At 39.4% G+C, this 70,447-nt stretch overlaps 5 protein-coding genes, 2 long non-coding RNA genes and 1 pseudogene across 13 annotated transcripts; 4 read left to right on the forward strand and 4 right to left on the reverse strand.

Annotated features, from left to right (window-relative positions):
• Positions 1-11,168: 11,168 nt before the first annotated feature.
• On the forward strand, positions 11,169-16,679 carry LOC133738941 (uncharacterized). The gene is made up of 10 exons (XM_062166630.1): positions 11,169-11,508; positions 12,187-12,753; positions 12,878-14,125; positions 14,234-14,558; positions 14,668-14,932; positions 15,074-15,290; positions 15,477-15,832; positions 15,913-16,056; positions 16,264-16,335; positions 16,460-16,679. Exons 1-9 carry the CDS (start codon positions 11,395-11,397, stop codon positions 16,319-16,321), a joined length of 3,294 nt encoding a protein of 1,097 aa, XP_062022614.1. The 5' UTR covers positions 11,169-11,394; the 3' UTR covers positions 16,322-16,335; positions 16,460-16,679.
• Positions 16,680-23,319: 6,640 nt separating this feature from the next.
• On the reverse strand, positions 23,320-24,843 carry LOC133741366 (ABC transporter G family member 37-like). 5 transcript variants are annotated; one of them, XM_062169281.1, is made up of 6 exons: positions 24,526-24,843; positions 24,424-24,477; positions 24,236-24,326; positions 24,044-24,101; positions 23,678-23,805; positions 23,320-23,566 (listed from the first exon to the last, which is right to left on the reverse strand). In XM_062169281.1, the coding sequence occupies exons 1-4, from the start codon at positions 24,823-24,825 to the stop codon at positions 24,082-24,084; spliced, it is 465 nt and encodes a 154-aa protein (XP_062025265.1). In that variant the 5' UTR covers positions 24,826-24,843; the 3' UTR covers positions 23,320-23,566; positions 23,678-23,805; positions 24,044-24,081. The 5 variants fall into 5 exon arrangements, 3 of the variants coding, with proteins under 3 accessions (XP_062025265.1, XP_062025264.1, XP_062025266.1); XM_062169280.1 differs by having other exon boundaries at positions 24,044-24,127; XR_009861850.1 differs by lacking the exon at positions 24,044-24,101 and having other exon boundaries at positions 24,133-24,326; positions 24,424-24,843.
• A 402-nt stretch (positions 24,844-25,245) lies between these two features.
• LOC133741367 (uncharacterized) lies at positions 25,246-26,219 on the reverse strand. Its single transcript, XR_009861851.1, has 4 exons — positions 26,086-26,219; positions 25,902-25,977; positions 25,760-25,816; positions 25,246-25,454 (listed from the first exon to the last, which is right to left on the reverse strand). It is a non-coding gene; the product is annotated as an uncharacterized LOC133741367 (long non-coding RNA).
• A 608-nt stretch (positions 26,220-26,827) lies between these two features.
• Positions 26,828-29,791, forward strand: LOC133737324 (uncharacterized). The gene is made up of 5 exons (XM_062164906.1): positions 26,828-28,110; positions 28,229-29,107; positions 29,199-29,304; positions 29,399-29,492; positions 29,778-29,791. Exons 1-5 carry the CDS (start codon positions 26,828-26,830, stop codon positions 29,789-29,791), a joined length of 2,376 nt encoding a protein of 791 aa, XP_062020890.1.
• Positions 29,792-31,024: 1,233 nt separating this feature from the next.
• LOC133740502 (uncharacterized) lies at positions 31,025-35,958 on the forward strand. 3 transcript variants are annotated; one of them, XM_062168457.1, is made up of 10 exons: positions 31,025-31,163; positions 32,309-32,401; positions 32,482-32,595; positions 32,681-33,412; positions 33,853-34,126; positions 34,255-34,541; positions 34,691-34,864; positions 34,960-35,067; positions 35,187-35,260; positions 35,347-35,958. In XM_062168457.1, exons 5-10 carry the CDS (start codon positions 34,043-34,045, stop codon positions 35,421-35,423), a joined length of 804 nt encoding a protein of 267 aa, XP_062024441.1. In that variant the 5' UTR covers positions 31,025-31,163; positions 32,309-32,401; positions 32,482-32,595; positions 32,681-33,412; positions 33,853-34,042; the 3' UTR covers positions 35,424-35,958. The 3 variants fall into 3 exon arrangements, with proteins under 3 accessions (XP_062024441.1, XP_062024440.1, XP_062024442.1); XM_062168456.1 differs by lacking the exon at positions 31,025-31,163 and having other exon boundaries at positions 31,570-32,401; XM_062168458.1 differs by lacking the exon at positions 31,025-31,163 and having other exon boundaries at positions 31,570-32,401; positions 33,859-34,126.
• Positions 35,959-37,366: 1,408 nt separating this feature from the next.
• Positions 37,367-40,334, forward strand: LOC133740501 (conserved oligomeric Golgi complex subunit 8-like; annotated as a pseudogene).
• Positions 40,335-42,592: 2,258 nt separating this feature from the next.
• On the reverse strand, positions 42,593-43,869 carry LOC133736316 (uncharacterized). The gene is made up of 4 exons (XM_062163771.1): positions 43,724-43,869; positions 43,323-43,415; positions 43,062-43,145; positions 42,593-42,872 (listed from the first exon to the last, which is right to left on the reverse strand). Exons 1-4 carry the CDS (start codon positions 43,835-43,837, stop codon positions 42,777-42,779), a joined length of 387 nt encoding a protein of 128 aa, XP_062019755.1. The 5' UTR covers positions 43,838-43,869; the 3' UTR covers positions 42,593-42,776.
• A 2,147-nt stretch (positions 43,870-46,016) lies between these two features.
• LOC133735451 (uncharacterized) lies at positions 46,017-47,620 on the reverse strand. The gene is made up of 3 exons (XR_009859035.1): positions 47,117-47,620; positions 46,908-47,023; positions 46,017-46,055 (listed from the first exon to the last, which is right to left on the reverse strand). It is a non-coding gene; the product is annotated as an uncharacterized LOC133735451 (long non-coding RNA).
• Positions 47,621-70,447: the final 22,827 nt, after the last annotated feature.

Here is a 70,447-nt window from a genome sequence, read left to right on the forward strand (position 1 = left end):
ATTTTAGTGGGTTCGCTAATGGAAATTATTCTATGCACCGACGGTGCAAGTGACCCAACCCTTATAAAATAATCTCAACCCTTGATATTTATTATCAACTTTATTTTTAATAAACAAAAAGTGTATTTAATGCAATCTAACCATTCATTTATGTTGGTGCAAGTGCACGGCGGTGCTCTGAATAATCTCTCGTGTGCTAATACTCAACTCATTGTTGAATAATTACAACGTGCAGAGCTCATTGTTGAATAATTACAACAACATGCTTCGCCTCTTATCGACAACGTGCAAGCACGATGTTAAGGACTCGTGGACTTTTAATGACTCTGGCATCTACAAAATGCGCCAAACGTTGTCAAAAGTGATTGACAACGTGAATTGCATGTTGTTAAACATGTTTTTTCTTGTAGTGATCGTAATCAAAACAAAACCGTATTATCAAGATTCTCAAAAATATGAAAAGAAAAATACTTATGAGTTAAATCGTGATCATTGATAGGCAATTAGGCAACAACGCATCAGTCTATCATATAGAGAAAGCAGGTCACCTTGTTCAAATGGAGCGACCATTCGTTTATAACAGCCAGCTCAAGAAATTTTTGGCTTCTTTGTCCGAAGATGTGCACCAAGACTAACTAGCAACTACATAGACTATGCAACTGGCAGCTGCGCGCTTGTTTGATTTTGAATTAATCCTAAAGTCAATATGATGTGTTTATTATTAATCATGTACGGTTTTAATCTAGTGACTTGATACACATTTACGCAAGCGTACGTATCGTTGTCAAGATAGGGAAATATTATGCCCAAAGTTATCGTACCACGGGGATTAGTGGCTAACCCACAATCCTTGGATAATCGGAAATAAAGACACTTAGCAAACAAAGAAAAAGAACAAGAACAAGAAAATAAATAAAAATGCTACTCTAAGGCACCAAGCTTAGCAATGCTCGGCTTTGGTTTGCACCGAAGCCTAATCAAAGCTATGAGCCTAGTGATGATTATTTACAATGAAGTAGAAAGTCACCGAAAATGTAATTGGCATTTATAATAACTAAAGTGCAAGAATTTAAAAGAGACTTTAATTAACAACTAAATTAAATAAATGAAAGAAAAGTATTAAAAAATGAATATAGATATGGGATTGGTAGTTAGGGATGAATCCTAACCCTAATTCAATGCTCTCGATGCTAATTTGATTTACGTGCAATTTACTAAAGATGGTAGAAGCCGTACACAAGGCTTTTCAAGACTCAAAGGACGAAATTCCCTTTCATGGTATTCCTACTCCGGTTCAAGGGCCGTAGGAACTCATTTGACATGAATTAGAGCCGGTTCAAGGGTCACTAATTCACATCAAGAGGCTTAGAGTTCGAGGAATTAGGTAACCAAGCTTACCATAATTGCGATCAAGCTAATCATGTAGTGAACCATGCTTGTACTTCCCACGAATATTAAATCGGGGTTCTAGCTCTAAAATCTAAGGATGTCATCCCCTAAATTTTAATCTAGATTTATTAAAACACATACCCAAGAGTTGACAGTTCCTAAGCATGCATTCTAATCAATTATCACAAAACACAAGCATCCACTAATTAACAAATTCCATATATAAATTAAATTAAGCATCCATTACATCAAATTTGGGTTAGGGCACACAACCCTAACCCCCAACAAAATTTCTACTCACTACCCATAAATATCTACATCATCAATTCCATCAATTTCATATAAATAAAAGAGGAAAATGTATAGAAGAGGGAGAACAACCAAGACAAGTTACAAATGCTAAAAAGCAAACATAATAAGTTTTGAAATTATAATTTCTCCATTTTACCCAAGTGGTGATTAAACCCCTTATGCTTTAAGTGCTTCCCCTTTGAATCTTGTGAAATTGATGAGAAGATGGATTTTGGTGAGGTGGATCTTAGTGAGGAGGTATGCATCTTGGTGAGAAGAAAGAATTTTGGTGAGGAAGTGTGGATCTTAGTGAGAAAGAAAAAAAAATGGAGAAGGAAAGGAAAGAGAGCAGCCCAAAGGGCTGCCTCTGTTTTTGTGGTGATGCGGCTACTGTTCTGGAGAGGAAGCGGAATAATTGGAATTAAAGGTAGGGTTCTCGGTGGCATAGGGCTGGAAGAAGAGAGAGGGATTGGGACATATGGCAAAATGTTATAGGAAGAGAGGAAAAAAGAAATAAAATAAAATGATAAAGAAAAAAATAAAGGTGAAGGACATGCGCGTGGGATTGAGGGGAAGATGTCACTCATGACATGACGTCATCAAGATCAGATTATTATTATTTATATAATATATATTTTTCTTTTGCTTTTTCTTTTCTTTTCCTCTTTCTTCTTTTTGCTTTCTTTTTCTCTCTTCTCAATGCACTTCCACATATGTTATCGGAGACAATTGGATTCCACTCTCTTGATGGCGTTGACCAAGGTTGACCCGCATTGAAAATTTCGTCATTTTGTCGGAAACTACAATTTGCTCCAATTTCGCACAATTTTGTCTCGTTTCTACACAATTCCGCTTATTTTCTACAAAATAACAAAAATGGATTAACTACATAATAATTGACTTGAGGATTAGCTTATTCTAGTGTTTTAGATATAATAAATGCGTATAATCACACCCCCACACTTGAACTTTGTTTGTCCTCAAGCAAACTAAATGAAATACAATCCGAAAGTCTAAAAACGTACTCACAAACATATATGGTCAAACATAAAGAAAGCGCCGTATTAGCCTTTCCAACCATAACCCTCAGAGAACTAATTATGTATATGACCATAAAGTTGATAAAGCGTAACATAGGACTTTTGAATTTGTGAGGCAATTAAGAAGCACATGTGAGAAATGCTCAAGTATATGCATGTGTTGACCTTGTGTCAAATCAATCCACCACAATCAAATAGGCATATAGAAGACCCGATATAACCCACTAAACTCACATAGGTTCACTAAATATTACTGCTCAAGTGTTTAGAGGCTATATGTGTTTCACTCAAAAGCAATTTCACAGCACACGTCGCCATATGCTTGCTCTTTGATCTCATCTCTGCTAGGTAGCCCACAACATTCTAGATCAAGAGGTCTTTTATTTGGTTGTAAGGGGGCTAAGGGCAAGTGGCTAATAGAAATGAAGGATAAGGAAATACAAAGTCCATAGAAGCCCATGAAACAACTCTCTCTTGTAGAGATATATGACTTTTGCTTTCGAATGCTAAGTCACTCACTTTAAAGCCCAATGTACAACCCACACTATACTATACCATAAACAAAAATAATACTAGCTATTATTATTTTTTTTTTAACACCTATTTTTTTTTTTCAATCACCTTTTTCTTTTTCTATTTTTTTCTTCTTCTGTATATATATATATATATATATATATATATATATATATATATATATATATATATATATATATATATATATATATTTTGGACTCTTTCGAAACTTTCTTTTCTATACAAAAATCACTCACCCCCACACTTATTCTTTTGTAACCTCACACTTTTGACTTTTCTCTTTTCTTTTGAAGCACTCAAACATAAAGTCATTCTCTCGAATCGCTTCACCAACTACCATGGAAGGGTAGGATAAAAGTGTATAGGCTAAGTAGGAATTTGTGGTGCAAATGAATAAAAAGGCTAAATGTATAAATAGGCTCAAAGTGGCAATCTAGTGGTAAATATTTTTTTTGGGCACATGCTTCTTTGGTCATGGTGGTATTAACCTAAAATACCTCAATCCTTTCTATCCCGTCGTAAGCTAAAAGTAGCCTCGAGAGATCTCAAGCAAGTTCTAGATACGCAATGTCATGAAATTGTACACACATGAAAGAATAAGTGAATGAACGATGCATACACTATAGATATAGGGACAAAAACTTACAAATAAGGGCATGCAAGTCAATCAAATCATCTATATGCTTCTCTAGTTATGATGAACCAACTTAACCATAGGCTATGTGCACACATATAGTCAAGCATAGATCACATATACACTTAATCACAAAACAAATTCAAAGTCTTAGATCATGCTCAATCTATCCACAATCATAACAAGTTAAGTCCAAGTCTCGTCACTAGGGTTGGAAAAGGCATTAACCACTAAAATCTAAGTACAAAAAGCTAATCTAAAAATGGAAATTTTTTTTAGGGCGTCCGATTCCTCACCCCCACACTTAAAACCAACATTTTCCTCAATGTTGTCAAGCGAGCTCGAAAGCTAAATCCATGTTGGATTTAGGCATGAGAGTGAAGTCCGGGGGAAGGCACAAGAATTAAGTATGAAAATAAATATCTAAATGCGGAGAAAAGTTAAGGAAAACCCCTTTGTCGACCTTCCACTGCTCATGATCTTCGGAGAAGACTAAAATAAGACACCAACCTCAAGGCACAAGGCCTTGACTTTCTTAATGTATGCTCCAAGCTAGCTCCAGGTGCTCATGAAAGATCGACTCCATTGAGAAATGTAGTGTCCAAAGAGCAATGCGTCGAAAATAGCTCATCAAAGAGTGAAGGCAAAGTCCTCCCTTAAGATCATAGGCCTTGACACCTCCAACACACCCAAAACTGCCCATAGATTATCCTCCAAAGATGAAATGAAGTGCAAAGAAGTCCAACCAACCCGAGTGAACAAAACTAGTGAGTGCAGAAAACTTTCAGTAATGACCTCTCTGTATTCAAATGCCCATATCTCAAACTCAGAAAGAGATAATTAAGTGATAGCACTTGAATTGGAAAGTAGACTCAGAGATATTTCTATCAATATAAAGTGAACCACCTATCTCTAACTGAGATGAAAACCAACACTGGTCAAAGTTACCAATCTGTCATGGAGTCTTCTGCTGACCCTCAGTCACCAAAACAGCAATATCTAAAGCTCCAGAGGTGCAAAGAGAGTGAGACCAACTGAAAATGAAAGAAAACTCATCGAGATACCTTATACTAAAATTTCACTGAAAAATCAGTTATGAGTCAAAAATCGTTGGCCTCCAAACTCACTATTGTGTTCTGCAGTTTCTGCTGTGCCTTGTTTCTGACCTCTGTCACTTGGAACATTAAATTTGAAGTTACGAAGGTTTAAATCAAAAACTGTTTCTCCTGTATATAGAGGACATGTGAAGACACATTTCTGAAAAAATTTTAGCTCCAAATTGCTTGGGATGTAGAAGATGTAGCTTCCCAAAGTCACTGTACAGAAGCTGTTTCTGTTTTGACCTTCAGGCATTGACCCCTAAATAACTGAAGTTTCAGAGACTCAGAATGGCTCAATTTTTTGCACAAGATATCAGACACACAGTAGAATATCTCCAGAAAATTTCAGCTCAATCTAACATGTAAATTGAAAAATATTGTCACCCAAATTCAACTGAAATTTCTGAACAGAAACTGCCCACTGCTATATTCATGCTTTCTTCACACTTCCAACTTCGAACACCTCCATCCTCCCAAAATGCCTCAAAAGCTTTATTCACAACAAAATTAAACTACGAAAGAAAGAAATAGTACCGATGATGTGCTAGGGTTGCCTCCTTAGCGAGCGATTTGTTTAAGGACTTCATTGCCGGTTCATAAAATGTGAACTTTGTCAAGGTGGATACTTCTCAAGTGCGACCACCCTATTGTTTGGGGCTAAGGGACTCCTTGACATGTCATAGAGGCAAGACCAAGAGGTATCCATGAATATTCCAATAGGTGACCAAAAGTGCAGCTTCTTAATCTTCCTCCTCTTGTCAATTTTTCTTCTAGAAGCCAACCTTGCATTCTCCTTCTCAAGTGGTGTAGAAATAATGCTCTTAGGAACAATAGGTTGTAGAAGCTCTTGAGAGTGATGGTAAATGTTGAGTGCAAGTGCTCCACTTCCTTTCCAATCTATCGCCTCATTGTAGAAACATCGGTCACTAAACGGTGGATTGAGAGGTAAAAGTACCTTAAGCTCAATCTTCTCATTGAGTACATAAGTGCTCAACGTTCTACTCTCTACCTTGGGGAGCTCATGATGGATCTTCGTGGATGTGGGAGGAGAGAAAGTCCTTGGCTCTTCAATTTCTTAATCATCACAAGGTATTGAAGGACTTTCTTCCTCCTTGGGAATATCGGCCTCAACAATTAAGGGATCATGGTGTAAGTCTTCAAGCTCCACATCCTCCTTACTAAACAAGCTATCCTTTGCTTCGGAATCATCTTCATATTTCTCTTCTTCATTGTGAAGATTAGATTTCCAATATTGCACCGGTTTCTCCGAAGTATAGTCTCTCAACCCACTTGCTTCAAATTTTCCATAACCAAGCACACTTTCAAGTACATGAACATCACCCTCTCGATCTTGAAGAGACAACTCTCGCTCATGATGCTCAAAATATACTCCTTCTCTTGAATTAGGCTCCACTTGATCAAAGAAAGAATCTTGCTCATGACAAATGGTGAATGATGGCTCTTGTGCAAGACTAGGCTCAAGTTGCTCATTGGAATGTGAAGTCATTTCTTGAGAAGCTTGTAATTGAGCATTGAAGGCTTGCAATTTAGCATGCAATCGGGCTTGGGAGGCTAGACATTGAGCTTGGGTGGCTTGCAATTGAGCATTGGAGGCTTCCAATTGAGTTAGTTGTTCTTCAAGTGATGGCTTCCTAGGCTCAAAAGCTTGCTCTTGTGGATATGCTTCGGGTACAAATGTCTCTTGATACACCCCCATCTTGTACTCATACTCTTGCATAAAATCCGGGTACTCAAATCTCAAAGAGCATTCAAAAGGTGAATGCCACAGAGAATTACACAAGGCACAAGGTTGGTTGTAACAAGGCATTGGACTCTCGATATAGGGATTCCAATCTTGATAACCTTCACCATTATAACTTTGTTGCTCATATCCCCTAGGATCATCCCATCCATAGCCCCATCGATCCATAGCTCAAAGTAATAATAAAAATAAGTACCTATGGATTCCCAAGAGTGAGATTAGTAACCAACAATTAAAAAGAAAATAGAAAACGAAGCACACAAAACATAACAACTAATTAGAATAACAATTTTTTTTTTAATACTAAAGATACAAAAATATGCCAAAGTGACCTAGAACCGATTTACCAAGGGATTAAGGCTATTAAACCCTAATCTCTGGCAACGGCACCATTGACTTGATACACATTTATGCAAACGTACGTATCGTTGTGAAGATAGGGAAATATTATGCCCAAAGTTATCGTACCACGGGGATTAGTGGCTAACCCACAATCCTTGGATAATCGGAAATAAAGACACTTAGCAAACAAAAGAAAAAGAACAAGAAAATAAATAAAAATGCTACTCTAAGGCACCAAACTTAGCAATGCTCGGCTTTGGTTTGCACCGAAGCCTAATCAAAGCTATGAGCCCAGTGATGATTATTTACAATGAAGTAGAAAGTCACCGAAAATGTAATTTGCATTTATAATAACTAAAGTGAAAGAATTTAAATGGAGACTTTAATTAACAACTAAATTAAATAAGGGAAAGAAAAGTATTAAAAAATGAATATAGATATGGGATTGGTAGTTAGGGATGAATCCTAACCCTAATTCAATGCTCTCGATGCTAATTTGATTTACGTGCAATTTATTAGAGATGGTAGAAGCTGTACCCAAGGCTTTTCAAGGCTCAAGGGCCGAAATTCCCTTTCATGGTATTCCTACTCCGGTTCAAGGGCCGTAGGAACTCACTTGACATGAATTAGAGCCGGTTCAAGGGTCACTAATTCACATCAAGAGGCCTAGAGTTCGAGGAATTAGGCAACCAATGTTACCATAATTGCGATCAAGCTAATCATGTAGTGAACCATGCTTGTACTTCCCACAAATATTAAATCGGGGTTCTAGCTCTAAAATCTAAGGATGTCATCCCCTGAATTTTAATCTAGATTTATTAAAACACATACCCAAGAGTTGGCAGTTCCTAAGCATGTATTTTAATCAATTATCACAAAACACAAGCATCCACTAATTAACAAATTCCATATATAAATTAAATTAAGCATCCATTACATCAAATTTGGGTTAGGGCACACAACCCTAACCCCCAACAAAATTTCTACTCACTACCCATAAATATCTACATCATCAATTCCATCAATTTCATATAAATAAAAGAGGAAAAGGTATAGAAGAGGGAGAACAACCAAGACAAGTTACAAATGCTAAAAAGCAAACATAATAAGTTTTGGAATTATAATTTCTCCATTTTACCCAAGTGGTGATTAAACCCCTTATGCTTTAAGTGCTTCCCCTTTGAATCTTGTGAAATTGATGAGAAGATGGATTTTGGTGAGGTGGATCTTAGTGAGGAGGTATGCATCTTGGTGAGAAGAAAGAATTTTGGTGAGGAAGTGTGGATCTTGGTGAGAAAGAAAAAACAATGGAGAAGGAAGGGAAAGAGAGCAGCCCAAAGGCTGCCTCTGTTTTTGTGGTGGTGCGGCTACTGTTGTGGAGAGGAAGAGGAATAATTGGAATTAAAGGTTGGGTTCTCGGTGGCATAGGGTTGGAAGAAGAGAGAGGGATTGGAACACATGGCAAAATGTTATAGGAAGAGAGGAAAAAAGAAATAAAATAAAATGATAAAGAAAAAAATAAAGGTGAAGGACATGCACGTGGGATTGAGGGGAAGATGTCACTCATGACATGACGTCATCAAGATCAGATTATTATTATTTATATAATATATATTTTTCTTTTGCTTTTTCTTTTCTTTTCCTCTTTCTTCTTTTTGCTTTCTTTTTCTCTCTTCTCAATGCACTTCCACATATGTTATCGGAGACAATTGGATTCCACTCTCTTGATGGCGTTAACCAAGGTTGACCCGCATTGACAATTTCGTCCTTTTGTCGGAAACTCCAATTTGCTCCAATTTCGCACAATTTTGTCTCGTTTCTACACAATTCCGCTTATTTTCTACAAAATAACAAAAATGGATTAACTACATAGTAATTGACTTGAGGATTAGCTTATTCTAGTGTTTTAGATATAATTATACGCATATAAATGCGTATAATCACACCCCCACACTTGAACTTTGCTTGTCCTCAAGCAAACTAAATGAAATATAATCCGAAAGTCTAATAACGTACTCACAAAAGATAGCAGCCCATATAATTTGACCCATATTGGAGTTAGTCTGACCCATCCATTAATGAACCTAGAACACAACTAAAGCAAAAGATCTTACAAAGAAAAATTAATATAAAAAAAGAGAATGAAATTCACACTACTTAATTTGCAATCCACACTCAATTCTTTTTTCTTTTAATTGAAATTTTATACAAAGACAAATTTAAAATGCTAAAACAAGAAACGAGGATTGTGGATTGTAAAATAGGAAGTGTGGATTTCACTCTCTGTCTAAAAATTCACTTTCTATCCCCGAAAATGCCGATTGCAAAAGGTGATACTATTAAACAGTGATAAGCGTGGTCGTGACCTGCTATTGTACCGATACAATTCCAACTTAACCAGGTGCTAGGTTTAAATTACAAAATGCCTTGGTACACAATTGGGTGTGATTCACCCACTTATAAGTTATATTATATTTTGCCACTTTTTCTAATATGAGATATTTATTCTCCAACACGTTCCCTCAACGTGTAAACTAAACCTAACTCTATGTCTAAACCAATTAACAAATCCAATTTTCACATTAAAAAATTGGGATGCAAGTCTCATATCGCCATCTTGGTTAATACAACAATCCGAGGCCCACATCGGACTTGGTAATAATCTAATCGAAATTTTCTGATGACAATATAAGGAACCCGAACTCGGGCCCATGACAATTAGAAACGTAATTGGAAAGAGGCCCGCTGTTATACCATGTTAAATAGTGACAAGCGTGGCCCATGGCCTACCATTGTAACGATACTATCCCAACTTAACCACAGGACATGTATTGGGTTTTAATCACACAAGACCTCGATACAATTGGGTGTGCTCGACCCATTTACAAATTATATATATATTTTTTTATTACATTTCTAATATGAGATCTTTTCTCTCCAACAGATACCAAGCGCAACTCCTTTTCTAAAGTAATTTTGAAACACATGATATACCATTACTTTCCAGCAACTGCAATGGTCATTACCATTACCACCCTAATATAACATGGGACAATACTTGGCTGATCAGGGCTGGGCAGCCCTTCCTAACCAACCCCTGCGTGTCACACTCACGATCCAACTCGTGTCTTTGTTTTTTTTTTTTTGCCTCTCTTTCTGTTCTCCTCCTTCCTCTTCCTGTACTCTGTCTCCCTCTTCTCCAGTCTCTATCGGCGACCAACTTGACCATCCCCAAACCTCATTCCTCCTCCCTTTGCCAAAAAAAAAAAAAAAAAAAACCTCATTCCTCCTCCTCAACCCCTTCTCTACTCCTCATCGTCGGTTTCCAGTCACCACCACCGCCTTCCCCACCTTCTCAATCAAAGCCTACGCCACAGATCGAGATCCCTCCATACTTGTCTCCGGAAACGGGACTTCTCCGACAACGGCAAATCCTCCTTCAGATTTCTATTCCCTGCTTCACAGCAGGACTACGGTTCCTCCACCTCCATTGAGGTCGATGCCGTCACCTGGGAGAATGGATTTTGAAGCACAGTGCCACAAACGGGTTCGTCGTCGTGCTGCTCAACATCGCGACTGGCACCGCACCGAGATCGAGCGCGTGAGGAAGGCTTAATTGGCTTAGAAGGACACATGTCATCCAATTAGTGGAGATCGAAGTATAATCCTATAACATGGACCCGCTAATTTGGTTGCAAAATGTTGCACACCTATAGCAATTAGCATTTTTGGGATGCGCGCAATGTTATATAAATAATTAGTAACTCTAGATTCATTTAGAAAGTGACCATTATGAACCAAATAAAACTACACGTCATCGACTGTTGGTCTCTCTTTCTCTCACTTTCAATAAATTTCTTAGATTAATTAGCTCCTTTTTCCTTTGATGCAATTTATAATTTTTATGAACTCGATTTACAACGTGGACTGGAAATCGAAGCGGTAACTAGTATTATGGACTGCCATTATTTCTTCTTGTTATGTATAAAGGAAGCCAGGAAGACACTATATCTAGATCCTTTTGCTGTTTGGTCCTTGGAAAACGGTACATGTACGTTGCCAATAGCAAAGAAGCTCTTCAAGCCTAAGTAAAATGTCAGCTAGTGGGGAAGCGGGAAGGTCTCTGATTCTCTTTCGCTCTTTATCTTTCGATTCACTGTAAACAAAACGATCCTCTCCTTCAAGGCTAAGCAATAATCAAAGATATAAATTCTAGGTAGATGGATCGAGCTGAACTAGCTAGAACAAATTGATAGCACGCAGAAGGAAGAAACAGTATAGTACATAGGAATTATTTAGATAATGGACAAGGATAGTAGTAAGCCGAAGAAAGAAGTTGGAGGTAGGAGCTTGATTGATTCGGTCTTCTCTTGGTCTATTAGAGATGTTCTCAATAAAGATCATTACAAAAACCAGGTTTGCCCTCTTATGTGATTAGTACAGCTAGCCCATTGTTGTCAGTTTTCATTTCGTTTCATTTCCTTCCAGTGGGTTTCCTTCATAGGTTTTTGGTAAATGATCAAAAGATATGATTGTGGGATACGATTAAATTTCTTGCTTGATGAACATATGCTTTCAGTTTATGTTATGTATAAGTTTAGATGTGTTGTCATTTGTGAAGTGTTTTCTCAATCTTAATATTCTTATCGGCAGGTTTAAGATGTTTATTGCATATCCTTGTTACCAATTAATGGAGTATCTTGTACTTAAAATGTTTGTGTCTGTCATTGAAAAAAGAAAGAGGAAGTTACATTGAAAATTTGAAATCTTCAACTCAACTCTTGAAATTCTCAAGTGTTTCTCACCACCTAACCATTATGTTGCATTAGTAAATTTTGATTCCACTCAATCCGCCAATATCCCAGCCTGTGGTAGCTAGATTGCAGATTTTACAGTGATAGGGGAATCCTTATTTAGCTTATGTCTTTCTATGATTGTTAATTTGTATCTTTATACGTTTGGTTTGTGCACATTTTCTTTTATAACAACTTACCAAGCTATTGTTGATCCACCAAAAAACAAAAGACAAGTGTTAACAATAACTACGTACTTATCTGCATTTGACATTACATAATGTTTATGAGTGACTTGCAGGTAACTACGATTCCTGAGACGTTCTTGACGGTAACGAGTTACATGAAAGCATTTGTTCCTTCACTTCTTGAGGAAACACATGATGAATTACGCTCTAGCATGATGTCCCTGTCGCGGGCACCAACTTGTGAAATTCTTACAGTTGAAACTTCCAAGGATCATAAACCACCCAAAGACTTGTTTTACCAAATTACATATAAGAGGAGACGAGAAGATTATGTAGGAGCATATGAGCCTGATGTTGGTGATGTCATTGCCTTGACAAATGTGAGACCAAAATATATTGATGATTTGAATAGATCCAGAAATTCTTATCTTATTGCTTATGTTATTGGATCACAACACGGAAGTTCTGATAAACATCTGATACTCGCATCAAAGTCTATCAATGGAGGAGGAGAGTCAGGAAACAAAAAGATTAAGAGCAAGAGTGATACACTTTTTGCTGTTTACCTCATGAACATGACAACAAACGTACGTGTATGGAAAGCTCTGAACTCAGAATTAAGCTCAAACACAAATCTGTTTAAGAAGGTTCTGGAAGTTCAACCACCAAATTCATCACATGTATTCTTCTGAACTTTTATCTGTACTTTAACATCATGAACCTCAATTACCTAACTTCATGTTTCAGATCAGCACATGCATGTTGTATTCTCAATGTTAATACTACTTTATGTTTGTTTCTCAGGGTCAGAATTCTTGCACAATTTGTTTTTCCAATTATAACGGCTACCCTGAGCTTTCTACTAGATGGCCCACAATGTGTTCTGATCTAAATGATTCCCAAGAGGCTGCAGTTTTGAACTGTATCAGTTTGAGTAAGTGCCATCACCAGAATACGGTCAAGCTAATATGGGGTCCTCCAGGGACTGGAAAAACAAAGACAATTGGTCTGTCACTATTTGCTCTATTGCAGTTAAAGTGCAGAACACTGACGTGCACTCCCACCAATATTGCCATCGTTGAAGTGACAACACGGCTCCTGAGGTTGGTTAACCAGTCATTGGATTATGGCAAGTATGGACTTGGAGATATAATTCTATTTGGGAATAGGAGGAGATTGAAGATTGATAATTTTGATGACCTTCTTGAGATATTTCTTGATCATCGTGCTGATATTCTGTCCGAATGTTTTGCCCCATCGTCCGGTTGGAAACATTGGCTAGAGTCAATGATAGAATTGCTTGAGGATCCAAACAAACAATACTCATTGTATTTGCAATCAAGAAGGAAAAGATGCAATTATAAACATGAAGATTCAGGTGAAAGGAGCTCAGCAAGTGATGATGAAAATGATATTTTGACGTTTGAGCAGTTTGTGCAGGAGAGACAGTACTCACTGTATTTGAAAAACAGAAGCGAAAAGTACAATGATGATGGTAAAGACAGTGATAATAGGAACTCATCCAGTGATGATCACAATGGTTTTTTGACATTTGAGGAGTTTGTGAAGGAGAAACAGAATTTCATTGGTAAGAATCTGAAGCTGTGTATGGTAAATTTGTACACTCACTTGCCAACTTCTTGCATTTCATTAAAGGTGGTGAAGGACATGATTAAAGCTATTAATTTGCTCGAGTCAATTAAATCTTTAGTGTGTCAGGGGGTTGGCATTGCTAGTGAAAGGTTTCAATTGGTCCTGAACAGTTGTGTTCATATACTGAGGTCACTTCGTGCATTTTCTTGTCCAACTTCTAACTATGATGGTCAGACAATAAGGAAATTGTGTTTGGAAAATGCTTGCTTAATATTTTGTACTGCATCAAGCTCTGCAAAATTGCACATGGAAGGAAGCAAACCACTGGAACTTTTAGTCATTGACGAAGCTGCTCAGCTTAAAGAATGTGAATCAGCAATCCCTTTACAACTACCTGGTCTTCGACATGCTATACTCATAGGAGATGAGAGGCAACTTCCTGCTGTGGTTAAAAGCAAGGTTTCCATTTTGTCCTTCCTGCTATTTACTTTCTCAAATTTGCAGAATCTTTTTATGTATATAGTCTTAACATCTTAATAAATAGACACATATTGACTTGTCCATTAGATTGCTGAGAATGCTGGTTTTGGAAGAAGCTTGTTCGAGAGACTAGTCCTATTGCGACATGAAAAGCACCTTCTCAATGTCCAGTATCGAATGCATCCATCAATCAGCTTATTTCCGAAGAAGGAGTTTTACAATAATCAGATATTAGATGGTCCAAATGTCAATGAAAGAAGCTATGAGAAATGCTTCCTTGAGGGAAAAATGTTTGGATCTTACTCCTTCATAAATATAGCTGATGGAAAAGAAGAATTTGATCGTGGACACAGTTCGAAAAATATGGTTGAGGTTGCTGTTGTCTATCAGATAGTTCTTAGCCTTTTCAAAGGTTAGCTGTTTTAAGATGTGTCTGGTTATCTTTTTGGGTTCTTTTTGGATAGATATACGATTTTTCAGTTCCCTTACTTAGTTTTCTTAATTTTGTGTTCGCACCACAGAATTCACTCGAACAAAGAAGAAGGTTAGTATTGGGGTAATATCACCTTACAAAGCCCAAGTCAATGCAATTGAAGAGAGAATCAGAGAATACAGTACAGATCATTTAGCTGGAACTGGCTTCTCTCTAAGTGTTCGGTCTGTTGATGGATTCCAAGGTGGTGAAGAGGATGTGATAATCATCTCCACTGTTAGATGTAATGGGAATGGATCAATTGGTTTCCTTTCAAATCATCAAAGAGCAAATGTTGTACTAACACGTGCAAGGTACTAAGTCTACACTCTACAGTTACATTACTATGGCTAGATTATTGATGGATGGCGCATGCAGCTAGATGAATCAGATCCATCCATGTAATAGTGCATATATATGCTTGTCTGCATAATTGGTTGTTTCTGCATTTGTAGGCACTGTCTTTGGATATTGGGGAATGGACTGACCTTGTCTAAGAGTAACTCTATCTGGAAGAATCTAATCATTGATGCCAAGAATCGCAATTGTTTTTACAATGCTGATGAGGACAACAACTTGTCTCAGGCTATTGGATCTGCCCTTGTGGATCTTGACAACGTTCAAGTTTTATTCAATTCTGATTCTCCGCTGTTCAGAAATGCAAAATGGAAGGTACACAGTTCATCATTAATTTTCAACCCTGACAATAGTACTGATCTATACTTTTGTTTAACCTGTATTCTCTAGAATTCATATTCTTTCTTCCTTCCTTTCTTTCATTTTTTTTTCAAAATCTTTGCTTTTGTATATACCTTGATGTTATTGTTACCCTTGATTAGTATATATGCATTTGTACAGGTTTACTTTGCCAATGAATTTAACCACTCCATTGCAAAAATTAAAGACCCCAAGATTCGTCAGGAAGTGGTTTCTCTACTGAGAAAGCTTTCAAGTGGTTGGCGCCAATCTCATGAGGCGAAATTCTTTGGTAGGACTTCTTGTCAGCTGTTAGAGAAGTATCGAGTTGATGGGATCCTGAACTTGATTTGGAGTGTGGACATTCTCCAAGAGAATTCACAACATGTACAGATTATACAATTTTGGGATATTGTGCCACATTCTGATGTTCCAAATCTCACAAAGCGTCTTGACAACATTTTCGGGAGTTACACAGTGGATAAGGTTAATCGCTGCAAACAAAGAAGTCTTGAGGGGTACGTATGAACTATGAACTCATATATGCGTGCACATGCTTGTCTGGTTTATATCATCCATTCTTTATAAATTGCTATAGGGACGATGTAGTTCCAATTAGATGGCCAGTGGAATATTCAAGCAGTTGCAGTGAATCTGATCCTCTGGAGTTCCTTTCAACACCATTATCTTGTCTCGCTCTGAGGGACGAGCCAGCTGAAAGTTCAACTGCATCTTATATGAGGTGTGTGAATGCATATGTTGATTAGGCATATATAGTCTGAAACATATATTTATTACCACCCATTACTCGGGTTACTTCCATTTATGTTGAGCTCCTTCCTTGTGTTCTTTTTTTTGTTTTTTGTTTGAAGTATATATAGAATATGCAATGACATACACGATTCTCTACTTGGATTAATTTCAATGATCGTTGTAATTCTATTGTCAGAAATAATGCTTCCAACATGAGTGGAAAGAAGGCCACCGGATCAAAACCAAGGTGGTAATTAAATGCGATGAGGTACAGTTCCACATCTTCTCTCAAAGTGGACAGCATTCTCTTTATAATCTAACATTAATTTCATTACGAAACATTTTTATATCTAAATATCTAACTTTGAAATATGTAAACATCTGAATTGCAGAAGAGGACATTATGCAAGGCCAAAAGCAGTGGAATATGTTGATTATGCCTCATATGGATGTTGTAAACATTACATATGAAATAGTTGCAGCTATCCAATATTTTGGCAAAAGTTGATTTCAAGTGATCTTAAATATTGCAATATTTGAAACAATTATTGTTCAATATGAACCGCTTACATTATTTTATAGTGCTTTGGTTTAGTATGGTTTGATGGATTACATCCAATGTTCTATTAAAAAAAACTTCAGCTGATCGGCCACATCTCCGCAAATCAATTCACTATTACATATTGATAAATTATATCTTGCTGCCAAACTTGGCCATTATTCATACAGACCCATCTACAGTTCAGAAAGTAGCAAGCATTGCGGGAGTAAGCTCATGAGCAACGTGATTGTTCTTACGCTGATTATGTTGCCTAGTGCAGCTCTGAAACCTCGACAGAATGTGCTTCACATCATCAAGAACAATCCACTCGATGCTCAAAACCTCTGTGCGATCATGTCTGATAAGGAAGAATCCATCCCCTGGCCTTCAAATTAAAGTTGGCCGGGTAAGCATTAAAAGAAAATTTTGAGCTTAAAAGGCAGCTCTACCACCCTTGGTTAACAGAATCCCCTTCATATGCTTACAATCCTACTTCTTATTGTCTCCATGTTGTTTGCGTCAACATGGATTGCTTGTCAATACCTCAATCATACAGTGATTTATTAGGTGTTTTTTGAAAGAGATCAAGCTGGTGCGGCTGCCCTCAAGTCTTAATTAATGAAATTACAGAATACATGGGGGGTGACGTAGAGCCTGAACCCCAGATTACAATAAACATCAAGATAACAATCTGAAATAATACCAGGCGAGCACCAACTAGTAAAGAGTGCACAACTGGCTACTCAATTTGCTTTGACAAAGCAATGACATAATGGAAAGATTACTCTATCATGAAGAAGCATCATTACAAATAGCACAGTTTTTCTACTATGTTGCCGCACGGAAACAAATCCAGCTAAACTCCATTTTCATCCTGCCACTAGGAGATTACTTCCATTTGATCAAGTAAATGGCTCACTGCCTCGCTAGGCCAGACAAGGCACACTGAGTGTGCATACCAGGACCAAGCCCACACAGAGCCGTCTCAAACTTTTCGGAGGCCCTGTGCGAAAGTTTAAGATGTGGCCCTCCAAACTTCAATCTCATATGAAATTTATACTCGTACAAACTCACAATGTAAAATTAAATAACCAATAATATATGATCAATATCATTAAATTAGCCTACAAAAGAAGCTAAATATTCAATACAAATATAAAGTTTGCAGCAAAAAATAATTACAAAAAGATGCTTTGATCTGAAACCCTCAAAATAACACATTCTAGCCGTGTTGATTGATATTCATTTGAAAATCCATCTCCTTGCCTTCTTACCTGCAAACTGATCAATTAGCTTATCACAATTTTGTGTTCTAATTTTGAACTGTGCAAACAAGAACAAAAGTCAAGATTACTCTTTCAATAAAATTAATATCAAAACTCGGGAATCTAACTGTAAACCTAACCAGGTATCCAAAAGATCCCCAAATTTAGATATCGGAAATTACTAAAGCAACAAGCTTTCAAGTGAGTTTGAATTTCCAAAAACAAATCAAAGCATTCATCCGAGCTGTAATCGCAGGAAACAAGATCAATAAGCTTGAAATCAAGAAGAGATAGTCAAATTCGTCGGAAAACCTAACAGAATGAAAGAAAGAAAAGATGACCTGAGGCGAAGGAGTCGATGAGGGAATCGTCCTCGCAGGAAACGTCGATGAGGCTGAGGCGTCTGGGTTGGGTGTCGTTCTTGTTGAGCAAGTCGGAATCTTTGATGAGAGGCTAAGTAGAGAGGTACTGAGGTCGAATGGTCGATGAGAATTGACGAGAGGAGAGTTGGAGGAGAGACAGAACGCAGAAAAAAGAGGAGGATAAGGTTTGGTCGTGTGGCACGGTGGCACCTAATTTCATCTTCAGTTTTTAATATTAATTTATTTAAATATAAAACCATGAAAAACAAAATGGGCCCTCTAAATTGAGAGGTAGGTGTCAGGTGTGTGAAGTTGTGAATGTAGAAAAAGGATTATGGGGCCCTATTTCATATTATTTATAGTGTTTAATATTTATTAATATATACATAAAACACATAAATTTTTTTTTTTGGGGCCCTCTCAATTAGGGGCCCTGTGCTGTTGCACTTGTTGCACATGTTGAGAGCCGGCCCTGAGCCCACATTGCCCTACCATAAAGTGATAGTGTCGCTTCGATTTTTAAAACAATTAAAACTCAAGATAATCTCACAATTATACCGGATGTGAATGGTTCAGTCATCGATACAAAATACCTGGAGAACTTTTTCCTTTTTAAACCAAGTACATACAAATGTTCTGAACACACAATGTTAATACAGACCCGCTTCGTAGAGTCATATATTACATCACACAAGTTTACGAATTAAGTTGCATAACAAAATAATAAGTAAATGCTCCTTAGAGCTTACTACAACGGAAGTCTTAACAACATTAAAGACCCAAAAATTAGCTTCCTACCTCGTACGGCTGCAACTATGAGATCTCAGCTTCAGCCACGATTACCTTGACCTGCAGGATTAACCCCTACACCATCGAATAGTGCATCGGGTTGCAACAGACAAACCCGGTAAGCTTATGAAAGCTTGTATGAGTAAACTCAAATGCATCAGTCGAAACAACTCACACCAATCACAAGAAAACCCACCCATTCCAATTAAGGAAGCAACTCACACAAATCACGATAAAATCACCCATTCCATTTAAGGAAGCAACTCACGCAAACAGCTTGCGCTTGATTTCTTTTGAAATTTCCCATCCTTTACTCATAAGGAAAACACGTGTCACACCGTGACAAAATCATATCAATTGAAACCTTGACAATTAAATATGAAAACCCACGTCCTTCATGGACAATAAAAAAAAATGCTCTCAAGACTCTCTTCTAAAACCCATACTCATGAGTCCCAAATAAACTCACTGTTACCTCCATAAGATACAATAAAACCTGGCAGACAGACTAGAGCTCTAACTGATCGTAACCACTAACCAGGCCAAGGCGTGGTTCCCGATAACATGTCTTAGTCACATTCGTGACCCCCGACCACAATCTGTGACCCCCAATCTTCAGAATCTCAGTCTTCAGATCCTCGATATAAATACTAAAACATTAAGCGAGTCGCACTGGACCCAAAATGTTACACCAATCCCGATCACCAACTTTGACCCCCAATCTCGATCACCATCCGTGACAAAGATAAAAACATTAAGGGAGTCGCACTTGACTCAAAATGTTACCCGAATCTAAAATAAAAGATTCCCCGAAATGTCACACCCCAAAATAATAATATGAACTCATTCACAAATATTGCTTGTATGAAAACGAAACTACCAATACATATATATTTCACGTAAATACACACACACACACACACACACACACACGTTGTCATTCTCTCATGAATGTCATTAATACCAACTATAGTTTGTAGTTAAATAAATAACTCCTAAAACGATAAGGTAACTTCGTTCGTAAATGAATATTGTGAGGTTACTCAACTCTGAATCCCGCTGCGTCTTCTTACAGAACCGAGCTAACACAATCACAACAAACCGTCCAAGATAACTTTGTCACGTACCTAATCACATCAAGGTCACATCTTAATACCTCTTGAGGTACGAAAGCATCTAAGTTCGAAACACGGGAACTAAAGCCCGATTACTACGTCAATCGAGACAAAGCATCATCGGAGACCACCCAAAGTCTCCTAAACACTCTTCGGATCAATATGTCAAAACGACAAGTCGATCCAACGGTCGGATCCTCACGGATCGAAAACCAAAATAATCGAAACCACTAAAAACCCTCACATGCTCAAATGATCTCCAATACTACAAATCATATGTCAAAATGCTCGTATCAACGAATAGATGATAATGAAGTAAGATACTGCCCCAAACATGGCCGGACGACCCGCCACGCGCCGCTGTGCCAACTCAATACCAGCTCAATCCAACTGTCCAAAATGGAGTTTACACTACGAGGATCAACTTTAATACATGGAGCTCAAGCCAAATCGGCCTAAATCGCCGCTGCAAGCCAAAATACACTGTTCATCGTGAGTTGCAGCTCCACATTGAAAATTGATCGACCAAACCTCCAAGGCCATGAGCAAAACGCGATCGGTTTACAGTCCAGCCGACGTAAGAATTTGAAGAACTCACCAGGTCCGCCGCCGCCCACCTTCACTACCTCGATCCACTGCCGTGTGTGAGAATTTGAGCTAGAGACCACCATAGGGAGGACCGGAAGAAGGAAAAGAACAGATTTGGGTCGACGCCGTCTTTTGTAGTCGCCGGAATCGGCCTGAAAAGTCGGGTCTTAAATCCGAGTCCGGGTCGGGTCAACAGGAAAGTAGAGAGAGTCTGGGTTTCTTGAAATTTCTGGAATTTACCGAAAAAGGAAACTTTTGTTTTTCGTGCAAACCAATCCGGAAATTTCCTATTAATACCAAAAATTTCTAAAAATAGAAATAACTTCCGCTGATCATAACTTTCTCGTACGAACTCCGATTTACGCTTGCTGCATGTCCATGAACTCGTATCGACGCGCTCTACGATTTTTGAGAAGGAAGTTTTCGGAGAAGCTCAACGAATAAAAAGTCAACTCCTTAAACCCTAAAAAATAAAACGTTTTGAGTAATTATTCGTCCGAAACACTTCCACTCCATCCGCGACCCACGAAATTGTCCTAACAGTTAACTTAATAATTTTCAAAAAATCATAAGAAATTAATAACGAATTTCTGGGTACTACAGATAGTGACTTATTGCTGGCATAAAGCCACATCTTACTAAAAATAAAAAGCAATAAAACATAAAACAAATAAAGTGAAAACAGTTTGGGACCAGAGTCGAAGCCCAAGCCCAGGCCCCGACCCAAAAACCTTCAGACCCAAGCCAAGAACGCAGACTGCATGTGTCAGCCAGCCACCATCTCGTATGAAACGCCTCCGCTGTCCCATCATCGGCGGCATACCCACCGTACGTAGGCTGCGCCTCCATCCCTCCAACCTCCCCATCATGCCTACAAGCATCGCTGCTCCTCCAAACCACCCCCTCGATGGGTTTACTCCAAACAATCCAAACCAGATCAGAACAATTTGATCTGACCTGGGTCCATCTACACCATATCTCGCCGCCACCCACTCATTCCTACCAAAGGACCACGGTCCGCACTCCGATCGAGGGTGAAGTGATATCAGCGCCACCGGCTTTCCACCTAACCGTTGTCGTTCCTCAACAAGGCCGTCCCGCAAGCTGGATAGCGAAGCCACCACCACTCTTGCACTTCAACTGGGCTTACTCCAGAACCACCAACCACCGGACACTAGGTCCCATTTATTAGGTCTTATCCAAGCAAAGATTTTCAACACCTAATTGAATGTCATCAATATCTCACACTGAATTATTTGATTTATTGTGCATATCTGTTACCCTTCCGGTGATTGCTATGTAGTTTTAGTTTGAGTTTTTCTTTTGACAGAAAAACCTATGAGCTTCATTTTAGAATTGGTAATTACTTATTCCATGTCTGCAGTAAATTAGCATTCCATGTCTGTAGTAAATTAGCAACCCATGCGCACTTGTAGTTTATTAATGTGATTGTGCATACCCCACAAGTTCACCTAGATTTTAGTTGCATACAAGCATGAGTCTCAAGCAATAAGTAGCCGAGATGAGAGGAAGCAATTGAAACGTGAAAACAACCAATTAGGAGGAGACTAAACAACTCAACAACCTTATACAGAGTCTCATGAGTGCATGAACATTGTTAAAAATCTTCGTGTACTTGTTCACTTTAAACATGATTTTTTTTTTGTTCGACCTTTAAGAGTTTAAAGTCCACGTACAATTGTTTATCTCAATTTTGAGGGTGTCACTCCCTCAACAAACTATTTGTGTTGGTGTTCTAATTATGTTGTGTTTATTGAACACTTTAGGAATTACTTTCCAAAAAATTAAAAAATATTAATTTAAACTCTGAGTTTTAGGGATTAAAGTACTTTGAATTTGAGTAGACTCTATCTTTAGCTATTTAAGAGAGTATTTTTCTTTAAGCTATATTAAGTGAAATTGAGGAGTACATGGAGCAATGTAAACGCATCGGAAGAAAAACAATGAAACATAATAAGATGTACAAACGCATCTATAATTAAGAAAAGCAAGAAAACATATATAACTAGATGCCCAAACGCATCTAGAATAACACTACCAGAAAAATGGTCTTTTACGGCCCGCAAAGAGCGCCGTAAAAGACATTTTAAGGCACACAAAAATGCGCCGTAAATGGACATGCCGTAAAAGACCAAAATCTTTTACGGCGTGTTTCTGAAACGCGGTAAAAGACCATACAAGCACGACGTGAAAGACATAAAAGAGCGTCGTAAAAGGGTTTTAGAGATTCTTAATTTCAATTTTCAAATACAAAGCGCGCCGTAAATGACCAAATATGTGCGCCGTAATTGATATCAAAAGCGTGCCGTGATTGATCTCAAAAGCACGCCGTAAAAGACAACAATGAGCGCCGTAAAAGGATTTTAGAGATTCTTTATTTCATTTCAAAATAAGAAAGCACGCCGTAATTGATGTCAAAAGCACGCCGTAATTGATATCTGAAACACGCCGTAAATGTGGTTGTAGGATATATTTACAGCATGTAATATTTGCACCGATTTTTTTTTTTTCTTGTAAATTTTGGATACCATTTCAAAATCTATATAAATCTATACAATTTATTGAGATGAAAATAGAGATAACAAACTGCAATATCACATTACAAAATGTAAATTAATATGCCGACAACAATACTGTATAAAAACAACTTAATTTAACCAACAATTTATCATCACCTTCCTAAAATGTAAAACATTCTAGATTAACAGAGAGCATCCTAGATTAGAATTGTCTTTGTTGATTGCAAAAGATAAATGGTCAGTGATCCATGCTGTGGCCTTTTAAATATCTTCATATTATGTTTGATGCCAACTTTTACCTGCATAACCAAAACAAACAGAAACAGAGCAATGAAATCTAGTCTGTCACTAGTTACAGAGCCCGCGCTTTGCAGCGGGTAATATAAATGCCCCAATTGTTTTCTTTTTACCTGAACTCACATATAGGTTATGGGTGTTCTATTATGTACTTGAGAGTACAATCTGAAGAAACATGCGACCTTGCTTGATCTTTGCCGATGTTTTTTGTGTTCCTTGCTAGTGGTACCCGCTCCTTGACCTGAAATAAAGACTTACGCCATGAATTTCCCAATGGTTGGGATATAATGACTTCCATCTCTTCTACGATCTAGACTCTTAAGAGTACATATTGAATCAGGCACAAAATGAGAACTAAATCAATTTCATCACCTTAACATCATCAAATGAACCCATTTATTTAGAAGTCAGCAAAGACTATAATAACACGTTCAGTACACCAATCCCCAACCTCAAATCCAAATGTACAGCAAACTAACCTCATCAAGTGTCAACGCAGGGTGATATCCAAAGTATTTCATGGTTGCAGACAACAAACTATTGGCCGTGTCGGATACAGCAAACTAACCTCATCAAGTGTCAATGCAGGGTGATATCCAAACTATTTCATGGTTAGAAGTAAAGCAGGTAAATTTATTAGGAAGGTCTCACAGGCAGTTTAATTACATTACCTGTTGTTAGTCTTTTCTTTTGGCCACCCGAAATTCCTCTTTGCATTGGATCTCCTACGATTGTCTCAGCACAAATGTCTAGCCCAAGGATCTATAAGAGAAGCAGAACATAGTAGAATTAAAGCTTGCTGTTAATCAGAGTATATATGCATGGGACTTTAATTTTTCGAGTTGATTAGGAGAAATACCTTTATTATGTAGTCTGTCATGAGAGATTTTTTCAACCCTTCTACCGAAATGGCCTGTTTAGTTCAGAAAAGAACTAGAACTTCTGTTCTCAAATGTCATACCTTCATATAAGTATCAATATCTGAATCTGGGACAATTCCTTCTTGCTTCTCCCTTCTGGTGACTTCTTTCATTATATATGTCGTTGTAACAGCTTCCAAGTTAAATCTAGTTTTATAGAATATGACTATGGCCATAAGATGTGAAGAAAATAGGGCACCTGCTCTGCTTCCAATACCCTGACAGCGTGCTGCGAAATCCAGTGCTTCCCTCACAGTCATTTCAGAAATGTGCAAGACATATTGACTTATATAAGCTGATGTCTTCTGTGCATGGAACAAACTCATTGAGCTTATAACCATTGTAGGTTACAGTTCCCCGGACCTGAAAATTTATGAATACATGATTGAGCTCATATACATATTTCTTTTTTCTTGAAATAGAGATTGTACAACTTGCTATTTTCTTGCTAAATTTTTGATATAGAAGTAATGCTAGCAGATGTATACATTAATGCTTTTCTTTTCAATTTTGTTATTAGTTTATTAAAACAATAGAATAGTGCAATGATTAACCTTGAGAGAATGGTTAGGTTTCCCTGCAAGCGCCTGTAATAAAGTGGATTTCCCACAGCCTGGAGGGCCAAGCAATAGAGTCATCCTGTACAAATTGAGACCAGTAAGGCAGTAAGTAAATGCAACCCATAAACTCTTGTCAAGCAAATAAAAAAAACCGATTTTATCAAGCGCATTTTCGTAAATTCTAACCTTGATGATGCCACTGATATCTCTGAGAATTTCTAGCTTGTATGCTTGAGGCTTGCACCCAACTGTCTGAGTCATAACCTGTAAAATATTCAGCATCTCCTTCACTGTCTAGGACTAAAACATTTATATTTGCATGAAACCAAGGCCGGCCAACGCTAGTCACTTTATCTATTGTATTTGATTCCTTTCCTTCTCTCCCACCGGAAGTTGATTCCTTTCCTACTCTGAAAAGCAAAGGTCAATAAATTTCAGTGTAAAATACACATTCTCTGTAATCCCTTGATGCACACTGTTTCATCAAGGGCTTCACCCACCCCTCTACCATCATTGACCAGTAGACACCACTAATGAGTTATCATTCACCAAGAGAAGAAAATAAAACACCATAATCAATTGCAGAAGAGAAATCCCAGCACAATTGCAGAAGAAATCCCACCACTAATGAGTTACAAACAACTAGTGCACTACTCAATTGTTCATGGAAACAATTAAATTGTAAATCGGTAGAGAATAGAACAATACCACTCACCTGATAGAGACGAAGAAGGCAGAGATTCGCATCGAGATTGTAGGTTTGTGACGAAGCCTAAACATCGAAAATAGAATTCACTTAATTAAATCAATTAAAACTGATTAATCAATGAATCAAATCAAATAAAAACAAAACCTACTCGGTGACGTAGCCTCAAATGGATCACTACTGTGGTGAGTGTGGTCTGCTCCGCCTCTTTTGAAATTTGGGTCAACCTAAAACAAACAGAGTGAATATCAATTTAAGGACCCAGACCGAATCGACGGAGAGGATCAGCAGTATATATAAATCATAACCTTGGACTAGAGATTGGGCTCCCAGACCTGATGACGACCGCTTGGATTGTGGTCGGTGATGGCCTTGAAGGGCTCGTACCGGAGATGATGGGGAGAACATCTTCTTCTGTGACGCCTTCCGCTTCAACATTTTCCTCTTGAGATTGAAAATTGAAACCCTAGAAAACTGGAGCAGAGTGTGATGGGGATCTAGAAGGGACATCGGAGGACGACTCGTTTTGGATTTAGGGCATCAAGCCGTCAAACTCCAGGGATATAGAGAGACGGAGAAATTAAGAGAATGTAGGTTTTGGTAGGGTTTGAGTGTACTCACCGCCGCCGTACATGATTCTAGGGTTTCAGAGAGAGGAGTAGAAGAGGGTTGTGGTGGTGGCCTGAGCTCGGAGCTAAGGCTTGAGAGGAGAGCCTTAACTATATTTTTTGGCGTCAGTTTCTATATGAAAGAGGGAAATTAGAATTTGGCTAAAAATTTGAGCGGGTCCTAAAATTTTATCACATTTACGACACACATTCAAAACATGCCGTAAAAGACCAGAGATTAAGTCTTTTACAGCGCGCAAAAAAAAACACGCCGTAAATGTAATGCAACATTTACAGCGCACATTAAAAACATGCCATAAAAGACCAGAAACGGAAGTCATTTACGGCGCACATGGAAACACGCCGTGAAAGACTGTCTTTTACGGCGCACAATATATGCACGCCGTAAATTGCGCGCAGTAAAAGATAACTTTTCTGGTAGTGTAAAAGGTAACCAGACCATGACTTGATGCAAAAAGGCATTGCTGCACTGTATATGTCACTAGATCTAGTACTTGTTGAATCTGAATCTGTGGAGGGTAATGTGGGGGCAGATTATGAAGTACAATTAGATAGTGATGTGGAGTTGGAAGGCAATGAGAATGATGAGCTTTCAACTGAGTGTAATGAATTCAGGCAGTTTGTAGAAGATGCCAACAAACCCTTATACCCTGGTTGCAATAGGCACACAAAGATGAATGTGTTGGTTAGGCTTTACAACTTGAAAGCGAAGCATGGTATGAGTGATGCAGCATACTCCGACTGGTTGATTGCCTTTGCTGAATTTCTGCCCATAGGAAACGAGATACCTGCCTCTGTGTACGAGGCAAAGAAGACTTTGAGTGCATTGGGAATGGATTGCACCAAAATACACGCTTGCCCGAATGACTGTATTCTATATAGAAAACAGTATGCTGATGAAATGTGTTGTCCTACATGTGGTATTTCTAGGTGGGAAGTCTGCAAAAACAAAAAAGAAAGGGAGGGAGTACCTGCAAAAGTGTTGTGGTACTTTCCACCTATTCCTAGGTTCAAAAGAATGTTTCAATCAATTAAAACATCGAAGAGTTTAACTTGGCATGCCACCAACAGAAACAAGGATGGCTTAATTCGGCATCCTGCAGATTCTGCGTCTTGGAAGTTGGTAGATGATAAATGGCCAGATTTTGGTAATGAGCCACGAAACCTACGGCTTGCATTGTCATCAGATGGGTTCAATCCCCATAGTTCCTTAAGTAGCAAGTATAGTTGTTGGCCCGTTGTTTTGGAAACCTATAATCTGCCTCCATGGTTGGTAATGAAGAGGAAACACATGATGCTGACCTTATTGATATCGGGCCCTAAACAACCGGGAAACGACATTGATGTTTACCTTGAACCGTTAATAGATGACTTGAAGCTGTTATGGGAAGGGGTGAATGGAGTTTACGATGCCATTAAGAATGAAACTTTTACCCTTAGGGCTTTACTATTCTGGACAATCAATGATTTTCCAGCTTATGGTAACCTTTCAGGAAGTATAGTGAAAGGCTATAATGCATGTCCTATTTGCCTTGATAAAACAGAACCTACAAGGCTAGTTCATGGAGGAAAGATGGCCTACACCATTCATCGGCAGTTTTTAGGAAGACACCATCCTTATCGAAAGCTAAGGGCTGCTTTCAATAACCGGCCAGAACATGCAACAGCTCCAGTGCCGTTGAGTGGAGAAGAATTGTTGAGGAGGTTGGAGGAGGAAGTTCCACAGTGGCCGTTTGAAAAAAAAAAAACCTCCTCCTACTTATAGGGGTGCTGAGGATGAAACCAGGTCATGTTGGAAGAAGAAGTCGATATTCTTTGAGCTTGAATATTGGAAGTATCTCCCTGTTAGGCACTGCCTTGATGTCATGCACATTGAAAAAAATGTGTGTGATAGTCTAATAGGGACGTTGTTGAACATTCCCGGAAAAACCAAGGACGGACTGAAAACTCGTTTGGATTTGGCGGAAATGGGTATAAGGCAAAAGCTGCACCCAAATCTAGATGGTCCGAAAAAGAAGCGCTTGCCATTGGCAAGCTGGAACCTAACAGTAGATGAGAAAAAATGTATGTGTGGATCATTTCATGGCATGAAGGTTCCTGAAAACTATTGTTCAAACATTTCGAGCCTTGTTTCAATGGATGATTTGAGGCTGACCGGACTTAAGTCCTATGATTGTCATGCCTTAATGCAACAGCTACTCCCAATTGCTATCCGAGGGGTGTTGGAAAAACCGGTCAGAGTTGCAGTAATCAGGCTTTGCCTTTTTTTTAATGAAATTTGCAGCAAGACTATAGATGCTTCAAGGCTTCCAAAAATACAAAGTGATCTGGTCGAAACTTTGTGTGAGCTTGAGAAGTATTTTCTGCCATCTTTCTTCGACATAATGGTTCATTTAACAGTCCACTTGGTTAGAGAAGTTGAGCTATGTGGACCGATTTGTTTTCGATGGATGTACCCTTTCAAAAGGTATATGAAGGTGTGCAAGGGCTATGTTAGAAGTAAAAGGCATCCGGAAGGGTGCATTGCTGAGTGTTATATAGCTGAAGAGGCGATTGAGTTCTTAGCTGAACTTCTCCTTGATGACAAGACTGTTGGCATCCCAAAAGAAAACTACATAGTTGACAAGCCTACCTCTGGTGCAACTGTTGAGTCAGTTTATGGCAAAGAATTTCAGCAAGCTCATCTATGCGTGCTTCAAAACACTGATGAATTTAGAAGCTACTTTTTGTAAGTCAATCATTAAATTCTGTTTTTTACAGTTTTGTTTATTTTGTTGTTCTAATGCTTATACGCTAACACTTTACAAATATTCTTGTAGGGAACACACGGAGCATTTGAAGAGGGAGTTTCCCAAGTACAAAAAGAATAAAAAATGGCTGGTGGACAAACAAAACATGACTTTTGCCCAGTGGGTGAAGGAGAGGGTAAGTATTCTCCATTTCATGTATATAATTGTAGATAGAAATGTTTTGGATGATTTGAGCACAGATATGTTGACTGTTATATTTTATTTTGTAGGTTGAATCACAGCTTGCAGAACCAGGTTGTGACATCCCCGAGATTGTGAGGTGGCTAGCAGATGAACCAAGCAATGAAGTCCCGAAGTTTAGTGGTTATCGAATAGGGGGGGGGGGGTGCAATATAACACTAAGTTTCGCGATGATCTTCGGTGGACACAAAGCAGTGGGGTTTATTTGGTTGCCAAAACACCTCAAGTAGCTAGTGCTAGGGACAAAAACCTTATTACTGAAGACATGAGCTTCTATGGGGTGATTGTCGAAATATGGGAGCTTGACTATGGTCATTTTAGGGTTCCTATTTTTAAGTGTGATTGGGTAGAGAATCAGAAGGGTGTTAGAGTAGATGATCTTGGGTTCACTTTGGTTAATCTGAATAGGAAAGGTTATCTAAACGATAGTTTTATTTTAGGAAAAAGTGTGGAGCAAATATTTTATGTTGAAGACCCTGTAGATCGTAGGTGGCATGTTGTGGTGAGAGTCCCAAAAAGAGACTACCATGATTCTGTTGAGGATGATGATGTTGGGGACACCATTCTTTCTCACCCCCCCCCCCCCCCCCCCCATCGCAGCTAAAATGCCTACTATTCAGTCACTTGATAACTCTCCGGATGAGGAGCCAATGGGTTATAGGCGTGCAGGGGATGAGGATATAGTAGTTGAGGGAGAGTAGTTCACATAGTAGTATTCATGTAATTTATAATTGTCATGCGTAAAGGATATTTGGCTCACTAAATATGTGTTCAACGTTGGTTATTTTCTGTTAAGTTTAATGTACCAAGTTAAAGTTTATGTTATTTTAATTACTCTTACTTTCTGCTTCAATTTGTGTTAAGTGTTTGTTAGTTTAATTACTCTTATTTTCTGCACTAATTATGTGTAGTAATATGTGTTAAAGTGTGTTATTTTAAACACTTGCAGATTTATGTACTAATATGTGGTAAATATTTGTTATGGAAATGACTATGATTTTTCTGTTTTGCTGTACTAATGGGGCTAACATTTGTGTAGATAATGGCGGGATCACAATCTGCTAGTGTATCGAAGAAGACAAAGTTGAAGGAAAAACGTTCGAAGCCTAAGAAGACCAAGTCTTTGAAGTCACCAACAACATCTTCATTTTCTGATGGATCTCACTCAAAGAAGGGAAAGTCCAAAAAGAAAGAAGTTGAACCAACCGGGGGACTAAAGTTGCTGAAGCGGCATGCGGTGACTATGTCACGCATTACAAGCCGCAAGAATCGTATTCAGAAGAAGGTTGTTTTATTTAACCGAAAAGGGACCCCTTGTGGGAAGGTGGCTAAGCAAATGCAAAGCTACATTGGTGTATTGGCAAGAAGGAAGGTACCGATAATAAAGGAAAATTGGAAAGCGGCAACTGATGAAGAGAATAACAAAATCTGGCAACGTGTTCAGGTATACAAATCAGTCTCAGTTTTATTAAGAATTAAAGGTGCAGTTAGTTAGTTTGGTATAATAGTGTTCATTATATTGTTTCAATTTTTCGTTTTTTCTGAACCTTGAACTGATATTTAGCAACGAAACACGCACAGGTTCCATTTTTGATTGGTCCTGAAGCTAAAAAATTGGTCTTGGAATCTACTGCAACGAAGTGGAGGCAATTCAAGTCTCTACTTACTTCCAAGTACATTATCCCCTATTTGGATGACCATGAAGCCTTGCGATATCCTCCGGATGATTATCCTTTCATCCTTGCTGACCATTGGACAGAATTTGTGAAAATGCGGACGAAGGCCTCATTCTTGGTATAAATGCACTTCTACTAAAATAATTTAGTTGTACAAATATCAAATGCAGTCAAGGTTCAAAAAAATGCTAGGCGCTAGTCGGGCGGTGGATAGGGGACTAGCGCCCAGACGCCTAGGCGGGTGCCTAGGCGGTTTTGTATTATTTTTATTTATATTTATTTTTATAATATATATACATAAAGAAAAATAAAATAAGAAGAGGAAAAATATATATTTAGTTAAATTATTAAATTTTTGTTTAACATAAACATTTATTTAATTGAATATTTGTTTAATTAAATAAGGAAAACACATCAGTATTTAAAAGATTATACTTTGGCCTGCTTTTAATTATACTTTGGCCTGCACGTACACACGTCAAGTGGTTTGCCCATCCAGCCATCCTATATTCCTATCCCTCTTCTCTCTCTCGACAAATAACAACCACACGTTTTTTCTTCTATTATGTTATTCTCTCTCTGCTCGTGTTCTGTGTTCTGCTGCTCTGCACTTTTGTGTTCTTCTCCTCTCTTCATCTCTTCCGCGAAACCAACAGCGACCACCTCCACATTCACTTTCATGTCTCTCTTCATCAATTTTCCTTCTTTTCTTCATGTCCACACAAAAGATAATATAAAGACGCAATTACCATAAAAAATTCATCCAACCCAGTAAAACCCAGAATCTCAATTCAAAAATGAAGTGCCATTTCCATGAAAATCAGGCAAACCAATACAACCCAATAATCATATTCACGTTCAACCCACATTCACTAGCCAAATTCATAGAATATCAACTATTCGAAGACTCAAGAATGAAGAGAGATTGGGAGTCGAGTGGAGAGAGAGGAGCGGGCGACTGAAGGAGAGAAAGAGAGGCTTGGTTGTCGATTAAAGGAGAGAGAGACTCGCCCAGATTCACCGCCCAGCGAATTCCGCCCAGCCACACAGACGCCCAGGCGCTGCCAAGTCCGCCTAGGCGCCCGCCAAGTCCACCTAGGCGCCCGCCCAAAATCAAACCGCCCAAGAGCACCGATTAGCCATTAATCGAGTCGGAGACTCACCGCCCAGCGCCTAGGCGGCCTGGGCGGCCGAGTTTTAGAACACTGAATGCAGTTATGTATATATAGACTTCTCATTTAACTAAGTATTCCTATTTTGCAGGAAAAGCGTCGTGAGCAACAAGAGAGGCGCAGCTTGAATAAGTATCCTCATAGAATGTCCCATAAGGGATATGTAGGGTTGGAGGATGAGTTGGTTAGTGAAACTGTTTTCTACCTTACTAGTGTGGAGTTTACACCATGTGTAATGCATGCATTAACTATTTCACTTTGTAGGCTACCAGAATGAGTGACGAAGAAGTTGATAGGGCCACTTTGTGGATAAAAGGACGGCAAACAAAGGATGGCAGTTTCAAGGATGAGGAGTCAAAAAAGACTGCTGAAAAGATAGTAAGTCCAATATAGAAAGCCTATTATGTATGTATAAGGTTTCTGAACATGATATGTGATGATATTTCCTACTCTAAACTCTCAGGCAAACTTGAAGAGAAAGGTTGCTAGTGGAGAACTAAATGCTGAAGGAACAAATGATGTCTTGACATTGGCTTTGGGGACTCCAGAGCATGGGGGAAGAGTGCGGGGAATATGAGGTTTTGTCACTCCCTCTACTTACTTCCACCTCCCTAAACGTAGAAAGGAGAGCATAGAAGCTACTGTCAGAGTTAGTGTGTAGAAAATATTGTTAGAGGAGGCAAGGGAGAAGATACTAGAGGAGGCAAGGGAGAGGATAATACAGGAAGCGAAAGAAAAAATACTTGCAGATGAGCGGGCTATGTGGGAGGCCAAGTTTGCTGAACTTGAAGCAAAGGTAAATGGAAAACAAGGTGCAACTATTCAGCCACTTGCATCTGGCCAAGGAAGTTGCTCAAGGACAGTAGATGAGATTGCTCAAGAATCGGATAAAGCTCCGTTGGAAGAAGTAGCAAACAATGTGGATGGAACTAAAATTCGGAGCATTTTTGAAGCAAAGGAAAACAAAACCCTCATGCATAAAAGGAAACGGACAAAGGTGGTTAAGGAAGGTAGGTTGGATAAACGTCCTTGCTCCAAGGGAGGTAATGAGTTTCCCAAGTTGGTTGAGAAAGTAGTTGTCAACCGTGAGGATGTCACTGAGGATGTTGAAGAAAATGTCAATCTGACCAAGGAGCCGGAGAATGAGGAGGGGGTAGAATACGTGGATTTGATGATGTGTCCACCCACATCAAAGGTAATTTCGTTTTAGTTAACGCCAATAATGAACTGGAAAAGATCAAAGTTCAATTATCAAAGCTAAACCAGTCGGTCATTTCATGATTTTTCAAAAAAAATTGTACTTGTTTTACTCTCAGTTTTTGGTAGCATAAAGGCGAATCTTCAATGATCATTTTGAACTTGGTTTCGTGAAAAACGGAGTTAAAGTGAGTCCGTTATGCTATTTTTAACTTACTGCACTGTTTCAGAATTTCAAGTGCGAATAGCATGAAACTCTGGAAAATAGTATCTTTCAATGTCTACTTGAAATCTGGAAAGTTGTGCTGCAAATCGCAGAAACAATAGTTGTTGGTGAATAACTGTTATTCCTGTTTCCAATTTTTTGAAACTGTCTCAAGCTTGCAGCTTATTGTTACAAACAGCTATAAATCTTGTTTTTTTTTGTCTACATTGTAGTCAAAGGTAGCTGAGGTTGAATGCAAGTTGGCAATAGGTTCTGTTGAACATATTGTTGTTTGTGCCACTGTTATGGAGTGCGAGGATCCTTCCCAACTCGTTCATGGCACTCCACTAAGGGATGGCAATGTGCGCGTTTCTATCTATGCCGCGCTTGAGGAGAAAGCAAAAGTGCCATTTCCTGTGAAAGATGATCGAAATTGAAACAGTGAAGCAGGCTATGGGGAGTTGGGTAGCATGGCCTAAACACCTAGTCATAAAATCACATCTCAAGGTAAAAACTCAGTCTAATTCAATCTATAGATACTTTGGTAACATTCAATTGTTTATAGAAATTCACATAACTTTAGATATGCAGCATATATTTATGATATATACCTCACATTTATTTTCTTATTGTAGAAACCTCCCAAGGATAGTGCTGAAAAGAAGAAGAAAAGGAAAGTGATAGGGGGAGAGGACTCGGAGATTGAATTTGGCTTGGCTAAATTGGCACCATCATTACCAGCTTCATTGAAGATGTTATGTTTGTGGGGTGAAGATGCATTCAAAGATGGGCATACAATCAGCTTCTACATGGAGCCTGAAGTGTTTGGATTTTCTCGCAAGACTTATATATTGGGAAAAGATGTTCGGCGACTGGCAAGCATGAGGGAATTAACTGGAACTTGCATTGTAGTGTACCAGAGGTAGAAAATATGCAGTACTGTTATTTTATATATATATATATATATATATATATATATATATATATATATATATATTCTTTCTCCCCAATGCCTTGATAAGAAATGCAGTTGCTGAAACTTACTGACTTGGTGTAAATGTTTGTTATCAGGTACCTCTATGATCAGTTGAAGGCTTATAAAATGCTTGACATGGTTGCATTTGTTGACCCTTCACTTGTTGGTGCTGTGGGGTGTGGGAATGGAACTGTCAGGGCCCAACACATCAAAGATAGGCTTGCAACTGCTAAACCAGGACAGATGTTCATGTTGCCATTTAACTCGGGGTAAGTTCACGAAGGTTTGCAAACTTTCATAAGTAACTTGTGTCTGAACAAACAAATTTAGTGTTCAGGATATATGACATTTTGGATGCATGTAGTGATCATTGGACTTTGACACTTGTTGATCCGGACAAACAAAGCGCCTATTTTATGGACCCGCTAAAAAGACGCTTACCCACAGGAGATTGGATGTCTATCGTGGAAACGTAAGTCGCTGGTTTACATATTGATCACACATGCCTCAATTTTATAAAATCTGTTGAATACACTTGTTGCCTCCTTTCCTATATGGTACATCATCGATTATATTGTTGTTTTGGTGTAGTGCTATGCGTATGTATAATGCTGAAAAGAAAAAGCAAGCTAGGCCGGAGTTCAGTCCAATGGAAAAATTTGGCTGTAAGCTTCACTACTTCTGATTTTCAGAAAACAATCACTACTAGAATTTTGGCCTTAGACATTGTTTGGCTCCAATTTTGCTGCAGCTGGTCAACAGTCTCTTTTCTGCGCGGGCGTGTCAGCACCGTTCGGGTGTGGTCGTTGGGGGTGTCTCTTGACCTGACTTCTTTCAAGCGATTGTAGACGAGGAGAGCACCAACCTCGTCGTGGGGATTCTTTCTGCCTCGTGGTGAGGACTTTGCTGAAGTTTCTTCTTGTTAACACAATCGATACTCAAGATCGAGCAGAGCGACATCACCGGGAAGTGTTGAGATCTTGCTAAAGCGTGACTTTAGCTTGGCTGGGTTGCTAGGGCGTTACCCTTGCTTGGCTGGTTCCGTAACCGTTGTGGTCGCGGTACTACAATCGGCTCCCGAGGAGACTAGGACCGAAGTAAGTTGACAGAGGGTTTGGTGGCACTGAAAGTCGGCTTCTGAGAAGACTAGGACTTGGAGTGTGATCACCGGTAAGAGAAAGAGAACGAGAGGAGTTTCTCTTAGAGAGGTTTGCTCTAGAGAGACTTAGATCATCTTAGAGATGTATTGATGAGTGAATTGTGTTGTTAATTGTGTTTCATTGTAACCTCTATTTATAGGCTACCATGCCAAAGTGTTTAGCATTAAACAAATGATAGTGGAGCATTAATTGGAGATCAGAAATGATGAATTTTGGAGATAAGGAAGCATAATTGGAGATAAAGAATGATGAATTTCGGAGATAAGGAGATAAGGAGGCATAATTGGAGATAAGGAATGATGAATTTTGGAGATAAGGAAGCACTTTCGGCTCCTTTATTCCTTCAATTTTATCTCCATCAAGCATTCAGATTTTGACCGTGACCTCTTCATAACAAATGTTCCACTATGAGTGTAGATCATCCTGGTCAAATTTCAGAATTTTTGGTAAAGTGGTTGGGCCGAAAACGCTGCTGGACCTCTTACAGGTCCAGTTTTCCAGTTTAGCTTCTGCAAAAGATTGGACTGATTGTTTGAAGACCTTCCACTCAAATCTAGCTCTGGCACTCTTCATAAGAAATGTTCCACTATGAGTGTAGATTGAATCTGGACAGTTTTAGCTCATTTAAATTTCATTTGGTTAGTCTGCCGCCCCTCCTTCCTTGTTTAGCTCGGTTTCTCCTAGCCGAAGTAGGAAAATGTGCTAAAGTTGACTTTTCATGTTTCCATGCTTCCATAGTAGACTTTATTTAGCCTCTAAATATATATTTCGAACTTGTCGACAATATATAGCTTGAGCCACTGACATTGGCTCAATTTCTCCAAGACGTGCCTTGTCAGGCCAAAATGCTCATTTTGGGTCCAAACAGACATCACGACAATTACATCGGTGAGGAATTCACGCGTTGTAAAAAAATGTCATTAACATCGATTCCTCAAATACCGATTTCTATGCATATTACTGACATCGATTTTTACTGTTGACCGATATCTATATTTTCATTCTAAAATTTTCAAAAACGCGGAAAGACTAAGTTAAAAACTTTGGTACACGCGGGGAACAAAATTTTCCCACTTTACTTCACTCACTCTCTCGCCCTTCCCCGAAGCCCTATCCCTCTCCTCCCACTTTCCTTTCTGTTCAGCACCCAACCTCCTCTCCTCCTCCATCTCCGAACCGAACCGTCCTCTTCTTCCTTCCCCGCCTCCGACCAGAACCCGACCCTTCTCCGGCTCTTCCCCCAAACCCTATCGCTCTCTCTCCCCCATCCTAATCGAACCAAAACCTCAAAGCCCCAGAAAACGAATTCCCAGAGATCGCTTTGTGGCTCATCTCCGAGGTGCAACCTGGCGTTGACTTATCAGAGGAAGGCGAAGAATATGGTGGCCACGGTGAGCCCACCCCGGTGGTCGGAGATCGGTGATGGAGGAGAGAGTCCTCTAGATCCACTTTCTCTCTCCTCCCTCTCTCTTTCGTATGTGCTTTTCTCTCTTCCTAGGTTTATAAAGGGGGCCATTCGGCACCAAATTCTTATTCATTCTCTGAATCGCTTCTTCTTCTTGGCAACAGAATATTCTAAAGTAGGCCCAGCCACACAGTCCAGCCGACGCGGGTAGCCCGGGCCCAATGCAAGAGGTGGCGGTGGGGAATCACCGAGCATTCATCGCCGCTTCGGACGCGTTGCTGGTGATTCGAGACGAAGTGTCCTCCATTGACAAGCATCTTGAATCTCTGGTAATGATTCTCACTATCTCTCTGGTTTGTTTAGGTTTTTTGATTGGATTTTTGAGTTTTGTGATGGATTTTGGTGTGGATTTGGGTTTTGTAGATATGGGAGATCCCAAAGTTGACGAGTGGATGCACTGAGTTTGTTGAATCGGCGGAAGAGATTTTAAGAGGAAGATGAACCAGACGTTGCTAGCGAATCACAGTACATTGCTCGACTTACTTGAAATTCCGCAGCTTATGGATACGTATGTGCTTCAAATGAAATTTACGAATTTTGTTTCGCTACTCTAGATAGTAGAAATACTTGCTAGGCATTATCAATTTGCATGATTTGGATTTACTTTGCCCAACTGAAAAGTTGTTGATGCATTCATAATCTTAGTGAACTTGGATAGAGTTCCTGTTATGGCTTAGAATCTCCTTTGCTCATTCTAGTGAGTTGGTTTTTGGTTTCCCTGACTTCAAAATTCATAATCATTAGTGGTGAATTGTTTAGAGCCAAACTGAAGGGTTTCGATTGTGATAGGAGCGTGGTTATTAAGTTCAAATGTTGTATTTTTTTAACGGCAACTGATTAATGTATGGGACCAGCCTCATTCATTCCCCTATTTATGCAGATGTGTGAGGAATGGAAATTATGATGAAGCTCTTGACTTAGAGACGTTTGTTTGCAAGCTTTCAACCATGCACCCCAAGTGAGTCTTGCCGCGCCCTTATTCTTCTATCAACTTATAGTAATTTGAACTGTCAACTTTGTGAAAGGCCATGAATTGAGCTTTCTTTGTTCTTTTGGCCTTTTTGTTTTTCCCCTTTATTCTATAAGGTTGCCGGTTATACAAGCTCTGGCTGCAGAAGTCTGGCAGACCACCCAATCTCTTCTTTCTCAGCTTCTTCAGAAACTTCGCTCAAACATTCAGGTATTGTGTAATTATAATGCACAACCAGCTATGGAATGTGGTTTGTCTATTACATGGATTGTAGAATTTACTAATAATCTTTGTGTATTGCAGTTACCTGAGTGTCTCCGCATTATTGGATATCTACGTAGAATAGGGGTATTTAGTGAGTATGAAATGCGTCTGCAGGTAAGGATTAGGATTTTTTTTGTATTGTTTACATTTTTTAATAATCTGGCGCAGAACAGTTGAAATGAGCATCTCGTTGCTTGTATCTAACCTGAATTTTCTGTGTTTTAGTTCCTGAGATGTCGGCAAGTATGGCTTACTGGAATTCTTGAGGATTTGGACAAGAGGAACGCTTATGAGTACCTGAAGGGGATGATTAACTTCCAAAGACAGCATCTATTTGATGTTGTCAATCAATACAGAGCAATATTTTCTGATGATACATCAGGCAATGAAGAAAATCATGATGGCGGTCTTCTGTTCAGTTGGTCTATGCATCAAATTACCTCACTCCTTAAGACTATGAAGATTATGCTTCCAAAAATAACTGAAGGCGGATCACTGTCGAACATTTTGGATCAATCCATGGTGAGTTTCTTTTGTTATATTTTTGCATTTGGGAATGTAAAGCAATTAAAGGAAATACATACTAGGATATAGTTGGTTTTTTAATGGTCCATGATTTGCAAAAATATCGTCACTCAGTCAACTTCTTCCTTAAATTACATATTGTATATTGAACCAAAGCCTGCAATTGCATGATTAACTTATGTTTATGCTGCAAAAGATATCCCAATTTTTTTATTTTATTTTTTTCATCCAGGAATATAATTTTCTTGAAATTAGATAATGCTACTCTTGCTTGCATCATTCAAAATTAAGAGGAATACTAGAAGCTCTGCTAATTTATTCTAACCTTTTTACTTTTTTTGTTGTCGACAGTATTGTGCTATGGGGCTTGGTTGGGTTGGGCTAGATTTCCGGGGACTGCTACCATCACTTTTTGAAGAGTAAAGATCTTCAACCCCTTTTTCTTGATGACTATTTATCTTAAATGAGTAACATACATATTCTGAATATTGAACTTGGTTGCTTTTCAGGGCAGTTCTCAACTTGTTCGCAAAAAATATGAGTACAGCAGTTGAAAATTTTCAGGTGAATGGTGATGAATTTGAATTGCATTAGTCTGCGAGTTTCAGTTTGCATCAACCAACATGTTGCCTTTATAACTTTTTCGAGTTTTTGGTAATGAGTTTTGACTTGACGTTTTGCTTTATTCTAGTTGGTCTTGGATTCACATCGTTGGGTCCCACTACCAGCAGTTGGTTTTCCAGCAAATAGTGTTAATGATGAAAGTCTGGATGATGTAACTCCGCCATCTTATCTTATGGAACATCCACCTCTTGCTGTTTTTGTTAATGGTAAAAAGTAACTTATACTCTTTTCTTTTTATGGTCTCTAGCATCGATTTCTCAGAGGGCACGCTGGAGTTTAGCATATGATGGGATAATTGTTGGTTGTTGTTTATGATAATTTGATTAATAGGGGAAGATTTGAAAGTGCAGTTTCTATATGTGAAATTTTGGTCAAGTTTCCTTAAGGAAAGTGCTTGTGATACTATAGATATTTGTTTCTAACCCATGCTCCAGATTTGGTTTCTTTTTTCTTTCTGGTTCTTAAATAGAGGTATGATTCATTGGATTGGAGAAGCTACAAGAGCTTAACTTGTCTTCCAACCTGTTGGAGTCAGTGTCTGACACCATTGGACTGCTGCAAAATAAGGTTGTAGGTGTCTTTGGCAACAAGCTTGCTGCTCTTCTTGACTCTTATTTGGCAACAAGATCCTCTAGTTTTGTCTTCATATGGTTTATTTAGGAGACTTCAATCTTGTTCTTTTCTTTTGCTATTGTATATGGAGAAGTTTAGGCCATATGTCCCCTTCTCCCTACTCTTTGTACTGTTTTTTATCAATAATATTAATGAGAATTTTCTTTTGCTTACCACTGGTATTCTCATTGTGATACTTATCTAGTGAAGAAACTGATTTAGTAATCACTTCTAAACTATAAATTGAAGCAAAAAGAATGAAGACACAACAATTTGAAATAACAAACTGACGTTATAAATGACTCAGGACATCAGTTCTATCTATATATAGAACATATGTCTAATACTGACATATAAATTAGTTTCTTATGTAAAACGATGTCTTAGTTGGAAACAAAATCAGTTTTTTTATAAATCAAACGATGTCTAGAGTCATTTTATACATCGGGAGCTTATAAGAAACTGATGTCTAGAGTCATTTTTAACATCGGCTAAAAACCGATGTCTGGGATTTCCGATCTTTAACATCACCCACTAAAACATCGGTACATTTTTTTTTTAACATCGGTTTCTGGCCGATCTTAAAGGCAAAAATTCTAGTAGTGAATATCTCATTTTGTCCGATTTCACTTCTTGAGTCATTTGATTGTGTTTAGGGCATTCCTCCCCAACCTAGCAACAAGGAGTGTGGATACTTTATCATGCGATACATGAGAGATATCATTGAGGATAAAGACATGTCATTGTTTCCTACGAAGGTATCGACATATATATATAGCTATAAATATAGTCACTTGACTCAATTTCTCAGAACTTTGTTATTATGTCCATGCCTTATTCACCAAAAAGTTTGGTCACTAATCCTTTTGATATAATAAACTGATTTCAGTGGGAGAGGAGAGGCAGCAGCCAATACACCCAAGCAGATATTGATCAAGTGCGAAATGAGTGGGGGAAGTTTGTTGTCAACACATATGTACATGAGCCTTGAAGTAGCGCGCTTGTTGCTGGTACATTTTTGATAAGGAAAACATCTTTTTTGTGCTTCTCTGCTGGTACATTGTCATGCACCATGTGGCATGTTTTGGAACAATACATACATGTGTATCAGATTTTTGATGTCCCAAGTAGATGGGCATGCACTAGAATGCTTTTCTTGTTTAAAATGTTGGCTTTCTTATTTGGAAATGCACCTCTTTTGCTTTTGAAGTTTAAAGTATTGGTTAGATTACTCATTTGATGGTTTCCAATATTCGTGTTTGATGGAGTACTGTTCATTTGGTAAATAGACGAAATGAATGCACAATCTAATTCAGGAATGGGATGTTCAAATGATCACACAACATAATATATATAATGTCGACTGCCCGTTGTCTGAATGGCCAAAAATGGGGCAGAAACTGATTGCCATCATTCATATCACACATCAGTTTTTAACAAATCAATGTATTCTAATTTCTACTCACACAACAGAAGCAACTAAACTCAGTTGTCCTAAACATTCACTACTAGAATTTTGTTCATAGACATCGGTTCTGGACCGATGTTAAACTAATTTTCGACCGATGTCTTAGTGGGTGTAGAGAAAAGTATAGACATCAGTATAAGCGCATTTTCAACCGATGTCCCAGACAACAACCAACATCGATTCTAAAAAACAAATCGATGTATAATCGTTATAATCATTATATTTTTGTATGTTAGGTATGTCTAATTCTTCATATTTTCACATTTTATGCTTAATAAAGTATATGTCGAACAATACCTACGTGAACATTTGCATCGATTTCTATTCCAGAAGCGATGTCTAGTACACTTGTAGACATCAGTTGCCATGAGTATTGTTTGTTCGTGGGCATTTTTACATGTAGCTTGGCACATTATTTTCTTAGGAACGATGTCTGTATCTTTAGGCGTCATCGGTTTTTTTTCAAGGACTGATGTTTCATTTAACACAGCACATCGTTTTCATTTAAGCAAAACGATGTTCAATGGTTTTATGTACATCACTTGCTTTTTCTAGAACCGATGTGTTGTTTCATTGTAGACATCGCTTTTGTTTTGTAAAATCGATGTGCACTGGTTTTGAGTACATCGGTTCTGCGGACACGACTCGATACATTAATAATCATAAGACATCGATTTTCATTTTGATACTGATTTCTAATCTCTCAAGTGACTTCGTTTTCCTTGGCATTACTGTTTTGTTATGCTTTTATATACTTCACTTCATTTTGACAAGCGTGATGAGCTAAGTTTGCATCTAGCTGCTGCTGGGAAAAGAAATGCATTTCATAATCATCCAAAAATTGGGGCTTTCCATTAATTTTCTTTCCAAATTCATGATTGAACAGTCACAAAAAAAAAAACCCCAAAACCTACAAAGGATAGCCTAGAAACATATGAGCAACAATCTACAAAATTTCTACACCAAACTTTGCTTCAAAGCAAAAAGTAGCCTTGCTCAAAATTCATCTTGGTAGTCAAGTGCAAGAGAAATATGTATTAAGCTAAAGGTTCACATGAAGTGAAGTTAACAGCGGTAACCAGACCAATGTGACTTAGATCACCTTATCAGGCTTGCCCATCCATTTCACTTCACACCCTAGCTCTTCATATTTGGCAGCCAAATATTTCATAACTTGTAATCCAAGGCCCTGCAAGAGAATGACAAAGTCAGTTTCACAGTGCAACATAAACCTAGTGACAGTGATTTCTGGTATTACTAAACTCAACAAAAAGAAATACCGACATGACTGAGCTTAAAAAGTACTAAAAAGGCAGTGAATCTCAATACACATAATTCACATCGGAATACCAAGTGAGAATAAGCATGACCACTTTACCTTATCACTATCATCTCTCATCACATTAGTGGTCAAAGCCATCAACTTTTTCTTGCTACGCTCTGGCATTTCTACCAAGCTAATCTGCACAAATCCCAAGAGAACCAAATGCAAATGCACATCAATACTCTCGCCATCTGCTTCATCATTTATGATATTGTATCGCTGTGAAGTGGAGTGACAATTAACTTTATCTTTAAAACAGAAAAAAGGTATAGAGATGCCACAAAGATTGATACATTGTATAAATTGTCGACATACCTGTGCGTACAAAGTTTGACATGATTGAAGATATTTTGCTTGAATTGATGCTCTATCCTTGTCAAACTCTGCTTTCAATGCATCATATTTTTCCTTCAAGTTGAGAAAGCATCAAGGTATTTCAAATGCAAACTTCTATAAAATGATCATGTAATGTAACAGCGTGAGTGATCAAGAAGTCACAGTAAACACACCACAAGAACTATAATATGGATCAATAAATAAAACAAAGCTGTAAAGGTAGTTGCTAGCTATTAACAAAAAACATAACATACTAATTTGGAGTGCAGACATCCAAGCAGTGTCTCTCAATTGTAAATAATAATCATGGAAACATATCAAACTGAATAATGCAATGTCCAATATAGTAATACAAATTTCAGAGTAAGGGAGAATAGTACCTGGATCAATCTTAGACTTCCAACACACTCCCTGACATGTTTTGATAGATTCTTGAGGAAATTGGAGTGCTGTGCAGATATTTGGGTATTCTCCTCCAGTCCAGCCTCCCCCATAAACCATGAAATGGCACGTGGGATGATCTCATCTCAAATGGTCAACCTACACAAGAATAAAAACGTCGAGCAATAGCAAAGTTCAGAGAATCTGTTTATATTGAGACCTCAATCATACTGTAGCTAATAACAAAGTTCAAGCATTTGCCTGTGGGTAAAACCTAAGTTATGAGCTCACCCAAAGAAACAATCCCTTTCCATCTCGTCTTTCAGATTTATTACCTGTTGAGAAAAATGAAATATAAGAAATTGTGTGTACACAGTCAATGAGTCAAATAAGGAAACAAATTTAAATATGATGACCATGTTACAAAAACCTCACCTCAACAGTATCTTTCATATCTTTCAGGTTCTTTGGGATTTCAGGTGGACTGAAAAAGCCAAAGAAGCTTTTATTAGTCATTGGCTTAGCTTTCTTTGATCCCTTCCCAGATATCTTATTGAGCTTCTGTGCCAGAAACCTATTCTGGATGCCATGCAATCTCTGTCCTACAGAGCACCAGATGCCCCAAAAAATTAAAGTAAATACAAACAGCTGCCTTCCTTGTATCAAATGTATAAAACAAGAATCTTACCCTATTGCAGATTCTAGAAAGAATTCATCTTCATGATTCATGTGATACGTCTTGGTCAAGACAGGGTTTTCAAAGAAAGGGTTAGTATGAAATTAAACAATATCACCAAATACACACACACACACACACACAAATATATAAGAAAACCTTTACTTAATGAAGCTCATATATTTCCAGGAATAGCTGCTTTGAAAGCTCTTCTAATGATTGCACCTCTGCTTCCATGTTTTTGATATCTTCATATATCTTCATATATATATATATATATATATATATATATATATATATATATATATATATAGAGAGAGAGAGAGAGAGAGAGAGTATCAGGGAGATAAACTGAATAAAACAACAATGGAAATTCATTATACTGAATAGCTGAAAAACTTATTGTTCAGTTATGCATGCATCTCAAATGATCAATAACAAATTTGAAAAGAATTTAAATGAAATTGAGCTCTTGTTTTCCATTTCAGTTTTCCTGTGTGTTATGAAGAGTTATCTTATGATGACCATAAAGCAGTCATGAAGACCATAAGTTTATGTAACCAATAGTATATTGAAGTTCATGATAACCATAAAAGCACCTAATCTGATCGATCTATAAGTTTGTTCAACTGGTTCAACTATAAGCCACTCCATGCATAAGGTCATATCTATTCTTACCTGCAAGAACTTGATCATGTATTTTCTTGATGTTTATACATCACTATACAGGTGTTGAGGTTCAGGACATCACATAATAGCCTTCTGCATAATTTCCCACACACTGCATTTCCACTTCAAGGGAATATCTTGTGTTTCTTTCCACTGTCATATATATATATATATATATATATATATATATATATATATATATATTGCGCGGCATGGCCTTCTTTATACCTGCACCAAAATTGTCAGGAGTATGGAACAGCACAATAAAGGTAGATACACGGGGGGAGGGAGGGAGAGAGAGAGAGATCAGTTTTTGCATGATGATAATGAGAACACAAATTTTTCAAGAAAAAATTTCTTACCTCCCACAACCAACAAAGCCACACAGAGAATACACATCAAGAGATTCTCAGAAGTTTGACAAATGAAACAGTGGGACTTTTCAGGCTACTGCTGAAAATAAAGACATAACTAACATAAGATATGGTAGCCAATTAAGCTACTACTTACGAAGCATCTACCGTGTTTTGACAACTCAATAAACTTGACCGAGCTAAATGCAACTACATTTTAATTGACTGCAGCTGAACAATCTTGTGACCTAATATGAAGTAGTAATGTAGGTATCCCACCTCTTGAGCATCCAGAACTTAAGTATTTACACTAAAAGTACTTCTGTGAATTTGTAGATCTGCATCTTTTACTAATTATGAGTAACATGACTAACATCAATATTCTGTATACTTTAATGAAGAGTAAAGAAATTAAAAAGAAGGACTAAATTGAGACCAGAAACCTATTATCACAAAAAGATTTCAGAACCCATTACCCAATTGTAACTTGTAAGTACCCAAAAAAAAAAAAAAAAGGTTTCTGGATTTAATCTTTGTTCCTTTAACAAGGGTTCGATAAGAAACTGTAACTAGTTATGAGCAGAGTTCACTTACCAGTCACAGCATACATAGAGAACGAAATTGGCAAGAAACCTGGCAATAGAAAGAATCATTATTTCATTGAACAACTACCTCAAGACAAGCAAGTGAAATAACACTCGGAAAAAACAAAAACAAAAACAAAAACAAAAAGCTGGGCAAGAAGAAAAAGAGCCACGTACTTGTACTAGCAAAGAAACAACCGCTGGTTAAGCATAGCATGGCAAGTATACGAGGCAAGACATTTTCCATACTTTCTTGACAGAGCATAAACCAGAATGGTTTCAGTAATAACAGAGATGAGACCAAGAAAGATCCTAACAGCATAAAATACCCTCACCTGTAATCAACAACAGTTTGGCTCAGAACAATTGCATAAAAATCAATACGATAAAACAAAATCTCAACAAACATGAGAAGAAAACAGTTCAAAAGGCAGGGACAAAGTTCTTACTTTTTCCTCTCCGTACAACAAGGAAGCCGGTCGACCCACCAACTCATGGAAAAGAATGTATAAATTGAGTGCAAATTGAGAACTGCACGAGGCATATTGCAATAAGAACCAACATTAGATAGTCATAAAACACAAAACAAACTGGTCATCAGAACAAACTCAGCACAAACTTGTTGGACCTAACAAGATTTTCGATCAAATACTAGGAACCCATTACTACCCAGAGTGGCAAAACCAAATCCTTTCAATCTAAACTACTTGGACTCTTAGTAAACCAAAGAACATATACCCTAAGTTCTGAACTTTTGGAGCAATTAACTCCAAACTCTTTTCCTCTCCAGTCAACTCCAGACCACTCAATCTCTAAAGCATAACAAAATCAACAGTTCAAACTCAAGGTGACCATACAAATCATAGAATAAAGCAATTAAAACCAAAATTGCATAGCTCACAATTTCAATTGGTACAAAGATTGGAAGCAAGCGAGAGCACATACCCAAGCTGGACTTGACTTTCTCCAAAAATTCACAGTTCTTCAACCCACCCACAAACTCGAGCTTCTTAAACTCTAAACAAAAACAATCATACTTCAACAATAGCCCACAAATCCGTACAATAATTTCTCCCAAATGAAAACAATAGCCCATAAAAACAATCATACCTATAAAGATTACTTCGTCTCCGACCGGCGACTCGCAGCACTGTCCAAGAATGGAGTCGTAATCGAAACCTTCGAGAGGTAAACCCTACAGTGACCTCCCAGTCGTTCTCTGAAGCCACTCGCACCGAATCACCGCTATGATATTGCAGTCGCCGAGCTTCGATTCGAGAGACTAAGAAGGAACGCCGCCATTTAGAACGGCTTGGATGATGTCCTCGTCCTCCTCGAAGCACAATGAGGGGTCGGTGTGGACGAATTTGGGTTTGGCTGGGGGAGGGCAGCAGCGGCAGTTGATGAGCACCTCGTCGTCGTAGTGGGAGGCGCGTGAGATGAAGGACTAGATGAAGCCGAGGAGATAGATGAAGGAGGCGATGAGGGTAACAATGGCGGCGACTGAGGAGGAGGAGCTCGAGTTTGGGAGGAGCTCGAGTTTGGTTCAGAAAGGAGGTCGAGAGTCGAGATAGAGCTCGAGTTAGGGTTTCTGTTTCTGTTTCAGTTTTGGGGTTGGGCGTTTTTTTTTCTGAGTGTGAGAATTTTGAGTTTTAGAACCCGCTTCCTTCAATTCACTTAAACACTTAGAGCTTTTTGCAAAAATAGGTTCCCGCAAATTTTCAAACAAAACTTTTAACACCGGTCATTTTAAGACCCGATGTTAATGATATACATTTAAATCGGTATTTTCGTAAAACGATGTTAGATTACGTTTTTACATCGTGTGCAAGTCTGACTGATTTAAAACATGCGATGTCTATGAACAGATTTCTAGTAGTGATTAATCATACAACAGAAGTAATTGAACTCTGTTGTCCAAAAACTAAATCAGACAACAGTTGCAATTGAACTCCGTTGTCCCAAATGTTGATTATACAACAGATATAGTCCAAGCACTGAAGTTTGAGGATCAATCAGACAACACAAAAAATAAAAATATGTTGTCTGATATGCTTAACATACAACAACTTGAAACCAAGCACTGTTGTCTGAAGGAAGCGCTTCAACTGCTGCGCAGCTGCGCATGGCATCTGCCGACCCATCTGTCGAGCCATCACACAACAGTTATACCACATACCCGTTGCCTGTTTGTTTATCAGACAAGTGTGTTCCACCGTTGTCTGAATTTTCAACAGACAACGGCTCGCTCTACAATGGTGGCACTCCAAATCAGACAACAGTTTCTGTCTGTCGTCTGATGCAGTTTTTGGCATAGTGAGAGTAGTGTAAATTGTAATAGTAACCATAACTGTAACTGTAACCAGCGATATGATAACCTAGGAGAGGTGATTCGCTCACCAAGAGTTCGAAAGTAATCGAGAGTGTCAAAAACTCGAATGTTAGCAGACAAACTCCTAAGAACTAGAACCAATACCAGCACAAAATGAACATCTGTCTCGGATCCAAGATTTGAATTTTGGTGCTATCCCTGTCCCAAATCGGATCCAAATCTGGCCCTAATCCAGAAGTAATTCTAAAAGAACATACATGATAATAGCCCAGGCCCAAGTGAGAAAGCTTTGGACACCCAAGCAATTGGGCTCCCTAACACCAGCTCGATTGGAAAGTCTATGGACATCCCACGGGCCGACCTTCCCTGCGTCGAACAACCGCCCCACTGAGCAAAACCAACGCACCACCGATCTGATCCATCTCCCCGCCGTCGTATCTTGAAAGGAAATAACCCAGGAAGATAGTTCGAGGGATAGACTTCGAGATCCCCTCACCAGATCACTCTGCAAGTAGAAAAGGTCGCCTCCCCGCCAGGAAAGACTCGATCTCTCAGCCACCAAGCTTCGCCGGAGAAGACCCAGCCACTGGATTGTTGTCCATCGCCGGAACAATGCGACGCCAATCCCATGACAACCAGATCCTTGCTAGTTTGAACTACTCCAAGCCCGCGCATCCAAACACAGCAAAGCCAGCATGGAATCATCATCTTTGAGGAGTCCCCGTCGTGGCCTCAACGTCCCACCACTGTGAATCGCCATGAAGGATGGATAACCCATCTCTTTGGGAGAGTATGTTTAGTTTTTAGTAACTCCATCAGCTTCCTAAAGGCATCTTTAGCAGACTCTCTATCTTGGCTCATTACCTATTTTGGAAAGCACGTTTAGCATTTTATCCATTTTAGCAACTGCACCAGACTCTTAACTGGGGGAATGATTATGTGGTCGTGGAGTACTACGTGGCATTACCATGTGGTGGTCCGAGCCAATCATATTACTCGAATTTAGTGGGAATCATACAGGGGGTGAAAAAAAATTTAAATTAAGATAACTAAACCAAACCCTGCATCACAATACGCCTCTCAGAACGTCCCAAAATAATAACGTGAGTCTTTACATAATCTATGTATTCTAATAAGCACCAATAAGCAAAGAGTGCATCATTGGCAGTACCATTTGCTTTAGAATTATGGTGACATACCAGAAAGACACCGCTCACGCAAAACCATAAATCCAGAATACACTATGGAATATTCTTTGCTTGTTTTGTTTAATTTTTAAATGCACTTAAATTGTTTGTATCATTTGAAAAATGATATAAATTCCAAAGTAGTTAAAATATAGTGAATTGATGGTATTTTACTAGGCAAATAGAAGAGTGGCAGCACAGAGATGGAAGGATATGGTTGGTCCAAGATTAAGAAGATTATTAACAAAGTGGCTGAGAGGACTAGCTGTTACAGAGCCTATCATTCGGGGAAGTTTGAGTTCCAAATTACTGGAGGGGGAGATCATGGCAGCAAGCATGCAGTGGACTTGAGGATGCAACATGTACATGTAGGAGGTGGCAATTGAGTGGTATTCCTTGTGTGCATGCTATTTGTGCTATTAGAACCAAAAAAGCAGATCCTACTCTCTTTTGTGATGATTACCTATTGCCTTCTACCTACATGGAGTCATACAATCCGATTATTCATCTCATTACTAGTGAGGATGACTGGGAACAAGTGGATTATCCAATAGCACCTCCCCCTTACAAGAAGCAAGCTGGCAGACCAAAAATAGAGAACTAAGGAGCCAGGTGAGAACATGTGATTACACGCATTTCTATGCATGTAATTGTATCTAAAACACGAGAATTAAGCAAATCCCCATGTCAATTATTATGTAATTAATCCATTTTTATTTATTTTGTAGAAAATAAGCGGAGTTATGGAAATCGTGAGAAAATGAGACGAAATTGGAGCTAATTGAAATTATCGACATAAGGACGAAAAGTCATTGGTTTGAGCTCGGGGGAAAGCAGAAGAAGAAGAGAAGAAAATGGAAGAAAAGAAGAGAATTAGATATAATAAATATATGGAGGAACAACGCAGCAACACAATGTTAATTAACTAATTAACCAATTGGTTAATTAAGGTTGCAGCCAACACAGCACGTGATCAAATTCTCCTACATTATTCAATCAGTCTGGTTTTGACACGTGGCAGTCCATAAGTCCACACACCCTATTCTTCTTTCTTCCTTCGTGATAGCCGAGAGCATATATATATATATACATACACAATTCCGCGGCACACCATATATCCTTGACCAACTGATCCATTTTCTTCAATTTCTCTCCTCTCCAACAGCACCGCATCAAGCCCCATTTCCTTTCTTCTTCCTCTCTCACGCCCAGAATTCATTCCAATTCCCATTTTCCTTCATCAGCCGCACCACCACACCACACATCCTTCTCCATTTCTACTCCTCACCAAGATCCATACCCCTCCTCACTAAGATCTACACCACCTCACCAAAATTCCTCCTTCTCATCTTTTCTTCACCTCACCAAGATCCACCTCATCAAAATTCACCTCACTAAGATTCCATCTTCTCATCAATTCCACAAATTTCAAAGAGAAAGCCCAAGCATCAAGAACTTCATCACCATTAAATTTGGGTAAAAGTGGAGAGTCATAAATCAAGGCTAGCCATAATTGCTTTATAGCAATTTGTGGCTTGTTCTTGTTACTCCTACTTCTCTTCACTTTGTTCCTCTTTAAATTATGTATATTGATGTTTGTTTAATGATGTGTAGTGAGTAGTTTTGTTGTTGGGGGCTACGGTTGTGTGCCCTAGTCCAAATCTTGTGTAAAACATGCTTATTTTAATGTAATGATGCAATTTTCATATGATGGATGCTTATATCTATTTTTGTTGGGTTAAAATGCATGTCTAGGAGCCTAGTCAACTCTAGAGTGTGTATTTTGAGCATGTCTAGGATGGAGTTAGAGGCTTGACCCCCTCTAATTCCTAAGCTAGAAACCTTCAATTTCGTATTCGAGGGGTTATAAGCATGGTGATTTACACCCGTTGCGTGAATGCGCGGGCGGGTCGCTTAGTAGTCTAATTCCTCGATCTTTAGGCCTCTTGATGTGAATTAGAGATCGGCTCTAATTCATGCCAAGCGAGTTCCTACGACCCTTGAACTGGAGTAGGAATACCATGAAAGGGAATTTCGGTCCTTGAGCCTTGAACCGCCTTGGATACGACTACCGCCAAAGTAGGAAATTTGCATCTACATTAGATTAGCTTCCGACACATGAGATTTGGGTGAAGGAACCTCCCTAGCACCCGACATTCTCATTATATTGTTCACAATTTTCTAGTTTAATTTCCTTGCATTTTTATTAATCACTTTGCATTTTATTACTTTTTGTTAAGTTCAAATCAGCTCTCAAATATTAAATCCATCGACTCATTTGTGTAAACCCATCTTGAGGCTACAAGTTAGTGGCTTGGACTAGGCTTGGTGTGAGCTAAGCCGAGCATTGCCAAGGTTTGGTGCCTTGATTGTTTATAGTTTTTATTTTACTTTTTATTTTTCTTGTGTGCTTTTAGTATCCTACCGCCAATTATCTTGGTTAGGTCCAACACCTAATCCCCGAGGTACGATAAACTAAGGTCCAAATACTTCCTTTACTTGACACGATTCGTACGCTTGCAAGAGTTTATGCATCAAGTCAACAACTCCACCAGCCCCTAACACAATCAAAATCCCAAGAACCTACTCCAAGATGACATGCCAAGTATGCTTCAAAAAAGGGCATAATAGATTGGGCTGCCCAATCACAAAGGCAAAGAAAGCAGCAGCACAACAAGCAGTAAGTAATTCCACTTATTTTAATTGTTTAGACTGATTACACATCATGGAGTTAATGTTAATAGACTCTTTTCTCATTTTAGGGAGAAAGCAGTTCTAATGCAGCCAAGGAAAATAAGAAGAGGTCAAGGCAGCAGGTTTGTGAATTTATGTTCAACACTTGTCTTAGTGACTCAAGTTGTTGACTCATTGCAACATGTTTGTGACCTTCAAGGATTGGTTTTAACCATGTGCTTGCTGCTCTGCTTATACTTGTTATGGCTATGTTGAATGTGTTAAATTGTTTGTTGTGTTGAATATGGATATTGTTGTGTTGACTTGTTCGTTGTGTTGAATCTGGAATGGTTGTGTAGGCAGCAAAAGTTCTAGCTTCAAAAGGGAGGCCCAGCTTGAATGATAATATCATCAAGTCTAGGAAGGGTTGGAAGAAGATGAAAACCATGGAGGGCAGTCAAGGTGCCAATGCAGGGCCTTCTAGTTCTCAAACTAGGCATGATCCTCCAACACAAAGCAGCCAAAATCCTGCAGCAAAAAAGGAAAGGCAGCAAGGCCAAACTAAATCTGAATGGGCAGGATTTTGAGGCAAGTTGTGAAGAAAAAGCATTGTTTTTGGGGTTGTTTTTGTTTAGGTTGTATGTAAGGATATGATGCTATGATCAAACAATGACATTGTTGTTGGTTTCTCAACCATTTTGTCAAACTTTGGAACTTGCTATGCCCTTTTTGGTTGAACCATTTGTGCAGTTCTAGAGCAATGACTATCTATTATGTTACAAGCATTCTTTATTGTTTTCGATTTTTCTTTTTCATTTCGATTGAGTTATAGTACCAGATTTGCCTTCGAGAGAGTACTATTTTATTTGTTGATGTTATTTGGTACCCAGATTATGTGAATCAAGTCATGCCCAACTTGGTCAATGATTTTTGGAGGGAAACGATTAGAGAGGGGTCAACTATATATGTTTATGGAGGGAAAAAGTCTTGGTCAGACCTCACAAAACAAATTGAGGGCAAATAAGCCATTTTGCTTTGTTTTAGGGCCACACGTGCGCCTCACGTGATAAAATTAACAGTTCCGTAACGGAAATCTGAAGTAGGTATTCCGTTGACAAGAAAATTAGAGTCCAGGTATCACTTTGATCACTTTGAGAGTTCAGGTATTATTTTAAAAGTCCTCAAAGAGTTCAGACACTGTTGAAGTAAAAAACCCTTAAAATTAAAATAATAACAAGTACTCTCTTACAATAAGTACTAATTCAAAGTAGTTAGATCAATATTATATACTAATTCAAAAGAGTTTAGGGATCCTCAATTTTTTTTTGCATACTCCTGATCTCTTCCCCAAATCTTGGAATCTCTTCTACTCTAGCACTTGGAACTAGTCAATGGAAATGGAAGTTCTCTTTCAGAGGATTTGTAGAGAGTTTAGCACCTGCAAAGCATGGGAACAGGAGCCCACTTACAGATCAGAGCGTGCAATTAAGATGTGAAGATTGAGAACTAAAGTTTAGCTACACATACTGCTCGTATAAACTTTACATATGACCCAAATGCTTGGCAGAAACATCTCACTCTAAAGTGCTTATAGCAGATTTGAGAAATTTTTCTCAGTGAAACAAATGCAACTATCAATTAAAGAGACTAAGTTGTACAAAGAACAAGAAAGCAAAAAGTAAAGAAGAGCACGAATAAATAAAGACCACCCAGAGGCACAAGTGATTAGTTATTGAGAACCCAGAGGCACAGAAGGTTGTTTCAGTAGATAAAATGCCATGACACGCCTCATCCACTGGTATGCAACCATAAAACACTAAAACCGTAGAACGTGATTTGATATTGAAACAAAGAGTATAATACTGGATAGCTTGCATGCAACATTGTTCATACAAGTACCATGGGAATCATATTAAATATAACAATCCAGAACAATTTCAATCTATAATTTCGATCTCACCTACGAAATTGAAATAAACATCATGTATGTTCTTTCTTTTAAAACCGTAATGTAATGTACTTGTAGACAATGAATCCAATTTATTTGATGCTAACTTGATGTTCTCAATTTGTTCACTTTTCTGTCTTTGCATACATGTTCAAAATTCCAAGGTGAAATAATGGCATGTTCTGATCACAGAGATTGAATCTATAGTTTGAAATTAATTAGTTGCAAATTGTATGCTTTTGTAACACATGCTCCTCTATTGTTTCATTTTAAAAACTTGGGAATTCTACAGTAAACTCTTCTTTCCTTCAAGTCTTTAATTAATATAATTTAAGATTCCAACCACCATTTGATCTTTGCTAGGTTCATTGCATTCATGGAATTTTTGTTTGAATAAACAACAATACTGACATGTAATGTCAGTATTGTAATCCAAGATGGTAATTTCATGAATCATGGCATTCGAAATTCACTTACAGTGAGCAATATGCATAGGAACTTAAAAGAAGGGACTTACTTCTTCAAGAACAGCAGCCAACTCTTCCCTGGTGGGAGCATCAGGGTCTTCGATGCCAAGGAGTTCCTTGCGCTCAACTTCTGTTGTGTCCCCAATCCCAAAGGTGAGCTTAACATTCATACCACAAAGCATTACAAAGTCAATCGAGATTGAGAAAATCAACAAGGGAATTGCTGAAGGATATTGTATTTTATACCTCATTAATTGAAAATCATGTTTTGGTTCTTCTTATGAAGTTCCAACTTCCAATACCTATCAACAATAGGAGTGAGTAACAGAGCCAATTGAATAAGAAAGTTAGAAAACCCATTAATCTATGAATAAAAGCGCCATTAATTTAGCTCATTCACAAAGTCCAGGTACATTTAAATCATAAACAATTAAGAAAGAATTGCATATGCCTACCAGAGGCGATTGACCATGTCACTCACAGGTCTTGTAAATCTAGAAACCATTAATTCTTGATGTAGTGAGTGACTTGAAACCATGAACTGCAGAGGAATAAACAGAGAAGAGCTCAATACAAGTTATCTATACAAAAACCCACCAAATAAATTCCCCGATGACATTACATATTCCGAGCAAAAACTATTATGTATTCCTAAGTTTATAGAACATCTTAAATCCTCTGCACGTAAGAAGTACAAATGAAAAAGCGAAAAAGGCATGCAAGTAATATAACATTAAACATATCAAGCATCTCACTGCCGGCTCAACTTCATGAATCTCCGAGGTCGAGCTAGTTGCCCGGCCGTCTTCCACACCTTCAAGCAGATTTAATCGTGATTACCTTTTTGATTTGGCTGACGTATTCGAGGTCATCAGAAATAGGGTCAAAGAACTTGTTACCTATTGAAATACAGAACAAAAACATAACTGAATTGAATTGAAAGATCAACCAGAAAGGGACGTACCTGGCTAATTGAATAGAGGCAAGATTTGGTAACATCGATCGAAACCATGTTTGGTAAATGTTGTAGGCAATACTGCAACTCATTGAATCAATGCATATCTTTATCCTTGCCTAAAGAAAATGGTCTAGTCCGTAACATTGAATTCGTTGGTGTACTGTATAGAGAACCTAATAAAAAGTTGAAGTGAGAGATATACCTGAAGGGAAGGACTAAAGTGAAACCAAACTGTCAATACCAGATCGGTTCTCCAGTGATAGAGCAAATCCAACGAAAATTTGAAGGAATCGGAATCCATCCAAGATTCTTCAATATAAGCTTCGTAATCTGCAGATGAAGAAATTTTCCACAAAATTGAACTTTGCAGCTTTCGTTGATTGAGATCTCCCACCTCGATCTCCATCATGAAGCTTTTTCATCACTCATTCACTCATGCAGTCCAACTTTTCCGCACTCCCGCCTTTTATTTTCATTTTTTAAACCCCGCCTTCCTCATAAATATTTAAGGTTTAGGGATTAGGGATTAAGGGTTAGGTTTTAAGGCTTATGTCATCATAATGGCTAACTAAATGATTTTTGGTTTAGAAAATTTTTGAAAATACAATCTATGTGTAAAGATCTAAATGTTTTGCATATATAATCTATGTTTGAAGAGCTAAATCTTGAACGGTTTAGATTATCAAAATTAAATTACACAGTATGTAGCGTCTAGTATGTGACCCCTTATGCAATCAGATTTTGATAATCCAAACCGTTCAACTTTTAGGACACCACTCTAATCATCCATGAAAAATTTCAACTCAATCGGAAACCATTTAGCTATTCATTATCATGATGATAATAAAGGTTATTATTGAATAAAGTGTGTTTGTTGACTTGTTTTTTTCAATTTCTACACCTTAACGAAACACGAGGTGTTCTAAAGAGACAGCGTCAAATCATAGTGGTCACATACGTTATTCCTTGACATATGAAGATGTCATGTATACAAAGTGGACGCAAGATCAATGACATTAGTACTTAAAAACTTAACAGTCGAGATGTGGATATGAGACCGAAAAGTAACCCTACACTCTAACCTCGCACTTTAATTTCAGAGCGAGGCCTCGCTCTGGATAAATATTTTATATATATATATATATATACACACACAAATCCTATCCAGAGCGAGGTTAGGGTTTACGGTCACTTTTTGGTCTCATATCCACATCTCGACCGTTCAGTTTTTAGATTCTAATGTATAGATCATCTCTGCAAAATTTTAGTCAAATTGATGGTCGTTAAGGCATTGATAACTGCCTTATAGCTAGTACGGTTTAGGGTGGATAGATTCAGTTCATCCATTGGTTTAAGTGAGTTACATACCTTAAAGATCATCAATTTGGCTGAAACTTTGCAGAGATGATCTATACATTAGTACCTAAAAACTGAACGGTCGAGATGTGGATATGAGACCGAAAGTGACCATAAACTCCAACCTCACACGTTAATTTCAGAGTGAGGTCTCACTCTGGATAGGATCTATATATATATATATATATATATATATATATATAAGGTCAATCTAGTGAAGGATTTAATTTTTAGGTCATTTTAAGGGATCACTTATTAGACCAACTTCTTGGTCACATATCGCTTTCTCTATTGTTCAGTTTTATGGTCTCTATGAGTAAATCAATTCTGCAAATTTTCAACTAAATTGATGGTCGTTCATTGATTTAATCTAGTTCGATACCTTAACTTTCATCAATTTGGCTGAAAATTTACAAATGTAATTTACACATTGGAACCTAAAAACTGAACAGTCGAGATGCTAATATGTGATCGAAAAGTGGGTCCCATAAGGGATCCTTAAAATGACAAAAAAAAAAAAATAGATCTCTTAGTAGAAGGCCCTATATATATGTGTGTGTAGTGTGGATGTTGTTAAAGGAAAAACATATTGTGTGCCTTCATCAAAGCAACTGACGGAGAGGGAATCAAGGAATCAATGATTACCATCAATCAGCACAATTACGGATCAATCAACATTTAGTATCATTAATGTAATCGATATTTCCGTTGTAATTCTATCCCTATATAAAGGGACTATAAAATGAAATGAGTAGACCAATTCCAATTGTCATTTCACTTTAACACGTTATCAGCACGCTCAGAGCAAATAGCCAATAGAAAAAAATCTTAATTTTCTAGTTTTCTTTCTATCGAAAAAAAACCAAAACCCTAGAAGAAAAAAAAATCTTTTTCTTCCTTTTTCCTGCCGCCACCAACTAAAAAAAAAAAAATTCCCTAGACCGGCCTCATCTCTGTCTCTCAGGCCAAGCACCACAGTGCCTAGCCCAGTACACGGGCCTCCAGCGCCGCCCCGATCTGCAACCCGACCTCACAACCCGCCTGCGTAGCCCAAGCCACCTGCAACGACGGGCCCGTGTGTGAGATCCCAGCAGCGGCGCGGCCAGCCTCGCATCCCTGCCGACCTGCGTCTCGGCGCCCCCACCTTGATCCACCACCGCGCCATCACAGCCCACATCGGAGCCCCACCCACCGCGCACCTGCGCAGCCCTCCCCATCAGCGACTGCTCAACCACCTGCGCAGCCCTCCCCATCAGCGTCTGCTCAACCGCCTACAGCAGCAACCCAGCACCCTTGCAGCAGCAGCCTAATCCACCTGCACCGACGTTACAACCCAGCCCCCGCGCCCCGCGCCCTTGCAACAGACCGGGGTCGAGCCCTGCCGCCAGCCTTCACCGGCCTCTTGCCCAGCGCATCGCTGCCTCCACACCAGAAAACCAGAAGAAAGAAGAGGAGGCGGAAGAGGAAGAGAGAAAAAGAGAGGAAGAAAAAAAAAAGAAAAAAAAAAAAGAGAAAAAAGGGCGGGTTGACCCAGCCCAGAAAAGAGGACTGACCCGGCCCAAAGAAAAGGTCCGGTCGAAAGAAAAAAAAGGGAATCCCAGCCCGAAAAAAAAGAGAAGGGCCAAAGTATACACCCGGCCCAAATAAAAAAAAAAAAAAAAAAAAAAGCAGGCCCTGCAGGCCCAGAAACGAAAAAAAATAAAAAAACAGAAAAAGAAAAGAAAAGAAAAAAGAGAAGGCCCAAAGAAAAGACCAGGCCCCGAAAAAAAAAAAATCAAAGCCCACTGCTGAAAAGGGATAGGAAGCGGCCTAGTTTCATAAGCCCAAAAACATCGCTACGCACGCCTGCATCAACACGCGCGTGCGCTAGGATTGTTTTATTTTTTCGAAACCAAGTATGTTCTCTTTAATTTATTTAATTTCATACTATGGTAGATTCTCATTATTTATTTTCTTGAGCATGCTATATATTTTATTGTTTATGCTTTTATTATAAATTTTTCGAGCATGTTTAGTTAGATTATATTAATCATTTTAAGCATGCTTTGTCATTTATGTTTTATATGATTATCTTTAAGCATGATTTATATATTTTTACTGTTTAGTAAAATTTCAAGCATGTTCTGTGAATTTCATTTACGCTTTATAATTATGCGCACACCTGCATTTTCATTATGTTATTGCTTATATTTTTTTTTTAGCATGGCATATATATTTTGTGATTTATGCAATTTTTAGCATGTTTTATTTTATTTACGCTTATATAATTTTCCTATGCATGCCTTTATTTGCTATGATTTATTATTAAATATGCTATGGCTATTTTTAGAATGCAATATACAAAAATTGTGTTTTGCCATGATAATGAAAATTCATGCGCATTATACACACACACTTATTGTGATAAAGTATTTTCACATAGCATCGAAAAAAAATGTGACCATTACGAATCTTGGTCTTGAAATCTAATTCACATGTTTGGAAAATAATTTACGTGGATGTCTTTATGACTGCGTAATTTATATCTTCTCTCTTGTTTTATGTAGATGGCTGATCCAACTCGACCTGAGTTTGACATCTTGGACTCAGAAGGACTTGAGTACCATCGTTGGGTTTCCGATATGGAAACTGCCTTTGTGGCAAAAGACTACACTGCCACCATTACCGACCCCAAAGATGATGAACTATCTAACAAGGTGAAAGCAGATGCCTTAATGTTTCTTAGGCGACATATTGATCCTAGCCTACGCTGGGAGTACCTTCAGTTGAAGACACCCAAAGAACTGTGGGATGCCCTTAAGGGACGTTTTGGGAACATTCATGACACTTTGCTCCCAGAACTGGTTGTTCAGTGGAATGGAATCCGCTTGCTTGACTATAAAAGGGTCAATGACTTCAACAAGGACATGTTGCGCCTACAGGCACGTCTCAATTTCTGTGGAAGGGAAATCACAGAAGATGATATGATCTACAAGACTCTTTCCACCTTTCCTACTTCAGCGCTTATACTAGCGGACCAGTATAGGCTGGAGTATGACAACAAAAGAATCACAACCTTCAATAAGCTGATCAGCCTACTGCAAGTGGCTGAGAGACATAAAGAGGTTCTCTTGAAAAACAATGCCAGGCCCACTGGGACAAAGAACATTCCCGAGGCTAATTATGGAAAAATGAAAGGTGGTAAGAACTCCAATGCAAAGGGGTTTAGACGTACTGATCCTTACCCACGTGGCAACAATGCACCACGTGGAAAGGGACATGGGGATCTTGGAAACAAGATGCAAAAGGAAAGAGTTGACAATGAACCATGCTATAAGTGTGGATTCATTGGGCATTGGTACAAGAACTGCCAAGCAAGCAACATAGTTGCAGCCACTTACAAGAGATATAGGGAGTCTAAAGAACAAGAAACTCACTATATGGAAGAAGGAGGCCATGACCCAGATGTCAACCTCACAATTGCAGACCTCAATGGCATTCCTTGCTCAGTCAATGGATGCACTAGATTTTGATTGACCTGCTTTATCTATTTATTTTCCAAAGACAGATATGAAGGCATAATGCCTCATTTTTAATTAGACTATTACTTGGTCTTAAAGTTTATTTCAATAATGGTTTGATGAATTAGATTTATGAACAAAGACCTTGATTTGATTATCGTTGGCTTATTAATAAATTTTGAATTTTATTCTGAAGCACTGAATTTATTCAAATTTATTTACTACACATATTTACATGGTTCGAAATTGCAATATAAAGATGTAAAGCAATACATCTAGAGAAAAAAATTATTATTAGTGAAAAGATTATCATTCTACTAAAATAGAAATACTCTAAAGAATCTGAGATATATTTAAAGTCCAAGACGCTCTGTATGCACCAAGAGCTAATCGAACCTTGTTAAGTATCAAAGATATTCATGCCAACGATTATCATGTAAAAACAAACTGTGAGAATGGAACTGAATACTTTTATATTACCTCTAATGAATGTGGAAGGAAACGCATTTTAGAGAAACTTATGAGTCAATCTAGTGGACTGTACCTCACTACGATTTGGATCATTGAATCCTATGCTGTCACCAACAATGAAATGTGGGACACTGACTCATACAGGCTTTGGCATGACCGCCTAGGGCACCCCAGTCGTGACATGATGATCCGTATTTTAAAGAACTCATATGGACATCCCTTCTTTCGAGTGAAAAATAAAATGGGACAAAAATCCGTCACACTGCAAGATGTCGGTTCTAGTATTGCTCAAACGCAGTCATTGCCTTCTGAAGTACCAGAAGCACTACCTCCCTCCCATTATGCCTCATTGACTATCTCAAAGGCACATCACTCGTTTTACAAAGCTTGCTCTTTAGCAAAAACAGGATCGAGACCTCCCTATGCTAAAGATATAACATAAAACATTCCATTCTTACAAAGGATACAAGGACATATCTGTGGACCTATCCATCCAGAATGCGGACTATTTTAAGTACTTTATGGTTCTGGTGGATACTTCGACACACTGGTCACATGTCGCTTTAGTGTCCACAAGAAATGCTGCAAAACTCCTAGCACAAATTATACGTTTAAGGGCTCACCACCCTGATCACCCTATCAAGTCTATAAGGCTTGATAACGCTGGAGAGTTTACATCAAAAGCATTTGATGAATATTGCATGTCTATTGGGATCGATGTAGAGCATCCTGTACCCCATGTGCATACACAAAATGGTCTCGCAGAAGCCACCATCAAAAGGCTACAGATGGTGGCAAGGGCATTGGTTATGCGCACCAACCTGCCTATATCTGCATGGGGTTATGCAATATTGCACGCAGTTTTACTTATTCGTTTCAGACCCACTGCTAGCCAACCATTTTCTGCGTACCAGTTGGTAACTGGATATGAGCCTGACATTTCACACTTACGCATATTTGGTTGAGCAGTATATGTGCCTATTGCGCCCCCACAGCGCATCAAAATGGGTCCTCAGAGACGATTAAGTATTTATGTTGGATACGAATCCCCAACAATTATCCGCTATTTCGGAACCCTTGACAGGCGATCTCTTTACCGCTAGATTTGCGGATTGTCACTTTGATGAGACAGTCTTCCCGTCGTTAGGGGGAGATAGGAAAAAGGATTTTCCAAGGGAACGACAGGAATTGTCGTGGTTTGTCCCCACTCTGTCTCATTTTGATCCCCGCACTTCACAAAGTGAAAGTGAAGTGAAAAGAATAATCGATCTTCAGAACGTAGCAGATTCGATGCCTGATGCGTTTACTGATATCGCAAAAGTGACGAGATCACATATACCAGCTGCAAATGTGCCTGCAAGGTTAGAAGTCCCCAACAAGGGGCACGGTGCCGCAGATAGAGGCACTGCAACCGCACTTAGTGGAGGTGTGGTTGAGGCCGTGGCTCCCCAAGGAAGAGGGGGAGGCCACTTGGTTTGATTGACACTCACCCAAGGAAGAAGAGGGTGAGTAAGGCACAAACCAATCATCAATGTACAGAATCCCTCTCATGAGATTATCTCTGATTATAGTTATGTCCATGAATCAATACTGGAGGACGCTCCGATGTTAAAAATGATTCCAGAGAACAAAGAAATCTCAAAGGATTATGAGAGTGCGTATGAGTTGATAGAAAGATCTTCCATACACATTGATGATATATACTGTCGCTCAAGGAATCATAGAGCACGATGATATCGAACCACGCTCTGTTGCAAAATGTCAACAAAGAGCAGATTGGCATAAATGGAAAGAAGCAATCCAGGCAGAATTAGATTCTGTGACAAAGAGACAGGTATTTGGTCCGGTAGTGCTAACCCCACCAAGTGTAAAGCCTGTAGGACATAAATGGGTCTTTGTCAGAAAGCGTAATGAGAAGAATGAAGTCCTGAGGTATAAGGCTCGCCTTGTGGCGCAAGGTTTCTCACAACACCCTGGAATTGACTACAAGGAGACATACTCTCCCGTAATGGACGTTATAACGTTCCGCTACTTAGTTAGCATAGTAATTTCTGAAGGACTGGAAATGCAGCTCATGGATGTGGTTACTACATATCTCTATGGGGATCTAGATTCAGAGATATATATGAAAATGCCTGATGGCCTTACATTACCCAAGTCAAGTGACTCTAAACCACGGAGTGCGTTTGCAATTAAGTTGAAACGCTCACTTTACGGAATGAAACAATCCGGGCGGATGTGGTATACCCGTCTAAATGACTACTTGATTGGGAAGGGATATAAGAACGATGAAGTATGCCCCTGCGTATTCATAAAGAAAACAAGTTCCGGATTTGCAACTGTAGCTGTATATGTCGACGATATGAACATAATAGGTACTCTTGACGAAATAAGAGAAACCGCGAGCTATTTGAAATCCGAATTTGAGATGAAGGATCTTGGGAAAACTCGATTCTATCTAGGCCTTGAACTAGAACACCGAGTTTGTGGAATACTAATCCACCAGTCTGCGCATGTCCAAAAGTCAGGCGATATAACATGGACAAAGCGCATCCTGCTAGCACTCCCATGATCGGTCGAAGCTTGGATGCAAGGAAAGATCCATTTCGTCCAAAGGAAGATGACGAAGAGGTGTTGGGAGCTGAAATTCCTTATCTAAGTGCAATAGGCGCATTATTGTACTTAGCCCAATGTACTCGACCAGAGATTGCATTCTCAGTGAACTTGTTAGCTAGATTTAGCTCAGCGCCAACGCAGCGTCACTGGAATGGTATCAAGAACATCTTCGATACCTAAAAGGAACCATTGACTTGGGACTGTTCTTTCCCTACAGAGAGACAAGAGGGACCGCAGATGGAACTGCAATCCCTAAAGGAAATGTTGATGGCGAAAGCGCCACTCCCTACACCGAAACGCCAAATGACGTTTTGGTTGGTTTTGCTGATACTGGGTATCTCTCTGGCCCACATAAAGGTCGTTCCCAAACTGGTTATGTATTTACCAGTGGGAACACGACGATATCTTGGAGATCAACCAAGCAAACCCTTGTGGCTACCTCCTCGAACCACTTAGAGATCATCACTCTACATGAGGTGGTTCGTGAGTGTGTACAGTTAAGAGCTATCATCACACATATTCGAGGGACTAGTGGTTTGAGTTCTACCACTGAAGAGCCTACTTGCATTAATAAAGATAATGCAGCTTGCATCGAACAGATGAAGCTAGGGCATATCAAGGGTGATAATACAAAACACATATCACCAAAGTTTTTCTACAATCTGCAACAACAGGCCCTCCTCAAGATTCAAGTGAATCAAGTAAGATCTGAGGAGAATATGGTAGATTTGTTGACCAAATCATTGCCTAAGGCCATATTTGAGAAACATGTGAAAAGCATAGGAATGCAAAGACTTTCCAAGCTCCCCTGATTAATGTAAGTATCAGGGGGAGGTGTAGACGTCAGGGGGAGTCTAACACACACATGTCATCCTCAAATGTAAAAGGTGCGTTGTGCTCTTTTCCTTCGACCAAGGCGTATTTTTTGTCCCACAGGGTTTTTATTGTTACTTGGCAAGGTTTTTAGTGAGGCAACAACTCATGCACCATTTCGCTTTGACTTGGCACAAGGGGGAGTGTTAAAGGAAAAACATATTGTGTGCCTTCATCAAAGCAACTGACGGAGAGGGAATCAAGGAATCAATGATTACCATCAATCAGCACAATTACGGATCAATCAACATTTAGTATCATTAATGTAATCGATATTTCCGTTGTAATTCTATCCCTATATAAAGGGACTATGAAATGAAATGAGTAGACCAATTCCAATTGTCATTTCACTTTAACAGATGTATATTTATTTATATATATATATATATATATAAAGAGAGAGAGGTTTAGGCCGCACAAAAATTCAATTAATATTTAGATGAGAAACTGTTGTTATTACAATTATTGTAATTTATTTAAAATAGTTTTGAAAAAAAAAATCTAAAAAGAAAAATTATAATAGTTCGGACCCGACCTTTAGACAGAGCAAATAAAGGAAAACTTAATTTAAGTAATGTCAATTACCTTGGCTTTCACTTTGGTTTATTAATTACTCACCCATAAAGCAATAAAAAATACATTGGCTATTTTATTTTTACAAAAATATCATAAAATATTAATTATTGTATTGTTACTGTATGTAGTACAATGATGGAGCATCTGAGATTTAGGTGAGTAAAACCCTGCCGGTAAAGTTTACCGTTTTGGATGTTATAGCGACTCGCCCTCTGCCTGAGCTGTCATGCTTCGACCTTGTCAGTTGATAGCGTTCCGTTGCTCTTTTACTCCATTATTTCATCCATCCACCTGGTATTGACCTCGATGTTGAATATTTCTGCTGGGGTTTTGGTGATGCTTGGTTTGTCAAGGCATTCCACCCTTGTGTTCGTTGGACTTTAATGAGATTGAGTGGTTGCTAACCTTGCTAGAGAATCCGCCTTGGCGTTCTTCTCTCTAGGGATCTGCGTGATGGAGTGAAACTTGAGTTTTCCAAGTAGGGTTTTTACGTAACCCAAGTACGCCATTAGTTGCTTGTCTTTGGCCTGAAAGCTATCGTTGACTTGGTTGACGACAAGTTGAGAGTCGCTGAATATGTTGACGCTACCAGCGCCTGAATCTATGGTGAGGAGTAGACTTGTAATGAGCGCTTCATACTCTACTATGTTGTTCAAAGCTTTGAAGATGAATTTTAGTGCATACTCCACGTTCAGTCCCTTTGGCCCTGTTAGGATGACTCCTGCGCCACAGGCCTTGGCAGGCCGAGCCGTCGACATGGAGGTTCCATTCTGACTGTTGCTCGGTAGGGGAGACGTCAGTTTCTGTTATGGCAGTGTTATTCACTGGTGTCTCGGAAGTGGGTTCCTACTGGCGGTTAGTGAGTACATCGATGAAGTCTGCTACCGCTTGGCTCTTTCATAGCGGTCTATGGTTTGTACTCGATGTCAAACTCGCTAAGCTCGATTGCTCACTTGCTTAGGAGGCCAGAGTGCTCAGGGCTTTGCATGACTTGCCTCAGCGGTTGATTTGTCAGGACATGGATGGTGTGAGCTTGAAAGTACTGTCAGAGGCGTCTGGCGGCAACAATGAGTGCTGGGGCCAATTGTTCGATGGGGGTGCATCTTGTTTCTGCACCAATCATACCCCTGCTGCGTAGAACACTAGGAGTTCCTCCTGTTCTTGTCGGCGAACAATAGCACAGCTAACCGCTGATGTAGATACAGCTAGGTATATGTATAGTACCTCACCTTGTACTAGTATGGAGAGGAGTGGGATTGTTGCTAGGTATTCTTTCAAACTTTGGAACGCTACCTCATAGTCTGGCGTCCAATCCACCACTTTTTGGTGGGACCTCTTCATAGCTTTGAAGAATGGGAGACATCTGTCGGTGAGTTTTTGATAAAGCAGGATATATAATGCTGTTAACCTGCCTTGCAGGCTCTAAACATCTACTTTCTTCTCAAGGGATTTCATGTTAAGGATTGCCTGAACCTTGTCCAGGTTAGCCTCTATGCCCCACTCGCTAGCGATGTAGCCCAAAAACTTGCTAGTAGTGACACCAAAGAAACATCTCTCTAGGTTGAGGCGCATGCCACAAGCCAAGAGAAAGGCGAATATAATGCAGAGGTAAGCCACATGTCCGCTAGCCTTGACACTTTTGACGAGCATGTCGTCCACATATACCTCTATTATTTTGCTGAGGTGCTCCGCAAACATGGCATTCATTAACCACTGATATGTGGCGCCTGGACTTTTGAGGCCTAAAGGCATGACATTGAAGCAGTATAGGCCTTTATCGGGTGTGAATGTGGTGCACTCTTGATCATCGGGGTGCATTTTGATTTGGTTGTATATGGAGAAAGCATCCATCATGCTAAGCAGCTCGCGTGCCGCTGTGGCATCAACCAGTTGGTCGATGCGCGGTAGCAGGAAACTATCCTTGGGGCGTGCCTTGTTCAGGCCCTTGAAGTCTACTCACATTCGTCATTTGCCGTTGGGCTTTTTTAACATTACTAGGTTAGAGATCCACTGCAGACAGTTGACTTAGCGGATAAACCCAATGCCCTGCAGCTTGGTTACCTCTTCCCTGATTGCACGATACCTTTCCTCTTCACTCTCCTTTTTTGTTTGACTGGGTAGAAGGATGGCTTGATGCTTAGCTTGTGAGTAATGATATCAGAGGAGATGCCAGGCACATCCACGTAAGACCATGCAAATACAATGGCGTTTTCTTGTAAAAACTGTGTGAGCTCCGCTGCTATCTCAGGGGAGACTTGGATGCCGATGCAGACTGTCCGCTCGGGGTGCTCGTCGGATATGCTGATGATCTGCAAGGACGTCTCCGGGTTGACAGGTTCTTTTTTGACATATTTTTCTTCGTTGTCCCTGGGATCGTCCATTTTATCTGTTAGCGATGGTTGGCTTCCTACCGTTAGGATCTCAAGGCGGCGCATCAAGCGTGTCACCGTTGTTGAGTAACACTCTCGTGCAAGTTGTTGGCTTTCTCTTACACAACTCGTGCCGTTGGGGGTGGGGAATTTCATGAGTAGCATGTACCCGACAATGATACATTTCAACTTGTTGAGGTCGGACGACCGATGATGGCGTTGTAAGAGCTGAAGCAGTCGACGATAATGAATTCTGTGTGTACCTCCGCTGTGCAAGGACTAGTTTTGATGGACAGGCGCATATAGTCTGAACCTAGCGGTTGTGTGATGTCGTCAGAGAAGCTTAGCAGTGGTTCATGGTCCTGGAGGAGTTTTCTGTTGCGCTTGAACTGATTGTAACAGCCGTTGAAAATGACATTAATGGCGGATCCACTATCCACTAATACCTTTCCCACTAACCATTTATTGAGTATCGCGTCGATCAAGAATAGATCGTCATGGTGGAGGTGAACACCTCGTTCTTCCTGTTCACAGAAGGTTATGAGCTCCCGACTGGACTTGGGCATCTTGGCGGATCTCTCGTAGCGGATATTGGAGATTTCCTTTGGCTGGTAAGCGCGTGCATAGCACTTTCTCGCCCTGTGTGACATGTTTCCGATCGGGGCGCCGCCGTCGATTATGTTGATGTGGCGTAATGGCTCAATGTTGGCGACCACCTGATCTGGTTGGCGCACCTTGAATTGTTCTAACTTACCATCCCGATAGAGGGTCTCTATTGCCATTTTGAGGGCATTACATCAGTTGGTGTTGTGACCGCTGTCCTCATGGTACTTGCACCCCGTGCCTGTGTTCCTCGATTTTCCCACTCTGGGGTATTTTCTTGGTGGTGGCTGCGGGATTTGGTCCTTGCACTTATTATAAATTTCCTCATAGGAGGCTGTGAGGACGGTGAATGCCGGCATATCGCTAGGAGGATGTTGTCTGCTTGTTGCGGCTGCCACCTTGGAAGGAATGATTACCCTTGTTGTGGTACTGTTGGTCCTTTTGTCGCTTGTCTTGGTGATTGCCCTGTTGCCACTCTCTTTTCTTGTCGTTTAAGGGCGCAGCGGAGGCTTTGTTAGCGGTTTCTTGTTGAGAGGAAGAAGGCTAAGTTGTCTTTGCTGGAGTTTACGGTGTTGGTGGAGCCTCACCATATGTGATGTATTCTGCCTGTGCATGGTGGACCACCTCACCCATGACGTGGTCATACGCCGCATTTGGACAATCGCAATTGAGATGGTAAAGGAATGCTTCTTTTAAGAGTCTTTGCTTGAAGGCAGCGAGTGCCATCATTTTGTCAAGGTCGCGGCACCGGGATGCCGAGGCCCTCCATCTTGTGACGAATGCCTTTAGTGATTCTTCTGCGCCCTGCTTGACGCTAAACAACTAGCTGGTATTGTGATATCCTGTCGCTAGGAGGATGAAATGCGATAAGAAGGCAGTTGATAACGCGGAGAAGGAATTGATTGATCCGGGTGGGGACTCAAAGAACCAGCTTATTGCTTCGCTATCTAGCATTTCGCTGAACAATTGACACAGAATGACGCCATCAAACCCCTTATTGTTGGTTACCTTATTGAATGTGTCCATGTGCATGAAGGGGTCCGTTAAGCCGCTATACTGATTGATTTTTGACATTTTTGCATACGCTGGCCTGACAGCTTGTAATATTCTGGCGATAAATGGTCCTGGCCTTGACGCGAAAAGTGGGTTTTGGATTGGCGCTGAGGCACTTGCTTCCACCCTGACTAGTCTTTATTCCAGCTGTTGCATCCTTTATAGAAGCAAGGCGGTGGCTTCATCAGCGGGTCTTGCCTGTGAATTCCGTGGTGCCTGATTGAGGTGTTGCCTAGGGGCTGGCAGATTTCCCACTGTTCTTGCTCGTCCCGTGTCGAGGTTGGCGTGCGGTTGTGACTCTACCTCCTGTTCCAACATTAGTCATGGCGGAGGAGGTGGGCCCAATCCTGTCAACTCGGGTGGGTTCAGTGGTACGTTCATCTATATGACTGGTGCTGGTATTATCCTTCAACCGTTGAGGCGACTACGCTTGGTGCTTTGCGATTGTTCGCTCAGCGCTGGGTTAGCACTTGCCTCCAGCGCCTTCTTTAGTTTATCAAATTTTGACATCAGCGTGGCCACTTGTTTTTGGGCTTCTGCCTTCTTCTTGCTTTCTTGCTCCCGCTCTCTATTTGCCTGGTGGATATCCACCAGTGCCAGCTCATACTTGGCGGCGAGGTCCTAGCCTGGAGGTTGGCTACTGCTGCTCAGATGATTTTCCACCCTTGACTGGGTATGTGGAATTAGAGGGGTATCTTGGGGTTCAACGCCAAGGTTGACCGGAGTATTGAAGAGTGCGTAGTTGATGATAACCACTGGGTTGGTGGGTTGGGGGTTGGCGGACTGGTCCGCTTGCTTGTCGGCGACTTCCATGCTACCGTTAGTCATGGTGGATTATGGAGGGATGACCTTTTACTCAAGGATTCCCATAGACAGCGCCAATGTTAATGTCTGCGATTCAACGATGGCCGAATTTTGTTAACGCTGGTCCAAGTCTGATACTATTATCGCGGAGCTGGTTCGCGAGTCCTATATTATCAGGCAGGCGGACGTTAATTTGGAGAGCAGAAGGGTTTAAGATACCGATACATTGGTGAATCTACAATTGTCTTTTAGTGTGTATCATCGGTTCCATGAGAGGGTTATAGAGTTTCTTAGTCTCCAGTTGTCGGATGACGAGGAATGGGCTAAGGGTGTTCAATAGGGCGCGACTGAGCAAGCTGAGGAGTTGGCACATGCTCCCAATGTGGAGGGAGCAAGATAATTCCCCGGTGCCCAAGTGGAGAAGGCGAGGGAGTCCCCTAGTGGGCAAGTGGAGGGCGAGACAATCCCCCAATGTGGAGCAGGCGATACAGTCCCCCTACGTCCAGGTAGAGGGTCCTCGGACTCGCTATGGTCAGGCTCCTGGTGACTAGGCCGAGATGGAGCAGCAGTTTCCACTACTAGTAGAGGTTGAGATGTCGGTTGAGGAGCTGTTTGAGGAGGTGGAGAGGCAGCAAAGTGGTGTCGATGCAAGGGT

This window comes from Rosa rugosa, chromosome 3 (genome assembly GCF_958449725.1).
Source record: "Rosa rugosa chromosome 3, drRosRugo1.1, whole genome shotgun sequence".
Taxonomy (NCBI): Eukaryota; Viridiplantae; Streptophyta; class Magnoliopsida; order Rosales; family Rosaceae; genus Rosa; species Rosa rugosa.

What these genes read in the sequence shown, in the direction of transcription:
- LOC133738941 (XM_062166630.1), top strand. Translation starts at nt 11,395, where the DNA reads ATGGACAAGGATAGTAGTAAGCCGAAGAAAGAAGTTGGAGGTAGGAGC. An exon ending in GTTGTACTAACACGTGCAAG is followed by an intron (nt 14,933 to 15,073) that starts GTACTAAGTCTA and finishes CTGCATTTGTAG; the next exon opens with GCACTGTCTTTGGATATTGG. An exon ending in AAACAAAGAAGTCTTGAGGG is followed by an intron (nt 15,833 to 15,912) that starts GTACGTATGAAC and finishes AAATTGCTATAG; the next exon opens with GGACGATGTAGTTCCAATTA.
- LOC133741366 (XM_062169280.1), bottom strand. Translation starts at nt 24,825, where the DNA reads ATGGTTATAAGCTCAATGAGTTTGTTCCATGCACAGAAGACATCAGCT. An exon ending in ATATTGATACTTATATGAAG is followed by an intron (nt 24,478 to 24,525) that starts GTATGACATTTG and finishes TGAACTAAACAG; the next exon opens with GCCATTTCGGTAGAAGGGTT. An exon ending in TGACAGACTACATAATAAAG is followed by an intron (nt 24,327 to 24,423) that starts GTATTTCTCCTA and finishes CTTCTCTTATAG; the next exon opens with ATCCTTGGGCTAGACATTTG.
- LOC133737324 (XM_062164906.1), top strand. Translation starts at nt 26,828, where the DNA reads ATGCAAAAAGGCATTGCTGCACTGTATATGTCACTAGATCTAGTACTT. An exon ending in GAGGAAGTTCCACAGTGGCC is followed by an intron (nt 28,111 to 28,228) that starts GTTTGAAAAAAA and finishes TCTCCCTGTTAG; the next exon opens with GCACTGCCTTGATGTCATGC. An exon ending in GAATTTAGAAGCTACTTTTT is followed by an intron (nt 29,108 to 29,198) that starts GTAAGTCAATCA and finishes ATATTCTTGTAG; the next exon opens with GGAACACACGGAGCATTTGA.
- LOC133740502 (XM_062168457.1), top strand. Translation starts at nt 34,043, where the DNA reads ATGATCGAAATTGAAACAGTGAAGCAGGCTATGGGGAGTTGGGTAGCA. An exon ending in TCATAAAATCACATCTCAAG is followed by an intron (nt 34,127 to 34,254) that starts GTAAAAACTCAG and finishes TTCTTATTGTAG; the next exon opens with AAACCTCCCAAGGATAGTGC. An exon ending in ATGTTGCCATTTAACTCGGG is followed by an intron (nt 34,865 to 34,959) that starts GTAAGTTCACGA and finishes GGATGCATGTAG; the next exon opens with TGATCATTGGACTTTGACAC.
- LOC133736316 (XM_062163771.1), bottom strand. Translation starts at nt 43,837, where the DNA reads ATGGGGGAGGCTGGACTGGAGGAGAATACCCAAATATCTGCACAGCAC. An exon ending in GTCAAACTTTGTACGCACAG is followed by an intron (nt 43,146 to 43,322) that starts GTATGTCGACAA and finishes GGATTTGTGCAG; the next exon opens with ATTAGCTTGGTAGAAATGCC. An exon ending in TGAGAGATGATAGTGATAAG is followed by an intron (nt 42,873 to 43,061) that starts GTAAAGTGGTCA and finishes ATTCTCTTGCAG; the next exon opens with GGCCTTGGATTACAAGTTAT.